Source organism: Elaeis guineensis, chromosome 6 (assembly GCF_000442705.2).
Source record: "Elaeis guineensis isolate ETL-2024a chromosome 6, EG11, whole genome shotgun sequence".
In the NCBI taxonomy this organism is placed as follows: domain Eukaryota; kingdom Viridiplantae; phylum Streptophyta; class Magnoliopsida; order Arecales; family Arecaceae; genus Elaeis; species Elaeis guineensis.
In genome coordinates, this window is record NC_025998.2 from 13,370,309 (window position 1) to 13,425,320 (window position 55,012).

Below are 55,012 nucleotides of genomic sequence, written 5' to 3' on the forward strand. Positions count from 1 at the left end.
CTTAAAAATTTTTTAGTTTACTTCTTTACCTCATATCTGAATTTTTTGAACTTTTCAAAAGCTTCAGATTTGTGTCTCACACATGTATCTATATCGTGAAAAGTCATCAGTAAAAGTATTGAAGTAAAGATAACCATCCCTAGCTTGCACATCAAATAGGCTACATATATCAGTGTGTATCAGATCAAGAATCTCAGTGGTCTTTATCCTGTATCCCACAAAAGATAGTTTGCCATTTATCCTTGAAGGTAGAATTTACAAACCAAAAATGACTCAAGAGTCGATGAGCCTAAAAGCTCATACAATTTCAATTTGTTTATTCTATTTCCTCCAATATGACCAAATCAGAAGTTCCACATATACTTCGGATTCATCTCATTTTTGGATCTCTCAGATCCTATGGCACTCACTATCTGCTCAGATACTAATATCAAGCAGACCCAACATACTTTCTGAAGGCATGTCTCTTTTTTTTTCTTTAAACTTTCCAGATATACAAGATAGTTCCTTCTTTGGCATGCTCTCAGACTTATGTTTCTTCAAGGACTTCTTTTTCTTTTAAGTAGACCTCTCTTGAAAATAGAAGCTTGCTCCACAGGAAGAATCCTGTCTCTTGAACTCTTCAAGATCTCTTCGGTAGTCACCAATTTGTTCAATAATTTAACCAAGTGCAATAGATTTAATTCATATGGTAGTTTACTATAAACTGTCCATATGAACTAGTAAGAGATTGCAGGATAAAATTCATTCACAATTCCTTATGCATGGTCGAGCTTCTCAAGCTCATCCAAGCCCTTAATCATTGTTAAACAATGATCATGAATTGATTGCCTTTTGGTTAATTATCGGACGGTTTGGTAACATAGGGATGTCTTGGATATGATATAAGCTTAACTCTTCAAAACCTAAAACTATTATAGATTCCTGAGTCGATCTTTATAACTTGTTTGGTTAGTCAATTGGTTTTTAATATGTGAGCTAAAGGATTTAAAGTCGATATTATCATTCTATCAAGAGTAAAGGTTCTAGTTAGATTTTCACACTTGATTTTAATATTTGTTCTAGGATCTTTTAAAATAAATATGTCTCTCACTATTTTCTTGAATCTCTTATATTTCTCAAGTAGAGAAACAAAAATCCTTCACAACTAGGATTTCTACTGGATACTGCGGTCTCATCGATTGACACTTCACTTTATCTGACAGTTATTGAGGATGTGTCAACTAATGAGTGGACAACTCTTGTCCAATGCTTCTCAAGTAAATTACAGTGGTAACCGATTTTTAATTTCTGAAGCATCATCTAACAGTTATTGACCTCATTCCTTAGTTAAGTAGATGCACCATTCATCCGAGTGTAAAGCCATCGTTGGATCTTTCATCTAATAGTTATTGGGCCGAACCCTATCTCAATCTTGGAGCATTTTATGATATAAAGTGATTTTATCTTTTTTGATATAACTGAATCACTGTAACCAGCCAAAAACAATCAACACCTAGAAGAGCTCGCACATCTACAATGGTAGAAGACTGCTTGACTTATTATTTTATGGAGAAATTTAATTTAGATCTTATTAGGTTTTAATTATTTTTTATATCACATGTATGTAAATCTATAATTATATTGGATTTATCAGTGAGATCGCGTCTTGACTCATTAAGACCAGACTTATGGTGCAATACAATCATAGTGAACTCAACACTAAGTACCCAAATCAGAATTTAATTAATCAAATTGGTCAGATAAATGATGATCGATGGAAGGCTCTCCATTGCTGATGCAACAGTCCTAATTAAGAAATCACCTTTCAAAGCACTTGTCTTAGACACTAATGATCAACCTATTTCAAATTGGGCTTAGCTTTTGTTTCCTCACCATAGATTAAGATTGCAACCATCTAAAGTGTATTCATGATACAATCCTACTCTTAAAGCTTGTAGTGATTCAAGAGATCACCACATGTATTCATGAAAAACACATACGCGACTTTCATATAGTCCTTATGTTCATACTAATTTCTTATGATGTTTTATGTTTCAATCTTTTTTCATCCTAGGATAATCCTCGTTATGTCAGGATAATCTTATATCAAGATGATCTAAGATTGATCTGTAAAACCTATGTTCAATCAAATTATTCTAATTTGAAAACATCCATATCATCATATATCATATCAAGATAAATTTTTATCTATGAACATCATCTCATATATGAATATATAATAAAAATAAATTCAAATCTAACAAGATTCACATCACATGAAAATTAGATACTAAATTTATGGATACATGAACATAAGAAATCAGATTTTCAGATCTTAAAATAATTTTAGATCTTGAAATCAAGGTATGAACATAAATAATCCGAATTTTAGATTTAAAAATAGATTTTCAGATCATAAAATTCATCACATAAATTTTAATCATTCAAATTTTTAGATTGAAAATAGATTTTCAGATTTTTAGATCTGAAATCTAATCTTAATCTTGCAATTATGAGATGGCTCTAATATCACTGTTGAAAAATATCATCATATGACGATCCGATATGTATGCAGAGATTTTAAAATTTTTAATACACAACGAAAAAAATTTTAAAAATTTTTAATATCGTTCTAGGACAACCATGCAACATAATGTCCACCATTATGCCAAGACAACCTTATGTTAGAATGATGTTAAAATAAATATCTAATTAGATTTAATCTAATTAAGAATGCATATGGAGATCATATCTCAGCATAAAATCAGAAATCATCATATGTACAAGACTAAGATACAAGCAAAAATAAAAATCTGATTTTTATCTTTATGTGGATAGATCTTACCACGATCCGTTATCCATGGATATCTTTATGATCTTGAAACTATGATCCGATGATCTGAGGATGTCTTCAAGGTTATTTTGAAGCCGCACAAGTATCTGATTTCTACAGGTATCCACATGAGGCTGATCTAATCAAGAGATCTCGATCTTACAGGATGCTAGCTCCCTTACAGAGATCGCTCTTTGGATTATCGAATCTTTAATCTCTTTTGATTTTTTTTCAAGAAAATCCAAGAGATCCATAAGAAGATCCAAAAATTCGATCTAATCTGATTTTTTTTTCTCTTCTCAAGAGAAAGAAAAATATCTTGAAAGAAAGAACAAGAGATCCAATCTCTTTTCTTTTCTTTCCATCCAACCCTTGGATTGATAATGGAGGAGAAATCATGTCCAACTTTTGGACATCTATGGAGGAGAAGATATGTCCAACTATTGGACATCTATGGAGGAGAAGGGAGAGAGCAAACTATGTCCAACTCTTAGACAAGAGGAGGAAGAGACCTTAACAACCAACCTTTGGTTGTAAGAAAGAAAGGATGAGGAGGAATCAAAAATCCCATGCCAATCTCCTTTTGTGCGCCTCACCAAACTAGCACGCCATCTCCTTTTCTCTCTTTTCTTGCATACCTAAAACCTCTTAAAATCATCGTGAGATCTCCTAAGGAGTTCCCCATGTTATCCCTTTTAAATAGGATTAGTTAGTTAGGGTTTGTTAGGAGTCCTATCTATAGAAGGACTCCTCTTATTGCCGCCTAACATCTTTGTGCGCCATCTCCTTTTGTGCCCCAATTTTTCATGCTAAAACCTGGTGGGGCATCCCATTGAGGCGTGAATAAGGAGAGAGAGTCCAGTCTAGTGGGACTCTAATTTTCTAACAAAATTTTAACTCGATTCGAATTTGATTCAAATCTAAATTGAGTCAAATAGGGATGGCAATGGTAGGGTTTGGGTCGGGTAGTATACTATCCATCTCCAAATCTGAACTTAATACCTATACCCAAACCTTACCCGATATCCAATCGGATAAGAAAAAGATACCCATCCCATACCCAATGGGTTCGGAGATACCCGTGGGGAACCCAATTTTCATACCCAACCCATACCCACCCCATACCCAACCCATACCCGTCCATTCTATATCCAAAAAAAAAGTAAAATAATTTTATGCATATTATCAATCAAAAATAGAATTATCAATTATATATATATATACATACATACATACATACGCACATACACACTTCTAACACACACACACATACATGCATGCATACATATAGCATGCATACATATACATACATACATATATATAATTATATATATATATAGAGAGAGAGAGAGAAAGAGAGAGAGATCATATATATATGTGTGTGTATATATGTGTGTGTGTGTGTGTATATATATATGTATATATATATGTATATATATATATATATGTATATGTATATGTATATGTATATATATATGTATATGTATATGTATATGTATATATATATATATATGTGTGTGTGTATATATATATATATATGTGTGTGTGTGTGTGTGTGTGTATTCAGATATGTATATATATATATGTATATATATGTATGTATGCATATATATATATATATATATATATATATATATATGTATGTATGTATGCATATATATATATATATATATATATTCGGATATGGGTTCGGGTATTACCCATAGGTTCGGATCGGATTCAGGTTCGGATAGAAAATAGCACTACCCATATCTGTACTATAGTTTTTGGGTTTTACCCAAATCCGAACTCAAACCCGATCAAATCCTATTTTTTGGGTTTGATCGGATTCGGGTAGGGTGTATACCCATCAGGTCGGATCAATTTTGCCATCCCTAGAGTCAAACTTAATTAGAAATTAAGTTCAAATTCTATTTGGACTAAAAAACCCAAATTAAATCAAATCCAATCTGATCCAATCTGATTTAATTTAGTTCATATTTGATCAAATCAAATAATTAGTAATATTTACAAATAAGTCCTCCTCTATTTACTAACTTTTAATAAGTCCTTCATGTAACTTTTATATGTTAGTCCAATCATCAATCAAATTGATAATTGGATTCTTTTGCGATTCCAAATCACTATTCGACATTTTGATCGATCAGGATCTCTTTTCTGTATAATCCCATAGATTTTATTCTATCTAGTAGTGAGATATATTTTAATCTTCATCAAAATATCATTGAAACTCCTTTCAATGGATTAGAATAATTCTAACTCTGTCCATCAAGAGTCATCAATCATCAAGATGATACTCAATGAGTCTCACGATCCACTAGTGATACCTAATAGTATATGATGATAATCCAATAGAATGGAAATAATGAATCTCTAGGCATAGTTATCATGTAATTCAGTTCTTCTATCATGAGTCTCGACAAGATGGAGGTTATAAAAAATTTATCAAATTCTATTATCTATCATATATAAGATTGGCTCGACTCAAGTTCACTTGTAAATTTTCATAGAAATTTTTTTTTAGTATTCACACTTGCTTTGATCAAAGACTTCCTAAACTCAGTCTCGCAAATCGCATAGGACTTCACTTTTTCTATTAAGATTGATAGATCTTATATAGGTATATATTTTATTCTTATAATGAATCTACTATCACCAACATAGACCTCAAGGTTCTGTATAGTTAGGAGATCGAGTTATGGTATAGTCAAATTACAGCAATCTCATTGTGAACAGTCAAGACACCACAGGTCAAGGAACCATTAATACTACTACAGTATTAAGAATATCACTGACGAGTGAGTAGACACCCAAGTAATTTTTCGTATTGATCATGCTCAGCACTCTAATTTTCTAACAAGCGCCTGCATTTTTGCTCAGTGTCCCCATACTGTAGACTCGAGACTCATCTACCCATAAGGAAGAATCTGTATACCAACCAATTTGAATCGATCACCATCCCCATGATGATCTTATGGTCGGAAGTAATTTATGAATTAACCATCAATGATACATACCTCAAATTTTTAACTCTTGAGAATATGTGTTATTATCTTGTTAATTTATTGGACGATTCATGGACACATACACTATATGAATGACATTTAACTATCCTAAATAATTAGATCAAGTATAAAATTATGTCGTAGAAAGAATTAACGTGTCAGTCTGATTGATTTTTAGGGCAAACATCTAATAGTCTGATGCACCCCAAGTCCGTGACGTGCATCCTGACTCTCTCCGTTTGTAATACTACTCGATACTTTAGAATCTTCTAATTTAAAAATTTTAAAATATTATATTGCATAGAATCATAGATCTATTTTTTGATTAATATACATATTCTACGATATCCGTATATTTATATATTTTTGAATGGGTGGGAGAGTTATGTACAATGGGTAATGATTATCCAGTATGGACAGTTTAGAAAATATAATTAATTCTATAGGTCATTATATCAAATGATATGGTGAAGATTCAAAAAAAATTTTAGACAGTATTTTTCTTTAGTTCTCATACATCTTACGTTATGTGAGGGAGAACTAAGAAAAAATACTGTCGAAATTTTTTTCGATCCTTATTACGTATCGTTTGATTACTGTACTTGATTTATAGAATTAATACAATTTCTGAATAGGATAGGACCTTCTATACCTATTAGTTGATGGTAGGATATAATTATTATATAAGCTATTTGAAATGATAAAATAGTTATTTAGCAATTATCTTGTATTTGTATATACAGAATCCTTAGGTAGTGTGTCATGGATCATAGTTGGATGGACTGTCGAATAGTCAACTGGATAATTTCTACTGAATACAAGGAAGGTCTAGAGTACTTCTGTGATTATATTTTTGAAAATATGGTACTCTTACATCAAAAACTTGCAAGAGATGTGATAATAGAGAAATGCTTGATAGGAATACAATGATTGTTCATTTATGTAGGAGTGGATTTATGCCCAACTATAAGCATTGATACTTGCATGGAGAGATATGGGTGATAGTTGCAAGGGTTAGAAATAAGTAGGATGGAGATATGGATAGAGTAGTAGACATGATTATGGATGCTGCTGGTCTTGAATTTAATTAAGATTGGAGGACGATCCAGAAACTGACAGTGGTGATTTCTATCATATACTGAGAGATGTTGATGAACTACTGTGCCAGTGATGCGAAACACATACTATATTATCGGCTGTGTCATAGTTGTTGAACTTGAAAGTCGAGTTTAATATGACAGTCAACTGTTATGATAGGATGGTAGCAATCATAAAAAAAATACTATCAAAGAATGAGAAGCTTGTTGGAAGTTTCTATGCTTTAAAGAAAATGGTGAAAGGGTTAGGCATGGGATACGAGAAGATAGATGCATATCGTAATGATTGCATATTTTTCTATAAGGAGGACTAAGTGAAGAGCTCATATAACATGAGCGATGAAAGTCAATTTAAGCTGAGGCAAGAGGATACGCATCAAAAGGACATATCATATAAGATTCTTCGATACCTTCCCCTCACTCCTAGGCTTCGGAGGCTCCACTTGTTTAAAAGTACTGTTGGATAGATAAGATGGCATAAAGAAGGGATTCACAAGCACTTCGATATAATGACTCATCTATTAGACAGTGAGATATGAAAAATTTGATGCTTGTCATCTTTTATTTGCTTAGAAATCATGCAATATCATATTGGATCTATTTACTGATGGATTTACACTGTTTAGTCATGCAGCGGCTCCTTATTCATGTTGGCCAGTCTTTATTACTCCATACAATCTGTCACCTTGAATATGCATAAACAAATATAACATCTTTTTTACATTAGTCATTCCTGGACCATGATATCCTGGTAGAAGCATTGATGTATATCTAAGGCCTCTTATTGATGAGTTGAAATTTTTATGGTCCGATGGCATACGTACTTTTGATGTATCAAAGAAATAAAATCTTGTAATGAAGGCTGTATTAATATGGACTATTAATGATTTTTTTGCTTATAGGATGCTGTCAAGATGGAGCACTCATGGAAAGCTAGCATGTCACTATTGCATGGAGAATATAAAAGTATTTCAACTTGAGCATGGTCGTATGCCCTATTGGTTTGATTGTCATCGTCAATTTTTCTCCAAGCATCATTCTTTTCAAAAATAATGGGACAGTTTCAGGAAGAATAAAATAGAGAAGGATGAGGCACCCCTGCAACTCAATAGTATGGAAGTATTTCAGAGGATATTCCAACTGGACAAAGTCCAATTTGGCATACTATTTGACAAACAGAAATCTCAAAGATTCGATAGAACTTATAATTGGGTGAAGCACAGCATCTTCTAGAAATTACCGTACTGATCCATCATAACTTTGACATCATGCGCATTAAGAAGAATGTGTTCAATAATATATTCTATACTATTATGGATGTTAAGGGTAAGAAGAAGGATAACCTTAAGGCTCGAGCAGATATGAAGAACATATGTAACGTCCTCTATTAGAGCTGGTTAAGGTGTCTCTATGGAAAGTTTTGAAGCCGAAAATATCTTACATCTTAATGAAAGAGCAGTTGAAGGATGTATGTGGATGGTGTAAAAATCTTAAATTTTTAAATAGTTATGCAAGTAATCTAGCTCGATGCATTAATATCAAAAATTATAGGTTCTATAGGCTAAAGAGCCATGACTGCCATATCTTCATACAGTGATTACTCCCATTGGCTTGGTGTAATCTCCTTTCCAACTCCATATGAAGTTCTTTGACCAAGCTTAATTTTTTTTCAGAGATATTTGTGCTACCGAACTATCCACTGACCACATCTTTAGTCTTAAGACTAGAAGTATAGAGACTATATGTAAGTTGAAGAAGATATTTTCTTCTAGTTTCTTCGACTCTATGGAGCACCTCATGATTCATCTGACATATGAAGCTAGGATCGAGAAATCAGCGCAGTATAGGTGAATGTATCCATTTGAAAGATACATACATAGTCTCAAGAAAAAAATAAAAAATAAGATCATAGTTGAAGGTTCTATTATGAAGGCTTATATAATTGAAAAAATTTCTAATTCAGTCGATACTACTTTAACCCTAATGTGCAAATCAAGTTGACTCAAGTGGGTCAAAATGATGATGGTGGTGGTGAGGGATCAGAGATAGAGATCTCAATATTTGCCTATTTCATTCATGAATTTGGGCATGAGGTTCGTCGAATATTACCTGATACAAAAATTTGATAGGTAGAGACATGTTTTGTTAAACTATGAGGAGGTCAACCCATATATTGAGTAAGTATTCATCACAATCTCGACTCTTCAATCATTTATTATCCTATACTTATCTTATGCATATATAGGCAATATAATGAGATGCTGAGATGGGACAATCTGAAGATAAGCAAGGAATCAATTTTCATTCAGCGCTCATAGAACTTTACAAGCTGATTCCACTAATTGGCAAGCGACCATTGTCATTTCATTTGTTTTAATTTCCTCCAATTTATTTTTTTTATAATATGTAGGTCATGCAAGGGGACCAATCCATACCTAAGAAGCTAAGACCATTAGGTTAAAGACCAACAAAATATATGACATATTATAATGGCCGTAACGTAAATAATTTTAAATTTTACATCCAGCAATATGAATATCATAAGAGTAAATGAACAATGGTGTGTGTGTAAAGGGCAGCTGATGGGCAAAGATAGAGAGTGATTACTATGGAATAATCGAAAAAGTGATCAAGTTGACCTACATTGGAGGTAATAGTATCATTCTATTTAAGTACCGATGATTTGATAATGATAATTATATGAAGGTTGATCGACGGTATGAGCTTATTGAAATCAAACATGAATCAAAAATATATGTCAATGATGCTTTTGTGCTAGCTCAACAAGCTGTTCAAGTGTATTATACTTATTATCCATCAAGGAAGAGAGGAAAGAAAGATTGGTGGGCTGTATATAAAATTTAATCTCAAGTCATTCATTATGAGCTCGAAAAAGAAGAGCTCCATTTACCAGAATCCTTTCAGGAGGATGAAACATTAAGAGTTCATCAGCCTTTAATAGATGCAGAGTTAGACGCTCCAGGAATTCTCCTACATAATGATCAATATGAGGAGGTAGATCATATTGAGTTTATTTTAAAGGACAATCCTATCCAAGAAGGTGAAGAAGAGGAAGAAGAGGAAGAAGTGAAGAAGAGAAAGAATTAGAAGAAAAATTCCAAGGATACCAAACATCTGAAGAGAAAGATGAGTAGTCAACCCCAGAAAAAAAAGAGTCGATCTCAAGAACAAAGGAATCAACTCTGGCATGTCAGAGAAGACTGGCACACAGCAGGAGTCGATCCCAGGATAGATGGAGTCGACCCTAGAGCAGATGGAGTTATTTTTGTTTTTATGGTGTGCTTGTTTTATTTGCTTTTCATAGTTGGCTTGCATCATTTCAATTATTACATTGCTTGTCATATTTGTATAATTAATTTATAAATCTATTTATTTTTATTTTTAAAAATTACAGGATGACTACTTCTAGAGGACGAAGCCATGCTAGCCAAGGAGAGAGCTCCAGAGGATAGAGCTCTAGAAGAAAGAGCTCTCATGCGGCCAGCTTATATGGTTCTGTGGCACCACACCATGGGATACAATCTAATATAAATTCTCCATTAGGTTATTTTATTTTTTATTTATAATATTCTTTATGATCTTTTGCTACTCTTAGATTCAGATGATGTGGGGTCATCATTGACCCCACAATCACATGGAGCAGCGGCCAACTTTGAGCCTCAGCACTGTGGTAGAGGATCCAGCTGGTTCAAGCACCTCCGACTCGATTAGAGGATAGAGAGCTAGTGTACATTCAGAGCCGCATGTAAATATTAGATCTTCGAGAATATATTTAAAAAATTTAACAATTTTAGAATCAATATTTATTATTCAAAATCAAATTTACAGGATATTTAAGAAGTCTGAGGTGTCTTGTGTGGTTACCGAGATCATCCGATGATTAATGTCGGGATCGGTGAATGAGTTTTTCAGTTGATCGTTGGGGGCTTGTGATGCCATATGGGAGATGTTCCTGATAAGTCAAAGATGTTTATTTTTTAAATTCATGATATATTTGTATTCTATTTATTGATACATGTCATCTTTTATTTGCAGTCATACTATCGATTCGAGACTCCTCAGGATGAAGAGGCCGATCGTCAGATCTTCAAGGAGGTCGCCACACATCGACTCTGGGATGGACTGTACCACCTCAGATAGTCTTCCATTGAGTTCTCCAGTCTGAGTCACCATTGGACTGAAAGTTTTTCATAAATCACCGGATGTGCAGCCCCTCCTTAACCTCAAAGGATGTCTCAAGACCACCGAAGGGGTTAGTAGGAGCCGGATTATAGGCTCAGGCATAGCTTCGATCCTCTAATAGCTCACTAGTCCTCGATGTCCTCCTCTCAGGTTTCGACGATCCAGATATGGAGTGATGTACATATCGAGGAGGTTGTGCAGAGGTATTTTTATTAGTGACTTCAAAGCTTTCGAAAACTGTCTGCGATACGGTTGTTGAAATTCTCTGGGATCCATATCTTCATGATCAGTTGAACTTGTTTTCACAGTCATCACAATAGGTAAGTCAAGCAGTATTAATAAATTTTTTTACTTATTTTAAATTTTTATATTTAGAAGCTTCACATAGTTAGGCTTGAGTCAGAGGAAGAAGATCTAAGGGTCAAAAGTCAATCTATCCATCTGATAGATGGGATGGACGTGTAGATACATGCATATCATCGAATGAGATGTGTAGGAATAATCTGTTTAAGAATCGAAGGAGTATATTGAAATATATCCCTCTATATCGATTTAGACTTAAGACGAAAGAAAGGATATCCATGGGGTCAAAATTTAATCTAACTATCCGATTGATGGGTTGGAGATGTCTGTAGCTCTGTATCATCGAATTGAATATATAAGAATAATTTATTCGAGAATTAGAAGAGTATATCGAAATATATCCTTCCCTACCGGTTTAGACATCAAGCGGGAGGGAGGGAGTATCCAAGAGGTCAAAATTCAACTTAACCATCTGATGGAGTACTGACTAAAGATGTCTATAGCTCTATATCATCAAATAGAATATGTAGAAATAATCTGTTCGAGAATCATGTTGTATATATAAATATATCTCTCCATAAAGGTTTAAGCTTGAGACGTATCAATTACTTTAGTTTTATGGTTTCAATTAATTTAGTTCTAAAGTTATTAATAATATTTTATTTTCTTTATTATAGCATGCTGGGATATCTAGTACTATAAGAAAAGAGAGTTTTTATGATAAATTTATCTATAATAAAAATATTTTCATCGATAATAAGACTATTTACGATGAAAAATTAAATTCATCGTTAATAATAAAATATTTATGATAAAATTTTTTTTGATCACAAGTAGCTTTATATTTATGATGAAAAATTTTATCATAAATATTTATTATTTATGATGATTATTTTTATAATAAATAATAAAATATTTATTTTAATTTTAAATTTTTAAATATTCATGATGATAATAGTTTCATCATAAATAATATAAGTATTTATGATAAAAACTCATTTTTCATCATAAATACTAATTATTTATAATAAAAATTTTCTTTGCTAATATTAAAAAAATAAAAAAATTTAAAAATTTAAAAATTTAAAAATTATAGATTATTTATGATGAAAATATTACATCATAAATAATGGAGTATTTATGATGAAAACTAAACTTCCATCATAAATACTATATTATTTATGATGAAATTTTTTTTTACTAATATTTAAAAAAATAAAAAATTAAAAAATTAAAAAATTATAGATTATTTATGATAAAAATATTACATCACAAATAATTGAGTATTGGCAATGTAAAGTTATTTTCCATCATAAATAGTCATTATTTATGATAAAATACTTTCATCGCTAATATCTAAAAAAAATAAAAAATTAAAAAATTAAAAATTATAGATTATTTATGATGAAAATATTACATTATAAATAATGAAGTATTTATAATAAAAACTAACTTTTCATCATAAATACTATATTATTTATGATAAAAATTTTTCATCACTAATATTTAAAAAAATAAAAAATTTAAAAATTAAAAATTATAGATTATTTACGATGAAAATATTATGTCGTAAATAATTGAGTATTGATGATGCAGTATCTTTTTCTATCACAAATAGTCATTATTTGTGATGAAAAATTTTTATTACTAATATTTAAAAAAAATAAAAAATTTAAATATTTAAAAATTATAGATTATTTATGATAAAAATATTATGTCATAAATAATAGAGTATTTACGATGATAAAAATTTTTCATCACTAATATTTGAAAAAAATAAAAAATTTTAAAAATTTAAAAATTATAGATTATTTATAATAAAATATTATGTCGTAAATAATTGAGTATTGATCATGCAGTATCTTTTTTTATCATAAATAGTCATTATTTATGATGAAAAATTTTTATCGCTAATATTTAAAAAAATTAAAAAAATTTAAAAATTTAAAAATTATAGATTATTTATGATGAAAATATTACGTCATAAATAATAGAGTATTTATGATGAAAACTAACCTTCCATCATAAATACTGTATTATTTACGATGAAAATTTTTCATCACGTAAGTACAGCTAATCCGTGAACAGCCAACCATCGTAGTGTAAAATTGGATAGGTTCGATCTATGGTCATTGGAGGGGCTTTTTCGAAGGTTAGCTTCCTTTGATTGAAAACCAAACCTTGATCTCATCTTAAAAATTTAAAAATTTTAAATTATTTATGATAAAAATATTACGTCACAAATAATTGAGTATTGGTGATGCAAATTCTTTTTCTATCACAAATAGTCATTATTTACAATAAAAAATTTTCATCACTAATATTTGAAAAAAATAAAAATTTAAAAAATTTAAAAATTATAAATTATTTGCGATGAAAATATTACATCATAAATAAATGAGTATTTACGATGAAAACAAGATATCTGTTAAAACATAAGAATACGATCAAAATTTAATTCACATATAACAAAGATTGTTAGTTAACATCTGCAATGTATCAGCAAAAAATAATTCTCATCTGACAGTATATGATAATGTGTTGATCTGCTGGTCCTTTGAATGAAAATAAAATATAGATAAATTGATAAAAAAATATTTAAAAAATTAGATAAACTAGATTATGTAAATACTTAAAATTATAGATTATTTACGATAAAATTTTTCATCATCAATAAATCTTTTTACAAAGGTCTTGTATCTGTCCAAGAACATAGAAAGGAGATGATACAGGATCTATGACGTTAAAACATGATCCATAAAAAGGTTATTTATATGGTGGCATGATAAGGTAAGTTTACTCTTAAGGCTTAGACCTTGTCTTTGAATTTGAGTTTAAATGCTCCCCCTTTTCTTTTATTTTACAAGAAATTATTGCTTTATTTCTATAGATCAGTGAAACAAAAGCCTGAGAGAATAATAATCTATAGGTTTTAATTTACAGTATCAATATATCTTTCGAAAAAAATGAGAAAATATATGAAATTTAAAAAATATAAAAGTTACAAATTATTTATTTGATTTATTATAACCATTTTGCCATTTCTATTTTTATTATTTACTGCTCCTTTTACATTTATATAGGTCGAAAAGTATGCGGATGGCCTTTGCCGGGTTATTCAGTATTATTTTTCAAGAGTGCATTCATAGTCTTGGTATGAGACAATTGTTTATCGCAGATACTCTCTAACTAGCTGAACTCTTATGATTGCTATCCAGTTTAAGATTTATCCTGAGATTGACATAGTCTTGAGCAGGTATTATCTTTTCTACTACGCTCCTTTTGCATCAGATCTCAAAGATCTTAGCTGCTCACAGATTAAATTTAAGTTCGGATATCCATTCAAATTTTTTGATCAACTTATGACAGTGTTGCCATCAAAAAAGTAAATCTAATTAGTTGAATTTTTTTAATTATAAATTATGCTTGATTGGAATAGAATGTCAGAGAACTTGTCTTATTTTTATGATTAAGGAGAATCAAATTGATCCATATCATGGTTGTCTCATATTCATCTCATTCTTCTGCACAGATCTGTAATATTCATAAATTTTTTATCATAAATAATTTATATTAACGATGAAAAAAATTTCATTATAAATACTAATTATTTTTATTATAAATAATAAAATATTTATTTTAATTTTAATTTTTTAATATTAGCGATGAAAATATTTATGATAAAAATATTATGTCACAAATAATTATGTATTTACGATGAAAAGCTATTTTCATCATAAATACTTAATTATTTACGATGTAATCTTCTCATCGCTAATATTTAAAAAAATAAAGAATTTAAAAAAATTAAAAAATTATAGATTATTTATGATAAAAATATTATGTCATAAATAATACTTATTTGTGATGAAAATCAGCTTTTCATCATAAATACTAAATTATTTATGACGTAAAATTTTATTGCTAATATTTAAAAAAATAAAAAAAATTAAAAAATTAAAAATATTTATGATAAAAATATTATGTCATAAATAATTTTTATTTATGATAAAAGATACTTTTTATTGTAAATACTTAATTATTTATGACATAACATTTTCATCACTAATATTTATAAAAAATAAAAAAATAAAAAAATTTAAAAATTATAAATTATTTATGATAAAAATATTACATCATAAATAACTTTTATTTGTGATGAAAAGCTATTTTCTATCATAAATATGAGTTATTTATGACATAATATTATCATCGCTAATAGTTAAAAAAAATAAAAAAATTAAAAAATTAAAAATTATAGATTATTTACGATGAAAATATTACATCGTAAATAATACATATTTATGATGAAAATCATATTCCGTCATAAATACTCAATCATTTACGATAAAAATTTTCATCGCTAATACATGAAAAAAATAAAATATTTTAAAAATTTAAAAATTATAGATTATTTATGATGAAAAATTATTTTCCATCATAAATAGTCAATTATTTACGATGAAACCATATTTTTCATCATAAATAGTTCATTATTTATGATAAAAAAATTTTCATTGCTAATATTATAAAAAATAAAAAAATTAAAAAATATAAAAATTATAGATTATTTTCGATGATGGACTAAATTGTATCATTTACTTCTAAATCATTCCAAAAAAATTTGGCTAATAATCTCTTGTGATAACAAAATCATATAACATCTTTAAAAAAAAATATAACTTCTTCAATGCTATCCTTAATCTGCGACAGATGATGCACCACAGCAGTCTGATCTCTGGAACCACCAATTAATTTCAATCCTCCATCAAAAAGATCAGACTCTATATAGAAACTAAGGCCAGTAAATTATCTAAAATTTGTCCAAACAAGATATCTGTCAAAACATAAGAACACGATCAAATATAAAAAATATAAAAATTATAAATTATTTGTTTGATTTGTTATAATCATTTTTCTATTTTTGTTTTTATTGTTTAATGCTCCTTTTGCATTTATATAGGTCGAAAAGTATGCGAAAGGCCTTTGCTGGTCCTTCAGTATTATTTTTCAAGAGTGCATTCATAGTCTTAGTATGAGATGATTGTTTGTCGCTGATACTTTCTAACTTGCTGAACTCTTATAATTGCTATCCAGTTTAAGATTTATCCTGAGATTGACATACTCTTGAGCAGGTATTATCCTTTTTACTATGCTCTTTTTGTGTCGGATCTCAAAGATCTTAGTTGCTCACAGATTAAATTTGAGTTCGGATGTCTATTCAAACCTTTGGATCAACTCATGGCAGTATTGCCATCAAAAAAATAAATCTAATTAGTTAGATTTTTTTAATTATAAATTATATTTGATTGGAGCAGAATATAAGAGAACTTGTCTTATTTTTGGAATCAAGGAGAATCAAATTAATTGATCCATATCATGGTTGTCTCATATTCATCTCATTCTTCTGCACAGATCTGTAATCTTCATAAATCTTGATTAGCGTAAATATATCCCAAGGCTACTAGAATTCATAAATTTTTTAATGAAATTTTTTTATTTTTTTGGTAGAATTATTGGCGATGAAATTTTAGTTTTCGTTGCTAATAACTTTATTGATGACGAACTTTTTTTTCATCAAAAATAATTTTTTATTTTTTTGGAGGAATTATTAGCGATGAAATTTATTTTTCATTGCTAGTAAGATAATTAATGATGAAAGATTTTATTTTCATCGTAAATAATTCTTTTAACAAAAAATAAAGAAAATTTTTTATTTTGGTGGGAATTATTAGTGATAAAAATTATTTTTTCATCGCTAATAATGTAATTAACGACAAAAATTTTTTCATCGCAAATAATTTTTTTGGTAAAAAATTTTTTAATGATTTTTTTCAGAATTATTAGTGATAAAAAATTAATTTTCATCACTAATAACGTTATTAGCGATGAAAATTTGCATCGCTAATAGTTCTGCTTTCAATCAATCAAATCAACGTCACTTTGTGCGAAACCACACGAAACCTTTCCCCCCTCCCCCTCTCTCCTTTTCTTGATCTCTCTCCCTCCCTCTCCCTGAGCTCACCTCTCTCCCTCTCCCCTCTGCCTCTTCTCGCTGGCGAGCCCCTCTCCACCACCGCCGTCCACGCGCCTGCTGTCTGCAGTTCGCTGGAGGTAACGACCCTCTTTTTTTTTGTGTTGATTGGGCCATCAGGCGGCGGAGCCATCCACGGAGGGGGGGTGCCGTGGGCGGCTGGCAGCACCACAGGGCCAAGGAGGGGTCGGTCGGTGGGAAGGCATGGTCGGTGGATGGGGAGGGGGCGGGGTGGGATGGGGTCGGGGGGGAATGGGGCCTGAGAGGGGGCGGCCGACGGTGACGAAGATGGGGCCAGGGAGGATGTCGGCCAGCAGGGAGGTTGTCGACCGATGGGGAGGTGTCTGGGGCTAGAGATGGGCGGGATGGGGTGGGGGGTGGGATGGGGCCAGGGGGAATGGGGCCGGGGAGGGGGTGGCCGATGGTGATGGAGATGGGGCTGGAGAGGGTGTCGGCCGGCAAAGATGGGGCCGGGGAGGGGGCAACGGCAAGGAGGGAGGAAGGGAAGTGAGAAAAGAGGGGAAAAAAAAGGAAAAAAATAAAAAAATAAAAAAATAAAAAATTATTTAATTATTTGACTAATAAAAATAAAATCTGGATCACGATCCGAATTGGATCGAGATCGGGATCCGGATCGAGATCCTGATTCAGATTGGGATCAAGATTGAGATCTGATCAGGATCTGAGTTGGGATCTGGGTCACGAGGGGTTGGAGACGGTGGTGGTGCTGCGGGGGGTGGCTCGCGAGGGGTGTGTGACGGCATTGTGCCACGGGAGTGGGGGTCGTGGGGGTTAAGTCCGAGTTGTGCGTGGTGTGTGACGACGTCGGTGCCGTGGGAGTAGGGATTGCGGGGGCCAAGTCTGGACAGCGTGGAGTGTGTGACTACACCAGCACTGTAGGAGCGGGGGTCGAATCCAGATGGCGTGGGGTGCGTGACGGCATCGGCACCGTGGGAGCAAGGGCCGTGGGAGGCTGAGTTCGGAGCTCGTTTAGGAGAAAAAATATTTAAAAAATATTTTTAAATAATAAATATTTAAAAAAATTATTTATTATTTTTTGGTAAAAAATAATTATGAAAAAAATAAAAAACCATCGATTCCTCGGGATTAGATTTTGTTGTTATTATTTTACGTTAATATTATTTTGCATGCTCAACTGCTTATAGTTTATTTTATATTTATTGCATAAATTTTTTAGTGTTACTACTGAAATTTATAAATAATTTTTTGTTCCACTAGCACAATGCATATTTCTTTGTTCAATCTTCTCTTGCAATAATGGTGTGCAATATAATTTATTCATTAGAATGTAATTTATTTTTTGTTATTATTATTCAATATTATATTTATTTATATGTCAAGAATTGCAGATATGGCACCAGGAGACAGACGACGACGTTCACATTCACAGTCTACCCCAGAGGCTGAGGTGCCTTCTTCGATTTTCACTGTCGCACCAGCTCCATCGCCAGAGGGTCCTGCACTGGCAGGTCCCTATGAGGCGGGTCCGAGTGAGGTGGATCCCCATGGTATTATTATATTTTTTATATAATAAAATTTAATTTTTTTATTTAGATAGCTATCAAACTAATGATTTATTTATTATTGTTTCAAGTCAGTCTTCATCAGTAGTGAGGGGAGAGCGAGGTTCATCGAAGAACTTAGCTCTAGAGTGTTGGAGATGCGAGCACCCGAGACAGCATCTCCGTATCGAGATACCACCCGACTACACCAGACCCATTAGGGGATAGTGCGAGCCGTGGCAGTCCGAGCTGGGTATCATATGCCGCAGCTATGCCTCCGTGATACTTTTTGATTGGCATCACATTATACCAGCTCAGAGAGAGATTTTCTACACCCACTTATAGGTAAAATAAATTATACTATGAATATTTAATTAGTATGGTATTCTTCTAATATTTGTTATTGGCAGGATATTTTTGATATTATTGATTTTGAGGAGGATCGTGTACGGCGAGCTGTGAACGCTCAGTTATCTTTGCATTTCAAAGATTATCACCACCGCATTCATCAGCATTGGTACCATATGATGTAGGATCATGAGGAGGAGGCAGCACGGCAGCGACCCTGTGACAGCATCACTATGGATGATTGGACTACCATATGCCGGTATTACAAGGATCCGACATATCAAGTTACACATCCAAATTTTTTTTTAGAGTTTAATGATTGAATTATTTATTTTTAAATTAAATTTATTATCTACTAATTTGACTGATAACTGTACAGAGAAGATGTGTCTAGAATGCCGCAAATCGAAAGAGATAGGTCGTACCGTATTATGGGGGTTCAAGGTCGTTTGTTTGTCACATGGAGCAGATGGTAAGTAATTTTTAATTAGTATATAATTTTCTAACTATTTAAAAAATTTAATTAATTATTCTCAAATTATAGAGAGATGCTGAGAGTGACGAACTTTCTAGTAGGATCGATATCTATCAGCAGACCTACCAGCGACGGTCAGGAGAGTGGACGATGGGGAGCTAGGAGCTCTTTATAAATTTTTTTAATTATTTTTTATTTATAGTCTGATTTTTATTACAAAATTAAAATAGCTATAACTTTAATTTTTAGGACCGTATGACAGATATGAGATCCCAGCCTACCCTGAGGGCTCGATCGCACCCACAGATGATGAGATTTGTGATCAAGTGCTTGGTACGAGATCTTGTTATGTTAGGGGTCTAAAGTATGGGATCATTACTCCCTCATCCTTACGCTCGTCTAGGACTGACATCCATACTGTTGCGATGTTCGACTGATGAAGATGTAGAGGCAGATTATTAAGGATTGACAGCGAGCTCATGAGTTGACTACATGCGTCGACGAGTATCAGTGGCTTCAAATCTAAATGATGGATCAGATGGCATAGATGGAGCGGACGATACAGCTGATATGGCAGCAGTAGGTCAGTCTGAGCTTTTTTGAGCGCTCCTTTTTCTCAGCTCGTTCTCTTTCTACAGATGCTGACACTTGACGTCTCTTTATGTAATTTTTTATTTTTATTTTAAATTTTTTATAATTTTAATTTAATATAATAAAATAATAAAATTTATTTATAAATTTATTATGTAAATTTTTTATTTTTAATTTATAAAAATATTATAAATATAAATTAAAAATATATATTCATAAATTATTTTTTAAAAAAGTATGTATAAATTATTAGTGACGGAATTATTTTTGATGAAATATTGGTCGCCAAAAATATTTTACTATGATAAAAAATTAATCATAAATAAAATTTTAATATATTTAAAAATATTAAAATTTTATATAAAATTAATAGGATGAAAATATTTTTATTGTAAATAATTGATATTTATTAGTGACAAAAATTTATGTTGAAAATTGCTATATTTATGACATATGCTTTACGTCACTCATATAGTTTAAATTTAATTTTTTTAAAAAATATTATTAAATTAATAGTGATGAAAATATTTTCATCACTAATAATTATATTTACGATGAAAAATTTATGTCGCTAATATTTTTGTAAATAGCGATGAAAAAATTTATTGCAAAAAATTGTATTTACGATGAAACTTTTCATCACTAAAAATTTTTAAAAATTTGATTTTCGTAAAAATTTTTAATTAAATTAATAACAATAAAAATATTTTCATCATTATTAATCTATTATTTATTAGTGATGTTAAATTTCATAATAAATAGTCTTTTTTATGACTAAAATTTTTTATCGTAAATAGTTTTTGAAAAAATAAATTTTTTTGGTGATGAAAATTTTTCATCGTAAATAATCGATTATTCATGATGAATTTTTTTTTTATCATAAAATATTATCAACGATCCGATTATTTATGATGAAATATTAGTGATGAAAATTTCATCGCTAATAACTATTAGCGACGAAAATAGATTGTTAGCGATGAAAAATTTTCATCGCTAATAACCTGTTTTGTTGTAGTGTGGCTCTCATCCATCTACTACTGTAGAGGATGTACAGAGCAGGAGGAGGAGGAAGAGGATATTCGTTGATTTTTTTTAGCTGTGATGTAATATATTTAATATTTGAGCAGTGTTATTTGTATAATTTAATTTTGATGTAATATATAATATTAGTTTTTTATTTATGATGGTGATAGTTAATTATTAGTTGTTATAATGTCTATAAATATATGTTGCTAGTAATTTAAGTATAATAATTTTTAATAAATATAATTTTTATTAATTAAATTATAATATATTTTAATATATATAATTGATGAAAATTATTTTTTAAAAAAAATATTATTAGCGATGACTGTTGCGATGGCAAGTCTATCGGTAAAAGAGTATTAGCGACAGCTTATTAGAGACAGAGAAGCCGTCGCTAATAATTTTTAAATTTTTAAGTTTAAATTCGAAGAAATATTATAAGCAATGGAAGGCCATCACTAACATCCATCGCTACTATCTATTATTAGCGACGGTGGAAACACTGTTGCTAATATACGCCTTCAGCGTCACACTTTTTGCCGACGGCTTGTATCGCTAATACTATTAGCGATGGTATTTAACCATCACTAATAGTCAGTTTTCTTATTATGTAAAATACTCATTTGATAAAATAAAGTCATACAAGACTATATTATGTTATATCAAGAGATATGAGGTCATATTTCTTAATTCGGATATCATAGGATGTAAAAATAAGATTTCTATATTATTTTTTGATGGTTAATATAATTTTTTGATAATTATTATGATATTCTGTTTGCTTTTTATGATTTTTCATGATAGTATTATTATTTTCAGTTGTATTAAAAGAAAAAAAGCTTTATTTTAGCATACTATTAAGAAGAAGTCATAGCTATTATTCATACAATTTTATTAAGTAACGAGAGTCATTCATATTTATACAAGTTTATATGAAATGATATATACCTCTAAAATATTTATTTGATAAAATAGAAAGTCATATGGGGCTATATGATGTCATACCAAGAGATAGGAGGTCATATTTCTTGTTCTGAATATTATAGAATGTAAAAAGAAGACTTTATATTACTTTTTGATGGTTTATTGATTTCTCAATAATTTTTTTGACATCTTATTTACATTTTATGATTTTTTTGATAGTATTATTATTTTTATTACACTAATGAAAAAAAGCTCCATTTCAACTTATCAGCACATTAACTTTATTTAACCGCCAAGGAAGTTACTGTAATAAAAGATTTACAAAAAAGAAGATCTACAAGGAACAAACAAATCTTACGGGTACGATATGCTATATTGAAGTAGTTGGAATAGGCAAAATATTAGCATAACTTCGGACGCACATAGCTTGCTATAGAAAAATTTTGGACGTCCAATGCTCCGACAAAAATAGAACAAATGAGGAAAAAAAAGAAAACAACATTCAAAATGGTCAGCATGAGCAAAATAAAGCACCTGAAAGTATTTTGGAGGAAAATAATATTTTTGTTAGTTTTAAATTTTAAAATTAAATCCTGCTATATTAAATTTCTACAGCATTAGAAAATGATTCTGCTCCCATTATTAATTGCAGTGTCAGATACTGAGTTGATGGCTAGAAAGGATGTTTTCTTTATGCTATGTGGACCAATTAGCGGGCCCGTTATTTTTGTTGCATCGCATGCAGTACATAAAGAATTACTCATCTTAAAAAATATCATGCTTTAGCAAATTGGATCTCATAACACGAGATGCTTACTCCCATGAAGATCCAATCTCAATCATATATATAAAATAATTTTATAAATAATATATATAGATCCAGCCTAAAGTGTATTGTCCAAGGTCCAAGTCCAACCCTATTTTTGTAGCCCGATATATTCCTTTGGTCTTTAGCTGCCAAGATATGGAAAGAAATAAAAGAAACCATAATAATGAATGTTAAAATTATTATAATGCATTTAAATGAGATATTATCAAAGCTACTTTGTATTTGTTGTGCACAATAGTAGCTTCCTTCTTCATAATAAACTTATGTCTGAAGAAACACTATTGTACATTTTTACTCGTAATAGGTTTACGCATCGACAAGTTGGAGGCACTAATTCTTAGACTACAAAGGATAACATAAAGTTTTATCTCGAATATATTCTTGAGGAATATGAGGTGGGTAATTGGTGAGGTCTGACATTCCAAAAGAATTACTTAAGTAAATTATACACACCACACCACACACACAAATATAGTCTCTCCATTAAAATGGGAAAATAAAGCTACTAGGCTTTCTCAAATCTTTAGAAAAAAGAAAAGTATGCATAAGAAATTATTTCTAAGCATTAAAATAAAGCAAACTAAATATATCAATTATGGAAGGAAAAGTTATAGGATAAGTAGTCCTCCAAATTTGGCGAATCCTCATTCGAGTTCGTAATATTTTATTTTCTTACTCTAACTTTTTTGTTCAATTTAAATTATCTGATTTATCAAAAAATAAAAATCTAAATTTCCTAATAATTATTTTTGAGGCCTAGGAACAGAAGCAAATATAAGATCAAGGTTGCTTTCTCCGTGTTGTGATATGCGGAGACAAGGGAGCATGAATCCACGAAAAGGAGAAATCAACACTTAGATTCAGCTGGTAGTTTGGTTCGGAATAATTTTGTTGCATAAAGCAAGACTTTGCAGCATGAATATTTTCAACGTTTTGTTGCTAGTCATCATTTCAGCAGGGAGGAGGAATAGTTTTGAGAAAGAGAAAAGAAGCCAAGGAAACTCGAGACGAGAGCAAAATGGTGCACATCTCTGTCAACTTTCCCACTGGAAAGCGCGCGTATAGAACTGTTCATCAATACCATGGCAAAATTAAGAGAGAAGGTTGGTTTAAAAGCTATTACACGGAGAGTTTCTTAATCCATTGCATCGGTGGGAGGGTCCTTCTGACAATAGAAGCTACACTCACCTATGAGAAGGTATGTCTCACCATGAGAAGTTCTTAAGAAAAATCTCCTCTGATAATTTGTTCTCGAAATTGTTAAAAATCAAGAGCGTAACCTTTAATGCAACTTTCGTTATTCAATATCATGCATCAGTTGGTATGAAGGCAGTTATGGTCACTCAGAGATGGAGCTTTCAGAATTTATTTTCTTCAAGTCCTTGCAAACTACTAATCACTGTAGCAAAATTAAGAGAGAGAGTTGGTAGGGTAGCGTTTGTACTGCCAGTTTCTTAATACAATGCATTGTTAGTTGGAGTTTCCTCTCGACTATCGAAGCCACACCAACATGTGAGTGGGCATATTTCATCATGAGCAGTACTATCTGTTAAAACTTTTAACAGAGTCCTTTTGCTGAGTTTGATCAAACGGTTAATTGACGGTCACGGCAGCAAAAATTTTAAAAATTATGCTGATAAAATAATAATAAAATAATCATACTATTATCCGTATGTGCCATGCCACGCCACGTCGTGCCATAAATTTACACGTGCGAGCCTACTCGAGCCAAGCGGCACACGTGTGTGGTGTAACACTACTTTCTCTTTAAATAAAAATTTTGATAAATTTTAAAATTATTCAAACTATACGATGAAAATAAAGAAAAAAATAAATTTACTGGTATCAGCTAGTTGGATTGGCTCGTTAATGTACGAAGCAGCAGAAGAAAAAAATTTCAGACATGAGATTATTGTCTTAAGATAAATTTTTAACTTTAGCACCAATGTTTATCGAAAATTCTACTTCAAAGTACAATCGGGATAATTTTTCTCAGAGCACGATCGTAGAGAGGATGGATAGATCGCGTAGAACCTAGTAAAAATGAAATAAGAGACAGAGAGCAAAGAGAGAGAAAAAAATATGCTGCTCTGCTTTCAATATCCATGCCATCCAAACTCATAGTCTTATACAGACTACCGGAAGACACGAACAAGAGATGCTTTAATCGATTGATCATGAAGGGAAGTAACCGACCAAAGAAAGAAACGTTCGTTTGAAAAATATAGCCGTTTGATCAAATGGTCAATTGATCGTTACGACAGTGAAGATTTTAAAAATTATACTGATAAAATAATAAAAAATTAAAATAATATCAAATAATCATATCATCATCCGCATGTGCCATACCACACCGTGAATTGGTGCATGCGAACCAAGCCAGATCGGGCGGTGCATGCGTGTGGTGTAAAATCCACTTTTCTGTTTGATCTAAACAAAGATGTCAAGCAAAGAAGGTATAAAAAATATTAAAAAAAATTATTCCTTCTAATATGGGACTAAACCCATGATAAAAGATTTTAGGGACGTTTGGAGAAAAGAAAATTTTAAATTTTTTTCTCCAAAATACTAACACTATCCAGAACGAGCCCATCTAATAATTTGATCTCAAAGTCGTAGAGAATAAAGAGCATGAAACTTTTATTTAACCTTCTCCTCAAGTCTTGCAAAAAACTCTTTGTTGATGAAATGTATAGCTGAGAGAAATCAAAGAACAAATAATGGAAGTACCAAAATATAAATTCCTTCCTTCATTATTTTTACTAACATAACATATGCTTCCCCAGTTCAACAAGCTATATGCCAAGTTCTAATACACTAGCCGATACCCTTTCCTTCTTAGACCAGCGCACGAGCTTTCCTGGACTCCCATCTCTCGTTTTCTCAGTGCCGACCCCACCCCATTCCAATACCTTCTCTCGTCCTCTAGGGAAGCATGCCGTTGCTCACCCTCTCGCTGTCCCTTCTCTTAGGCTCTCTTCACTTCTTCTTCTTCTTCTTTATAAATGAACTATTTGCATTATTCTAATAATACATCTAACAAAATCAAAAAATACAATATCCCTAAAGACCATCGGAATAGCTATAATATTAGTCCCAACAATATTGATAGAATGGTCGACAACATAGAATGTACTGACAAAGATGGAAATCTCCTCTCGCGTCGTTTGCCAGGTGTGCTACAAGAGGGCATAAGTTCTAGAACCTCTACATTGCATCTGGATCAATCCGATCACAATAACCAAATTGCCCTCCATTTGGATGGAACGGCCCCCACGATGTATCGGGCGTAGATGATATCTATCCCAGTGGTCCTCAACTCTACCGTCGAATCCATAATGTCGAAGATTATAGATCCACTCTGATACTATGAATCTGAAGTTCGTGTTCCTGATAGAGCTGCCCCCTCCACTGCAGTCCTCTCCCTTAGCATCTAGAGTTCAGTATTTTACTAAATTAAAGATTTTAAAATGTAGCTTAAAAAATTTGCTATTTTAACTATTTAAATATTCAAAAAAATTATTTTTTATATGATGATGAGAAATAGCAAAGCACTCGGGATAGTTATAATTTATGTATTTTGTTTTTATGTCATAAAATATTTTATTTTTAAATATCAATGGGTAAAAGCTGAATATATATATATATATATGCCTCACAACTCATATTGTTATTATTGGTTAACTTAAATAATATTTTTAGTTCCACTGTTCCTAATATTCATTAGTTAAAAACACATATATAATATATAATATCATAGTTCTGTGCGAAAATAAGTTTAAGAACATTAATTATAAATATTTGCCCCCCTAAGGATGACCCTTGCGCCATCCTTCCTATGCGCTTAAATACATCACATGCATTCCCTTTTTATTCTACGGCATCAATTAAAGACCGACGTGGTAGATAGGCAACCCGAGCCAAAAGCCTCGGCCCCCAACGGCATACCGCCAAGAAACTCAATTGCAAGGATAGCGTTAATACGATCCTAAACAAATGGCTGTAAGATATGAGAGGCAATACTGGATTGCATCAAATACATTTTGTCCAAATGTTTGTGTCGCATTCTATTGAAGTCAATGCTGTATCTACTCCCAAACGCTGTCAAAACCTACTTGAAATTGTCTAACTGTAGCCTTGTAGTTTAAATCATAATTTTGGATCAGAAAGCAGAGAACAGGATTAATTTTGCATAAACACGGCTTGAAATTGACCCCATTGCTTCTATTATAACACCCGGATTCTTCAACTGCAAAATTTTAGCTCCAAATTTAAATGCTCCCTAGTTTAAATTTTCCCCACCAGCCACGCTATATCCAGCATTTTTGAGGCTAAGGGCATCTTTGGTTCACGGCGGGAAGCGGCATTCGAATGGATTGCGATGAGAATTGGAATATGGCCATATCATTGGATGTGTTTGGTCGTGACTAAAATCAGAATCGAAATCAGAATAGAATTTGAATATTGTAGGAGAGCGGAGATTGGAGCTTAGAATAAGAGTTACTTAATCTCATTTCTATTTCAGAATTCAACTCTATCAGACTAAATATGCCCTAATTTCTCTTGGAACGGGAAGTGATTCCAGACCACTTCGAAACAACTAAACACTCAACAAGTCTGTAGGCGAGAGTTCTTTAGGCTAAATAAATGCAACCCAACATGGGTTTGTCGACCCAAAGCCAATCAAAGCCCAAACCAAACTTGGGTTGGGCTGAACATGACTGCGCAATGCTGACGCCCAGCATGGACCGGAAAAGCAGCAAAACAGAGCCCGACCAAATCGTATTGCAGCAACTGAATTGATATATAGCAGACGACCGTTGGATCGGCTTCCTAAGATATGGTCTGTCATAGCACACGTGGAGAAAGATCTGCGCCTTTACGTCTGCCACGTGGCACGTGTCATGGGCAGCTGTCAGTTGGAGCGCCAACCTCTTGGAAGAATTTTTTTTTTGGTAGAAAACTGCTTGGAAGAATTGAAGACCCAAGGAAGGTAGAGAGAGAGAGAGAGAGAGAGGGGAATGGACTTGAGGAAGGTGGAGGAGAGTGGTGGTGGGATTGGGTTGGTGGAGAACAAGGGAGTCGTCACCTCAAGCTTGGGAGGAGATCGCGGCAAGGGCGAAGTTGATTCGAGTCGCGCGCTCCAGTCTTTTCTGGATAATATTCCCATCGATACAATCCCTGGCATCCGTAACTCGTCTCCTGGTACGTATCCTTTTAGTCCTTCTTCAATAAGAGAGGAAGCTTTTTTGCCAATGTGATCTCCTTGGGACAGAGAAATGCTAGATACTTTCCTTATAATTAAGAATGTGATAGGTGTTCATACTCTTGGTTGCTGATGTTGGCTGACTACTAAGCAGGGATTGAAAAAAAAAAAAAGAAAAAACAAAGGGCTGATGTTTGATTAGATAACATGGAAAGAGACTCAAGGATGACATGAGTCCTAAATTGATTCACTTAATATGATTGGAGTTTTTCATGATTTTAGTAGAAAGTTGACAATTTTAAATTTTGTTTTTGAATTATTATTTGGATACTGCCACGCCAACATGGGCATCTTAATGAAATTTGTTTTCTCATTTGTCTGTTTGTTAATTATTATTCATACAGAACTGGAAACTCTGCTTCAGTTTTGTGGTTGTAAAATCTAACTCCAGCCTAGTAATAAGATTTGTTGAGATCTACTGTCCAGTCGTACCAACCCATCACCTCCACCCGGTGTGAGGTATTGTCCGCTTTGGAACGGGGCCCAGGCCTTTGACCCGGTCAGCACCCCACCCCGCACGGTTTTGTCCAGCAAAAGGCACCTCACGTGGGAGAGGGAGGCTGATAGTACTTAAGCAGTAGAGTCCCTTGATTGTATCCGGTATGGGACTTTCGGGCTCAATGCCCTCGATGCCCATCCCACAACAAAGCCCCCCAGTAAGGGAGTACTACTGCGCAGGTAGGGGACGGGTTCCCACAGACGGTGCCAATTGTTGAGGTCTATTGCCTAGTCATACCAACCCATCACCTCCACCCGGCGTGAGGTATTGTCCGCTCTGGAACGGGGCCCAGGCCTTTGACCCGGTCAGCACCCCGCCCCGCACGGTTTTGTCCCGCAAAAGACGCCTCACGTCGGAGAGGGAGGCTGGTAGTACTTAAGCAGTACTAGAAGTCCAAATCCGGATAAGTCTATTAGAATCTAGAAAGTGGATCTTTTAGATTTATTGCCGAACTTTAAGATTTGCCTGTCGTATTGCCTAAGCTCAGCAGATCAACATATGTTTCATTGAGGTTTGAGATTATTTTACAGTTGACTCTTAAATGATGCCAACCATCTAAAATTATTTTTACATTCTAGTCATTATCATGTGTGTTAATAAAATGCCATTGTTTTAGAAGAGCAAGGCTTGTTGGTTATTGGAATTTAAGCTCATTTTACTGACAAGTATCCGTTTAAAATCCTCTTACACTGGAAAGAATTTTGGTTTGGAACTGCACTCATCTGAGGCACAAATTGGGCACTAGGATTCAACTTAAATTGCAACCACATGCCAACGTCATCATTAAAAAAGAAAAAAAAAAAAAAGATCGTTAAATAAATTGGTGGTCTCCTACCCACGTGATGGCTTGTTCTCCCTTTTTATGTGGCATAATTTCTGCTTTGCTAAGAAAGAGATGTGATTTTTCTTTGAAGTACCCTTTTTAGAAATACGACTTCAGATAAAGATAGTTATGCTGTAGATTCCGAAATCCAACTTAGATGGCGCTACATGCTTTTGTCTGTTCTTATTTATTCTGCTTGAATGGATGTCTTGTATTGTAAGTTGAAATTGTTTGGAGGCATCATTCATGTGTCATCAATTCTGTACAGTTCTGGAGATAAAATCTGATGACTGTGTACAAGATGTGATCCGTTTGTTGTATGACAAAAATGTATCTGGTGCACCAATTGTGGGCAATGTGAATTCTGATTTCAAGGAATTTGTTGATCGGGATGTAGGCTTCATTGAATTTTCAAGCATGGTCTTGTGGTGCCTCGAGGTAAATGATCTTCACTTCATTTCTTTCATCAGCAAGTGTTATGACTAAGAACAAGTCATCATGGTACTTTCCTCCCAGAAAAAAAATGATGTCTCAGATTTTTTTTTTTTTTAAACCTTTTTGCTTCATGTGCAGCTTCATTCCAATGATAAGCTCATAAATAACTCCAAATGTTGAGTCATGCTGAGTTTTCCTCTTGATGGTCATACTCAAGTGCCTTTTGACATTATGGTTTCTATTTATGGATTTTAATCAAGGATCCACATATTTTCTTCAGTTTCATAATACTTTGTTTATTCTTCACTAGGAATTTGAAAAAGTGAAGCTTGAATCCAAAAGCAACTTCCTAGGGTTTCTCTCCATGTTAGAACAAACATCTCAAATTGGAGGAACCAAGGTAAGCCTTGCCAATTTCTTGACATTCATAAACTTAATCCTATGAATGTTTGACAGCTTGGTTCCGCAAGCCGAGCAAATATTAGATCGCTTTAATGCACAAAATGATCTGTAGCATGGTTGCATTTTAATCCAGCTGAAATCAGATGCCTTGATTTATGCACAAACACAGTTCCCTGAGTCTACAATGTCACCTATAAAATTTTAATCCACCGGACTCACCAAAGTGTTCTTCCATGTTGACTCAATCTCAATAAAGATGATCGAACAACAGGATGGTGTTTGTTCCATGGATAATAACACTAGCATTCTTCTTTGGAACGACGTTAGCTATGCTACTAGAACTTGAGGAAGTTGCTTCACCATAATGCCTTTTCCTTGACGATAATGCATTCCCTATTCATCCATGTCTACTAAATTCAGGACTATCTTAAACAGATTGGGGAGCTAGCAAAGTCATTCTTATGGGAACCCTTCTTCCCTGTTCAAGTAGCTGACTCACTTTTTCATGTGCTGATGCTCTTCTCGAAACACCACAGATTGAAAGTAGTACCAGTTGTTGAGTCATCCAATTCTCGTGTCATTGGTTTCATTACTCAGGTAATTAATACTATATATCTAATTTATTTTAATGCATGATCTCCAACAGGGATAGTTAATTGTGATATATTTGTTTTGAAAAGATAATAAGATGCTTTTGTTGTCTTAGAGTGCAGTGGTTCAGCTGCTTCTCCAGTCTTGTGGACTGGAATGGTTTGACCAAATTGCGGAGAGGGCCCTTAGGAATTTGGGTAAGTCAGAAGAAGTGACGCAAAATTTTATTTTTGGTCTGAACATAATAAAAAAGGAGGGCCAATATGTTTCCAGTGGAAAAGAATGGAATGTTGGAAAGTGTTCGATCACACATTGTGACACTTTAGAATCACATCTGCCCATCTATACCGGGATCCGATATGTTTACATTGCCAGAGCTATAAAGTCTGTAATTCAGACATTAATATGATTGATCTACTTGACTGCAACAAGGAAAGAAGACAGAGCCTAAAAAAGCTTAAATAGTAGGATAAATTGGATGCAAGGTTGTATTAGTTATATGATCAACTATAAACCAAATCAAGGTAGGATTGAGAAAAGGTATGCTAAACTAATTTATATATGTTCTGCGTAGGTTCAGGAATGCTGGTGGGTTTGTTCATGTATTTGCAGATCAAAGCTTGGCAGATGCATTGCACGTGCTGTGGGAGAAACAAATTGATGGAGTTGCAGTGCTCGATCGAAAAACTGGAACCCTGCTGGGGTGTGTGAGGTGCAGTGATGTTTATCTTCTTCTGGAGGATGAGTCCATATTCAACAATAGGAAGTAAGTTCGATCACCATCTTCGTTAACTGTGGCAGTAACACCATATGTAAGGTTGGGGCAACAACCTGAAGATAACTTCCTCCAGAAGAAAATAAAAATAAAAACACAGAAAAAAAAGAAAAAAAAAATAAAGGCAAAGATATAAACAACATGGAACCACAATCCTGCTTGATTTAATGAGTTTGTTTTGTTTCTTATTTCAACATCAATGTAACAACAGTAACTTGATTGATTAGATGTCTGAGCTTTATTTCAAAATTTAGAAATTGATAATGAACTGTTATGTTCATGTTTCATGATAACATTTTTTCTTGCGAAATTATTGCTGAGAGTTATAAACATCCATCCATGTTACAGGTTCAAAATCATTGTTTTAGCTGATTATAAGAGGATTCAAGCTAATGATCATTTACCTTGGAAGATTTTTTTTTTTAAAAAAAAATGAATTTCTGAGTTTGAACTGAGGGCATCTTCCTTGTGCAAGAGCTAAGAAGAGGTTTGAACTAGCAGACCAAGTCCCATTGGCTTTTTATTATGAACAATGTCTGCGCTAAAGGTCAGATATTTCAATATGCATTGGTCATCTGTTGTTAAGAAAGTTTCACAAACTAATCCTTGACATGGTGCCATCATCACTCTACATTGAAACTCTGAACAGTTATTGAAGCTTATCACTTCTGTTATAATCTTAAACTTAAATTAAAATAGTATGCATACAAATTGGAAAATTATCAGTGAAAAAAGTTGCTCTTGTTAGACTATTGTCAATGAACAACCTTGTTCTCGTCACTTATTATCGCAACTTTGATAAAAACAAGAGCTGATGCAAAACACTTGCATTTTCAGGTGCCTCACCATTGATGAATTCATCAAAAAATCCAACACTGCAAGAAGCGATGCGGGCACCGATTCATCAGCAGAGAAAACACGTGCTTCCATTGGGGCTCTCTGCCTAAAGAATGAGTTCCTTCCTCAAATAGGCACCCCGACAACCAACCGGAAGACTGACACCCTCAAACAAGCCATGGAGCATCTGGTGGCATCTGGGAGTGATTGCACTTTCATAGTCAATCAATCAGGACAGCTTGAGGGTGTCGTCATGCTCAGAGACATCATCTCAGAGTTCTCTCCACCATGCATGGATTCAAGAATTGATGGGGGTGGATTCTTCAAATCAGCTCTAGCGCAGGCTGGGTGCCATGTGGAGGATGGAATGATGATCCGAGAGCATTAAATTCTTAGCTTCTCATGTTTAGAGAAATTCTGATGCCAATTTCAGCAATGGATGTAAGAAATTGCTGTAATTGTAACCAGCAACCTTTCCTATCATGCATCAGCGTGTCACATGATTTGCCTTTCTGTTTGTAATTTCTATTTTGGCCCAAGAACTAGACAACTACAAGCATTACTTCTTTCTGTTATCTTCAGTAACAGAATCCGGAAACCCTTGAGGCAGTCCTGAAAGCCCCTGTAGTATCATGGTCTTTCCTTGATGCCTCTGAAAGATTTTTCCCTGTTTCCTTTTGGTAGGAGCTGGTCTGCAGGGAATCTCCCTGTTTCGCATGAAAAGATTAAGATGAATGGATTGTGCAGACTAATTATCTGACCTTCGTAACTGGACTTTTTGCATTGTCCTGGAAGCCAACTACTGTGTAAATGAGGCCATGCTAAATTCAGTAAAGGTGGAAGTTAAACTTGCCATTGTGCCACTGTTGCACTGCAGTCTAATGATCAAGCAAAGCCTCTGCACTGCATAAGACTACCACAGAAGCAGAATGTCCAAGCTAGAAGGCGGAATGATAAGCTAACAAGCCCCATACCAGAGGGTGATCTCCCAGGTAACCCAAGGGAAGTTGTAGCGGTAATAGCCGATGGCAGCCGAGAGAGCTGAAGCTAGTTGGCGTGCTGATTTATTAACTGTTTCCTGAACGCTTCTGTCTTCTATTAGATATGTCTTTGTTCATTTTGGTCACATCCAATATATTCATCTGGCAAATGCTTTTATCTCTGAAGTTCATGGCTCTTACCTGCAATGTGGTCATCTCTGAAATTCCTTGCTGTGGTGTTGGTTTCAGACATCAATGTTGTAGTGCTGGGCTTTATCTTGCCTTACTTGGTTGTGGCTTGAACAACATAAGGTTGGATTTCCTTGCTCGGCATGCAGAAACTTTGAAGACTTTCATGGGAGAGGTTCTTTGTGGCCCAGCCTGGTAGCCGAAAAAGCTCCATTTCCACACGTCACAAGGTAATTGGTGCCCTATACAACCCTGCCATGTATTGTGCTAAACCCTTGAATCATAAAACTCCATCTTAATCAAGTATTCTTTGTACTTGGGTAAATCACATGCACTCTGCATGTCGAAGCTACCAAGCATTGGAAAGGAATCAGCAACACAAGCAAAACCATCTAACAACATCCATTGAGGCACAACATGCTGAAAATAATATAAAGGAAAATGATGGAAAATAGTAGTGTTTGACATTTGATTTTATTAGACACTCTTTGTTTCTCGACGTCAACAAACCATGTCGGGGTTCACATTTCAATGACAGTGCTTGGTCAAAACTTCAGAGAGAGTTAACCAAGAAAAGCTGATAACATGATTGGCTGTACCTGCAAGCTTCAAATTCGAGCATAACCTGTGCATACCATGCCAAATATTTGCTCTGTAGATCAAGTGAAACATAAAATGTATCACTCTCCAGGTAAGGAAAAAGAAATAATTCAAAAAAATGTCAGCACCACTCAAATTATGTAGGTGAACTAGAGGCATATGCACACTATACCTCAAGATTCGCATGCAATTATATTTGAAACATGGTTTCTGGAACCTGCAAATCACTTTGAGGGAAGAAAACAAAAAACTTCTGACACGAGTGCTTAGAAATTCAGCTCCAATGGTCCCGTAAGTTATTTGAAATAAAATTGGATTGATGGAAATGTGTCCTTAGTTCCAAAGAGAACTATAGACAAGGAACAACTGGATTATGGGCACAGTTCCAAAATGGAGAGAAATTTACTAGGAGCAACCAGATTAATGGAAATGTGTCCTAAGTTTCAAAAGAACAGTAGACCAGGAGCAACTGGACAACGAGCACAATTCCAGAATAGAGAGATTTACTAGGCATTTTCATTGCTATTCCAAGTTCCACTTGAACTATGATCTAAACTTCAGATCATAACTGATGGTGGCGTAACAGCTCCTGGAAAGCTTTACAAAACTTTTATTTTTACTTTCAAAAATTTCTTAGGACCTAACTACGTAAGTATGTAGATACATACATATATACATGCATACATATGTAGATATGTATATACATACGCATGCACATATATATGTACATAAAACATACATGAATACATACATATATGCATACTTACAAACAAGATTTTAAATCCCATGGGACGGAGGTGTCCCAGTATCTCCATGGAATGGAAGCCCTACTATTCCATCTCGTTTCGATCATGCATTCCGGTGGATATCATCCATCTCTCCTCTTTTTTTTCTCCTATCTTTTTTTTTCTTTCTTTCTTTTCTTTCTTTTTGTTCTACCTTTCTTTCTTTCCTTCTTTTTCCTTTCTTTTCGTCATCTCTTTTTTTTCTTTTTTTCCTTTTTCTTCTCTCTCTTTCCTTTCTTCCTTTCTTTTTCTTCTCCCTTCCCTTCTTTCTTTTGTTTTTCGTCTTCATCTTCTTCTTTTTCACTTTTCACTTTTCCCTTTGCCATCTTCCATTCTTTCTTTCCTCTTTCTTCTTCTTTCCCTACATGAATGGGTTTCAAAGTCCCGAACCTATCCCGATCCTGTTTTCTCAAAAGAACGAGATGGGACGGCCGGGATGCCCTCCATCCCACTGGGACGAAAAACCTTGCTTACATAGTTATATACATAAATACATACATACATATGTAGGTACATACATATACATATGTATGTACACATATACATACACATGTTTGGATATTCACACACATACATATGTATCTACACACGTACATATGCTTAGAGATGCCTAACTTGCACAGTTTTGCAAGTTAGGGTTTTGAAGTTATTGTTGACCAACAACCATTATCATCTTTGGCGACTTGCAGCTCTCATTTAGATGAATTAGGGTTTTGCAAACTACATAAAAAAAGAAAATTCTAGCAGCATGAATATAAAATCAAAGTTTATAAAAACATTTTAAATCCTAGAAACTTTAAGGGAGCCTATGACCTATGAAACGAAGGATGACAAAAGAATATGTTAAAAACAAACTATGGAAGTCAGGTTCCTTGATGGTAAACACACACACACACACACACACAAAAAAAAGAAAAACGAAAAAAAGAAAGAAGCCCAAGACATGACCCTTAATGATACCGTATAAATTCAAAAAGCTGGGTAAGAAACGTACAGGTGCAATGCTGAATCTTGCCGACCTCCCAACCTCAGTTAATTTTAGCCCCTTTCACTGACCAAAACAGTATCTACACCAAGTTTACTAGACATATCCATCAGTTTCTGCGCCTCCTGGGCTGCAGTATACAGGAAGCCTAGGTTGAGTTTAATCATCATTACTTCATAAAAAGCCATGTGATCTTCAGAATCCCTCTGTTCTCCAGACTACAGAAGACCCCCTTCTCTGAAATTCACATGGCTGAAAATTGTTTATTGCTTTCCCCATCAGTGCCATAGCTGCAATGCTTGGTAATTGTTTCCCATCAAAATTTTGAGGTACAACTTTTGAGTTTTCTGGCTCACATAGCACTGGTGTTGCTAGTTTTGCTTGAACAGGTGCTGCTTGAGGACTATTACAACACCATCTTCTAATCCAAAAATGCATTTCTTTTACTGATACCCCGGAGGAATGCACACCATTATGTGGTAACAGCATGGTCTTATCATGCTTCTGCTGTTCTTGAAGACATTTCACAAAATCAGAGCTGGGTTTGCTATAATTAAGTACTCTACCGAACAAGGTACCAACTTCTCTACTTGACCGACCATCCCCAATTTTCAATCTCTTAGAATCAAGGGCAGAGAATCTGAACAGTTATGTCTGAGACGTTTAACCCATCTGCTGCTTGCATCTGCACATACTGAACTTTCCAGCAGGGTCCTGGTATTTGAATTATTTGGCTTCTCAACATGAGAGAGAATGTGACCTGCATCCATGCTCTCAGTTCTAGATGTGCTCATTTCCCTGTTAGTCATACAGCTTCTCTCTCTAAAGAAGTTGGATGCTCAACATTCATATAACATAACTCGGTTTCTGCATCTTCGTTTCCATCATGTTTGACTGGTGAAGCTGTTGTTGACTCAGATTTTGACAGGTTAGGGCACACAACACCCTGTGGAATTTATAGTTTAATAACAATAATATGATCATCATCTTAATGGTGTGTTGATTAATCATAATATGCATGTAAACATCTAAGCACTGCATTAGACAATAGGGGTACGCAACCAGTAGCAACCTTTCTGCACATAACTGCATGTTAGGAAGGTCTAGTGCAGTTAAAGATGCAGATATATGCAGTGTACAATGAATCTCATAAATAAGAGCATCAGTCACATCAGGAAAAAGAATGGCTGTGTTTTAGTCTTAAGATGACACAAGAAGTAGAATTATAATGATTATTAGTAACACTAATCTGGAAAAATATGTGGTGAATGAAATCTAAATCTATGTGGCCACACCAGTGGAGGAGGAAGAACAGAAAATAACAAATCCTGGATGAATGTCTCATCTATGAGATCACCTTCCTCCTTTCCCTAACCTTTTTCTCCTATTAACCTGCTCTCTCTCATTTTGATAAAGTCATACATGCTATAATCGCCTATGTACTAAATGATATCAGAAACATGTCAGTAAATTACCAGAGATGTATGATGCAAAGGTATTACAATATGGACAAATTATCTAAAGGCCCTTAAAAAAACAACAAATTATCATGGTTGGTAAAGCCAACATAATTAAGAGTTGAATATCTGAGTCTAGAGATATAAGCAGTGCCATCAAGACGTCCCAAGAAAATAAAAGACCATCCCAACACCTATTAACCATAATGCTGACTTGTTAAAAATGTCAGAAAGGTGAAGTAGCGGTTCGGGGCAGTACGGTTCGGTAGGTCATACCGTACAAAAACGATCCGAACCGGAAGAAAAAAGAGAAATGAGAGAAATAGAGAGAGAAAGAGAAGAAAAAAAGAAAAGACCGCCGCGAAGACCCACTGCTCGTCGACCGTACTGCGTGCAGCGTGAACAGGCATCGCCTGTTCGCAAATTTTTAAAAACATAGTTTAAAGTGAAGTCGGCAAACGATTTGCCGGCTTCACGATTTTTGTTTTTTTTTTTTTAAATTCTTAAATCGGCAACTCGTTTGCCGACTTCATGATTTTTGTTTTTTTAAAAAAAAACTCTTAAGTCGGCAACCCAGTTGCCGACTTCATAAGTTAAAAAAAAAAAAAAAAAAATCGAAACAGACGTCGTCTATTTCGAAAAAGAAAAAGGGGCAGAGCCGCGGAGGGGCTTCGCCCGCTCGACCGCCCTCAGACTGTCGGCATCGGCTCGTCGGCGACGTCTGTTTCGAAAAAGAAAAAGGGGGCAGAGCCGCGGAGGGGCTCCGCCCGCTCGACCACCCTCAGACCGTCGGCGTCGGCTCGTCGGCCACCGGGAGCCTCGCAACGGAGGCACCGTCTGTCCGATAGGTTCCCCGCCCCCCTCCGAGCGCTCTCTCTCTCTTTTTTGCTCTCTTGAAAGTCCTATCGGACGATACGGGGCTCAAAAGTCCTCCACGACTGCAGCCACCGCCTCCGACGCTCCACCTCCTCCCTTCTCTCTTCTCTCTCTTTTTCTTTCCATTTTTTTTCGATGCTGTCGATTTTACCCGATCGTGCCTTCCCCCGTCCGTACAGATTTCCCCGTTCGCCGTATGGCACCTTGTTCAGGATCTTCTGCATGATTTCTAGCACCCACTCTATCAACACCCACTCCAGTGACATACCATCTTCATTAATCAATTCCTACCAAAAACCTTCTCTTGCCTTTGTTCCTTTTTACAATATTACTTTTGATATGCAATTCATAAACAAGAGAAACCAGTCAATCTTCATTTCTCCAGATCTTTAATAAAATCAGATGGATAAGCAACTGCATACCAAAGTTGTGGGGTCATATTGTGGTGAAGCTAAAAATTGCAGGTTGTCAGATCAACCCGGAGATGCATTGTCCTTGGATGAAAGACTACAGTTTGTTTGGATTAATATGACATACTAATGAATATCAGATGTGTAGGTGTTCGAGTATACATAGTTACATACTAACTCCATGTAGACTTTGCATATACCTTTCTCTACTTTGTCGGTGACATGATTACAAACTTGTTAATAGTATTACATGATTTATATACTGAGCACAATGTAAAATATCTATGTATGCATATGCATATGGACAATCCATGCACAAAAAATATGTAGAGATAGATGAATGGGTGATGGAGAGAGATAGAGAGATGCGCGGCGCGCACACAGGGAGAGGGAGAATCTTGCTAATAGGATTTGGGTGAAATCCGAAAAGTGAAAATACATTGGGGTTGAAAATCTATGCTTTTAGAATGGTCTACACTCTACAACATACAAATGCTTAAAAAAATAAAATCATATCATTTGATATATGATACAGTATTTGATTTTACTTGTAGTTTAGAATCATTCAAATCCACTAAATTTTGGTCAGTACTTGTTTCAAGATGTGTGGATGATGATGCAGTACGTGGATGTTCAGTTTTATAGGCTTCCATATACACTTGCTCGCTAGATCTATCTTTTGGGTCATTGTTGGTCCAATTGATGCATAGCTGAGAAATCAACTAAATATATGCATTCTGTTTTGAGGATTCAAATGTTACCCTTATATCTGGATGTATGACTTAAATAAAGCAATAAGTAGGTTTTTTTTGTTAAACAATTAAAACAAGCTCAAGAAGATGCAGTTGCAAAATTTTACAGCTTAGGAGTCTAAATAATGTTATCTATGGATATTTCAGTGATCAAAAAATATATATATAAATATGCTTAAGCTAATGCATGAGGACATGTTGATTGCCTATACCTCTTGCACTCTGGAAGAAGTTTCACCTGCAAAACATGAAGACAAAAGAATGATCAAGCAAAAAGAATAGGTATTCTATATCTATCTAAGTGCTCCTAAAAGTAAGGTCTAGACTCCAGAGTCTAGACTAATGCAGTGCTATAACATTTTCCCCCCAGTGATGCAGTTAGGTCTGCAGATACTTTTTCTGAGCAAGAGAATGTTGAAGCATCGTTTTATACCTAAGTTCACTATAGGTTAATCATACAAAAAGCTGTAATTAGTTTTGTACCTGCTGGAGAGCTTGGTACCTGATCAACACGAATAAACATTGTATCAGTCTTAAATGATGGTTCATTCTGTGTTTCCAGAGTATACATGCCAATGCCATCTTCGCTGTCCCCAATGTTGCTTGACTTTACTAGAGGCTGCAGATCATCACATTGGATGCCAATGTACTGTGAAATAGAAGGTAATTCTAGCATTTGGAAGAAGGGAGATCCTTTGATTTTGGCAGAATCCATTGACTTTTCAATCATTAGTTTTCCATGAGACAAGTCCGTGCCCATCTTCTTTGTTATTAACAAATTCTCGGCTGAATCAAAAAGTTTCTGACATTCTCCTATTCTTTTGTTCACACTATTCAAAGTGGTCTGCACTCTCAGTGTTTCCATATCATGATTGGAACAGATGGGCATTTGATGTGATACATGATGAAGATATCCAATATCATCTAATTTGTTCAACCCTAGAAAGCTTTTCTGTGTAGAAACATCAAGTAGCTCTTCATTTGGTTCACTAGTTAATAATTGAAGAGGAAAATTGCCAGGGCAAGAGTCTCTAGGTATTTGTGCGGACCCACTGCTCACCCTCGACCATGACCTCTTAAAATCACGAGCAATTATTTTGTCATCACCTTTCATTCCCAACATCATGAATGCAGCATTGGTGGAGATATTACAAAACACATGTTCCAAACCGGTGACGGTTGCATTTAGAGAATGCTCCTTAAACACATTCTCTAAGCTTGAAGGATCACTTTCTCCTTTAGTCAAATCACAAGGCCTCATATCTGATCCAAATAATTTTAATCTTTCAATTGCTGAGTGTGAGATTGATCCTGTAAACTCATCTTGACAAGATTCAATATCTTGGTTTTTTTGTGTCATCCTTTCCATTTTAAGCTGCTGGTCTTCTGATGCAATTTCTATTACATGGGGAGCCAAATTAGTTTCATTCAGTAGTATTTGAGGCTCAGATAAACCACCAGCTAGAGCACCATGTGCAGACTTTTTTTTTGGATTCAAGATGCTCTCCATTTTGCAGTTGATGTCAAACATGGGAAAGTGGTTCAATTCTGAACTACCATTTTCTGAATTCATGATACGATATGTATTGAACTTTTCCCATTCTACAGAAGAATCTGGCAACTTATGAACAGATAATGTATCTGATACAGCTGCTTTAGCATCAAGTAACTTCATTTTTTTCTGCACCACAGAATTGTTCATAATCTTACATTGTCGATTTTCAGCTCTCACAGATTCAGTGGTCTGGTGAACATCTGAAATCACATTTAGTTCATTAGTTCAGCTCTATGCACACCCTTGTTTGCAGAGGTTTTTACTTGGTTCATATCTGTGCTTAATATTTTGGCCTCTATAGATTTTGTAGTTTCAAGTGGCAAGTACCCCTGTTCTTTAACAATATTTTCTTGGTATTGAGCATCCGAAGTGGTACAACATTTAGAACTGGTTGAACTGCTTCTACGCGCATCCAGTGTGCCATCCCTGTGATTGGTATTGATAACAAGATTCTCTAACGTTCACATTACTCAAAAGGAGTTGTGTATCTTCTTTGTTGTCATATCTTTGTACAACGGGGTCTGACATGATATCCTTTTTGAAGAGTCAAATCTTCTGAGCTAACTAATCAATGTGAAGCCACTCCAGAGTTGACACAATGATTCCCAAGTGTTCTGAAGTAGTATTCAGATTCATTCAAGAGAAGCCTACAAGAAATGAAAGACTCAGCAACTGCTGAAATCTAAATGAAAGATAGCATTGTCAGAGCAGTGACAAATACAATGCTCTGTATTCATCTGCAGTACTAAATATCATAATTTTCTGCTTTTGTTTTTAAAATGAGGTTATTTTTAGCAGCATGAGACTTCTACTTGGGTGGTATACCTGCTTCAGACACTTGTCCCCACAACTGCTTCCAAAAACAGTGTTAAGATGACTGATCATAAGAAAGAACCTAGGACACTCCCATACCACTATAAACCATTATTAATAACACCATAACTTTAATTGAGGAATATGACTCAAGAGAGCCTTCTTGACTCTCTGTTTCATTTAGTTACAATAGATTGCTCCAACTAAACTAATTGTGTCTTTTTGCTAAGGCTGGCCAATCCATATGCAACAAACCTTTAATTTAAAAAAATGACTTAGAGTTGATATAGTGGAGCCAAATCAATGAGTTTCAAAATCATGCTTCAGAAACCACATTGCAGAACTCTAGCAACTTCCACTCTTACATCTTCCCTTCAGTGCTACAACTTTTCTAAATGAGGATTTCATCGCATAGGGATAACCAAGGAAATTGAGCCTTGCAATAGAAGAAGCAAAATTTTGTGGCCACAAGTAAGAATAGAAGGAAAAGATATCACCAGTGCTACTAACATATTCAAATCATCATCAAGCAAGAAGATAATGAACTCCATCATCATCAGCAACGTGTGTTGAATGATGACAAGCCAACCAGATGTTCTTTGAGCTTATTGAGATATATGGTTATCGCAAGCTTTTCTTTCTTATAGTTGCATAACTTGATCCTAGCTGTATAACTTGGTCCTAGAATGATAGTCTTGGATCGTTTCCTAATGGATTCTATCAAACTCAACATCTATAAGTTGGAAGTAAACTTCCACAGTCAAAATCATAATGACCAATCCCTTAGTCATTTGATCTTTGGCCACCAATTACTGTATGATGGACTGGAAAACTTGTTCAATGAACTTGCCTCTTTTTTATTATTTTCTTCCATAATGACAAACTTTGAAGGTGCAAGAGTGGATCCATCAATGTGAACCATCATATTTGACCATGGATGAAAGGAACATTATAAGCTTCTAAATGATCAAACCAGTAGGTGTGAGTTTAAGGCCCAATAGTTGCCAACTATCATTGATGGGAAGAGAGAAGAATAATAAGAGAAGAAAGATAGAAAGAAATAACCAAAAAAAAAAGAAAAAAAAAAAGGAAAAAAGAATATGGTATTCATCTACATATGCATGCATGTACATAAGCATTTGTTCTTGTTATTCTTTTTTTGGTCTTCTAAACAGTAAGATGGGGCATAGCATGTATGTCTGCAAATATGTTTTTATGTAGATTACTTAGGCTTTTCTTATTTATGCATTAGAGGATGAAACGATATGTTAAAAGGATAAGAGAAGCATTTGATTGGAAATTCAATGTAGATGAACGATGGGAAAAAGATTTATTAGGTTCAGGATTTATAAAAAAGATGCAACATTAATTCACCAATTAAGAGAAAAGGATTGGCTGTTGAATGAGGATGATTGTCAAGTAAGACATTCTCTAGAACCATGTAAACAATTTTTGCCTTTGGTCTGATGATAATGGAGGAAAGAAGAGGGTTTTTTTTTTTTTGGCCCCAAGATGGCGATAAAGACTCCAATAGAAGGGTTGCCCTTTTGTTAATAGTAGACAAAAACTAGAATTTGGACTGTAATGAACCAACTAAGTTGCATATAATACAAGTAGGCCACCCACCGCCAAAGATAAAGAAAAATGCATAACATCATGAAAATTCCATGAAAAAGAAAGATAAAAAAATGAATAAAATAAACTGTTTTAGAAAACAATTGTAGCTAATATCATGTACACCAACTAACAACTTTAATGACTACAAATAAACAATTATGAACTGGATAACAATAGAGGGGTGAAAACTCAACTTGTTGTCAAGAAAAGAACAAATAAAATGTGATTGATGCTGATAAAATTTTTATCCATCAGAAGCATCTAAATATGGTTCTCTCATGCTTTGTTGGGCTCAGGGAACTGAGCAACTTGGTGCTTATATTTTTATATGGCCATCTTCAACAAGTCTTAGCGACTGGTTATTAATATTTTATCCTATGTGGAATAACATAAACTGATTGATGCTCTCAAACAAGCATTTAGATTTCAATTCACTTAGCAGCACAATGTAAGTCCATTGTAGGTTCAAGAGTAGTACAGAATATAGATGATTCACCATGTTCACTTGCATGACAACCATAGCAATCGATGTTGTTATAGCTTGAAGAAACTAATGCTACACCTAATTATTTTTCTGTTCTTCTGCCCTTTATATGTCAACTACTTTGTTCTTCTGTAAATTCCTACTAGATTCTTTGAGAATACAAATATATTATGGTGCTCCTATCTCATGCTGACATGTTTGCAGCATACCACTCAACTCCTCCATTTATTCCTATTTCAACTTCCTAATAATTATACTATTCCTCAATATCACTCTTTTTAGTGTTCTCCACCTTGTTCTCTTCAATATGCATTCTATAATTCTAATATAGCAATTTTTGAAATGACTGTTAACAGTTACAGCTTGTTGTACTTTACAAATCCAATACCAGCAATTGAAACTTTATAAAAGAATGCATTGCTATCATTATCACTAAATTGTGTATCAACATAGGTATAATGTTATCGGTGAAGTGTCTCTATGAAATTGAAGTTGATTACAGAGTCACCAAGTAGATACCTTAAGGAAAAGTCTTACTTTCACTTTTGTGTTAATCGGTTTGCTTATGGGTTTGCCAAGCAATTACCAAAGGACCATCTAAATTGCTGTTGGAAAAATTTGGCATGTCTTACATGTTAGGGGGGTTACTAAATCTTACTCTTACCTTTGGAATCAATCAACTAAACCAAAACCTCAAAGCTCTTCTATTGTCCACTGAAGCTTGAATGCTAGAAAGCACTTCTGGATTCTAAATGGGTAACGTCAAGGAATCTCTGGTCCCACTAGTAAAACAAGGAGCCATACACTTCCCATAACCACTTCTCCATAATCTTCCAACATACCTTTAAGCAGGCTAACAGAAAACCAACTCTTCAATTTCACGGCAAATGGTACAGCAAGAGATCATTAACTAAACTGTCACTACCACATTCCCTGCATGGATCAAATATGTTTTCCTGGGATGTCACTGGGGTCAGAAGAAAAGATCTGGTCCAGACTTCAGCTTCCCAGTAATCTTCATTATCTGTTCAAGACAACATCAAGGTAGCCAACGCAACAACAAGACATAGCTGGTCTGATGTAATTATTCTAATATCACATCCAAGAATAGCTCAGACTGACCAACTTTAAATATGATAAATATGTATTAGAATATGTCTAACACAAGAATAATTATTAAGATTTATGTAATCTGCTGAAGCCAGATGGTTTAGGAAGCGGCAGCCAATATCATGGGATTTTATCTTCACCAAGTCTTCATTGTTTACTGGTTCATGGTAAATTAGTGGTCTTCCTACTAGGTATTAGCAAGAAAACTAAGTCTGAATATAGTGATATCCGAAGCAAAAACTTATCGCTAGGCAAAACTAACACCAAACCCCCAAAAAGATAAGCAAATTTGCTCACATTAGAAATACCATGATTTGTATGCACATAATATCTTAAATTTAGCAATTGAATGCTTGAAAATAAACAGGATAAAATGAATGGTAGCAAGAGTGCAAGGCATGGTCCTCCTCATGGCTGAATCAGTACATATGGGTATCTTGCACTCATTGACACAATATATATATATATAAAATATCATCTCTTACTATCTCTAACATATACTAATACGACGTGAGATAATAACCAGTTAAATATTGAAATAAATGCCAAGATATTCATTACTTTTTTTTTTTTACAATTTTATTATGGGGTTTTAAATCGCTAATCATTGAAATCAATGAGTAAACCAATAAATTGTCACCTATTCACTAAGTTAGCTGATATTTCCAATTATATCAGCCAACATATCCAGATGTCTTAATCACTTCAAAATTCTTCGGTCCTCCATCATGACTGAGACAAAGTGGGACCTTAGTTCATATTTTGATTGACAGAGTTTAGAAACCTTGACACAATCAGAGAACAAACCTCTATAAGTCCCTAAATTTGACTGAAAGAATCTATTACGAAATGAACACATATGATGCAGGTATGAGTTATAGACCACAAGGAAAGAGGGCAGGAACTCCTCAGAAACACAGGATTTTGTATGAAGAAAATTCTAAGATGCACATGCATGCGCGCACGGCGCACGCGAGAGAGAGAGAGAGAGAGATGAAAAAGGGCAAATATGAGCTATCAGCAGGTGTCTCTTTGACCTTCGTACTTGATGCTTATGCTTTCTATCCAGATGCTTTACAAAATATGCATCATCTCCTCTTTTCTCCTACTCCCCTGAGAACAGTGAACGATTGAGTAGTTTAGCTTGCTAATCTGGTCACCTTTTCCACTTCTTATTCCCAGATTATATGACTAGAAGAAAAAGGAGTTTAATCACTCGAATTTTCTGAAATTTTTCAAACACAGTAAATCATTCAAGAAGAGGTCCTTAGTTCCAGCCTAAACAGTGGGCACAAAAGGAAACTGCTCTTTCAAGTCCACCCAAAAGAGCCTTTATTAGCAAGTCCAAAAGCAGACAGATCATTAAGGAAGACGTCGCTCATTATTCGAAACAGAAAGCAAAATCCAACAAAATCCAACGCCGAAGATCATTTAAATCAGGAACCTTCAACAAAATTTATTCTTTCTCTTGTGTTTTCGACTTTAAAAAAGAGATATTCCACTAAAAAATTCCTTCTTTTTTCTTCAAACAATATTGAAACTATGTACATATCGATTCGCCTCCCTTCCAACTCAGCAAAAAATATTATTTTCATTATTGTTGAGGAGACAAAACCAGCAAAAGATATGAAGAAAGGAATTAGTAAAACAGATCTCTCGTTCATTCATTTTGAAAAAAATTCCCCTCCCTTCCAGCTCAGCAAAAAAATATCTTCTTGTTTCTTTCTTGAGGAGACAAACCAGCAAAACAGATCTCTCGTTTCATTCACTTGTTTTTACCGAACAAACAACAGTACAAAATCCAATCAAGAATCAAGCTCTCGAGCACTAATCCCATCAAGATCGAGCAAAAACCAAATCCAAATAATATTTAAAAAAAATCTAACCAAAAAGAAAGAAATCAAACCATTCCACGACTCACCGGCCCAAAATCCATCAGAGTTCTCTCCAGTTACCACCGCCGTTCACCCTCCGCTCCCACTTCCCACCCGAAGACGAGATCCCAGGGAGAAGAAGGGTTGGACGGGGCCATCGTGAGACCAGAGGGTTTTGGAATGGGGAGCAAATTTTTGGGTTGGTTTTAGGAAAATAAAAAGGTCGACTTCGGATAGAAAAAGCGAAGGGCCACGTCGCTGCACCACAGCCACGTAATCAGGAGGGTGCCGACGTAGACGACCCATCAGATTATTTATTATTATTTCTATAAAGAAATTGTCTTGGTGGGGAATTGGGGACTAAAATAATAATAATAATAATAAATGGGACCACAGCACAGCTGCCTTTCGGTTGCGCATTTAGGACATCCTTGGTGGTGCAAAGATGGGTTTGGAATAGAAATGACAACGTGTGGCTCGTATTATAATTTTTTGATTGGAGGAGTCCAGTTTTATTTTAATTTTTAAAAGAATGAGATGATCTCAAATTTTTTAAAATTTAATTTTTATTTATTTAAATATTTAAAATTTATTTTAATTTTAATTTTAATTTTAATTATAAATCAAATATATTGAGAGATATAATTTTTTTGATTTCGATTTTAATTTTGATTTTGATTTCGATCACGAGCTATACACATTCTCGCTTGTGATCTTTTTATTAATGGATGATAATAAGTGATCGTTATTTGTATGTTATTTTGATAAACATATTTGTTTGAGATTGTTAACTAGTTGATAATGGCATAATGGCTTATAACAACATAGTAATGTTAACACGAGCTTATATATTTGAGTAAATTATATAGATAACCCCGTAATAGCATTGTAATGTGCCAATTTGGTGTTTCCATAGAAAAGGACATGGGGATTTGTGATCAGGGATCATGGGGAAAAGTCATTGCAATTGGAGATTGACTTGCTCAATATAATTTGTATTCCCTTTGTAGAACCAGGGGCTACTTGTTAAGGCTTCACTGTCCAACAAAAATAGTTATAACATATTTGCTGGGGGTGATTTGACAATAATCATGAAATGATTTAATGTCTATCCCTTAGAGAGGGTATTATCTTCTTTTTTTACTATTTTTCATAGCAAAGAGAGACCACCATTCTTTGCTTTTTGATATATGGCATACTATCACTCAATATATTTTTTGTGCTACCAATAATGCCTCAAGTTATATAGCTGATAATTGTAGAGATATTATTTGGATGGGCGCTAGCCTATTTTGATTCATGATTTTATTTTGGCTAATGGACTTTAATTTTTATATACAGAGTGGTGGATTGACATGAATGATTATTTGCATGAAAAAATTTTTTTTTTTTTTTTGCATGTAAATGAATTGAGAGGAGTTAAAGGCAATCATGATTTGCTAAGAGAGGGGGGGGGGGAGGAAAAGGTGATAGATAAATCAATGTAGTTGTGCATAATAGGATGGAGGATTGAGTACGAAGGCAAAAGGGATGCAGAATTAAATCAACCTTTTCTACTGTATGACTCAAATTTCTAGATACTCCATTCATGAAGCTTTTTCTATCATTTGCTGCATTTCCACATCTTTCTCTATCTAATATATGTTGTTATATTCACATCTCACATCATTGAGGGATGCCAATCGAATGTATTCTCTTTCTTGATGTTTACACATGAGATTCCTTTCAAAAAAAAAAACAAAAAAAAAAAAAAAAGTTTACACATGAGATCACAGCAAAAAGTCCTCTTTCAGTCCTAGGATGCTCCAATTGCATCTCACAAGCTAATCTCTATCTCGAAAAATAGTAGCCATGTCCAAGATCATGTATGACTGGCCTACAACCTTTCGCAGCAGCATAATCTGCATGACTAATAATGCCCTGCTCAACTTTGAAATTGCATAAACAACTCATATAATTAAAATTGGTTGTTCTTGCATCAATTTCATATGATATATCAATTTATGTCGCTCAACAAACTGTTCGATTTCCTAGGTTGCACCTTAACCTAATGAAAATTGTAGACCACAATTTTGCTCACAATGAAAGGTGCAAGCCTTTAAAGATTCACATAGCCATTGAGGTCCACAAAGCTATTGCAAGGTTGTCCTATTTGTCTGCTAGATTCCTTCTGCTCTTCCTGAAATGGTGTTGCTATCATGTAGTCATTCCTTTGTGCCTTGGACTAGGTCCACCTAAGCAAGAATGCTTTGACAGGTAGTCACCACTCACATAGCTCAACATCCTTTCAGTGTGTCTAGTGTTGCTGGAGGTTGTTGTTTATAAAGAATTTTTTTTTTTTTTCCAATCACCATTAACTTGATAAAAATATTATTTTCTAAACTATACCATCTCTCTTAATAAAAAATAATCAAAAAATTGAATTTAAAAACGTTTAATTAAAAAGTACAAGTAAAAAAATAGCGGTCATGATTTGTCATGTAATGGACCATTACAATTCTAAATAATGCGTTGTAATGATGGACCATTATAATAACAAATGATGCATTATGACAATCAATTTTCACCGTTACTATTTATATTATTTTATCATAAAAAAAATGAAATACATGGCTGAGGAGATGATAAAAAATACGTAGTTAATATATAATATTTTATTTCATATTTGACATATAATATTTTATTTTATTTTTTATTTTTTGAATAAATTATTTTTAGAATATAGATCATTCATTGGTCAAAGTTGATAATTTATACAATACATGAAAGGGGAGTTTAGAACTCCCCCCGAGCGATATGTGTCACGCTCAAGGGCGAGCTCTAAATTCCTCTTTAAAGTCCGGTTTGGAAAATAAGAAGAAAAAAAAAAAATCAAAGAGGAAGCTTGCAAACATAGTGTTCCGTACATAGCCATCAATATCGGGAGAGAGAGGGGAAGCAAAAATAAACACGTGTTTCTTACCATCCAGACATACACCAGTCGTTAGGGAATATTGCATTCTCATCTCTGTGTGGCCACATCAGCATCCACGTAGGCTGGATCTCAACTACGAGGAAAAAATGAAGAAAAAAAGAGAAAGTGTGTGAATCTAGAAGGGATGTAACACATCTGTGCCTTAGCTTCTGATTAGATAATAGAAGGTTAAAAAAAAAATTTTCATGCACTTTGAATGGAGGGATAATTGGGGACTAAAATAATAATAATAATAATAATAATGATAATGATAATAATAATAATAATAACCATAACATAGTTGTCTTTCGGTTGTGCTTTTAGGACATCTTTGGTGGTAAAAAGATGGGTTTTGGAAGGAAAATGGTAACATGTGGTTCGTATTATAGTTGGAATCGGAATGATCGGAGAAGTCTCATTTTTATTTTGATTTTTTAGAAAAATAAAATGATCTTAATTTTTCAAAATTTAATTTCTATTTTCTTCTGATATCCAAAATTCATTCTAATTCTGATTTTAATTTTAATTATAAATTAAATATATTGAATGATACGATCATTCTAATTTTGATTTTAATTTTAATTTTGATCACGAGCTAAACACGTCTCTACTTGTTATCTTTTTTGTTAATGGATGATAACAACTCAAGATGGTTGCCATGGTCATGGATGCTATTACAGCAATAAATGACCGTCATTTGTATGTTATTTTGATAAATGTATTTGTTTGAGGTTGTTAACCGGTTGATAATGGTATAATGGCTTATAACCACATAGTAATGTTAACACGAGCTTATATATTTGAGTAAATTATATAGATAACCCCATAATAGCATTGTAATATGGCAACTTGGTGTTTCCATAAAAAAGGTCACGGGGACTTGTGATCAGGGATCATGGGGAAAAGTCATTGAAATTGGAGCTTGACTTGCTCAATATAATTTGTATTCCCCTTGTAGAACCAGGGGCCACTTGTTAAGGCTTCACTGTCTAACAAACATAGCTATAACATATTTGCTGAGGGTGATTTGGCAATAGTCATAAAATGATTTAATGTCTATTCCTTGGAAGGGTATTATCTTCTTCTTTTACTACTTTTCTGGACAAAGAGAGACCACCATTCTTTGCTTCTTGATATATGGCATACTATCATTTAATATATTTTTCGTGCTACCAATCATGACACAAATTATATAGCTGATAATTGTAGAGATATTATTTGGATGGGCGCTAGCCCTATTTTGATTCATGATTTTATTTTGGCTAATGGTATTTAGTTTTTATATATAGAGCGATGGATTGGCATGAACAATTATTTGTATGAAAAAGTAACCACCGTTCTTTTTTTTTTGGTATGTACATGAATTGAGAGGAGTTAAAGGCAATCATGATTTGTTTATGGGAGGGAGAAGGAAAAAGGTGATAGATAAATCAATGTAGTTCTGAATAGTGGGATGGAGGATTGAGTATGAAGGCAAAACGGATACAGAATTAAATCAACCTATTCTATTGTATGACTCAAATTTCTAGATACTCCATTCATGAAGCTTTTTCTATCATTTGCTGCATTTCCACAACTTTCTCTATCTAATATATGTTGTTATATTCACATCTCACATCCGAAGGCTAATTGAGGGATGCCAATCGGCTGTATTCTCTTTCTCGATGTTTACACATGAGATTCCTTTCAAAAAAAAAAAACAAAAAAAAAAAAATTTACATATGAGATCACAGCAAAAAGTCCTCTTTCAGTCCTAGGATGCTCCAATTGCATCTCACAAGCTAATCTCTATCTCGAAAAATAGTAGCCACGTCCAAGATCATGTATGGCTGGCCTACAACCTTTCGCAGCAGCATAATCTGCATGACTACTTATAATGCCCTGCTCAACTTTGAAATTGCATAGACAACTCATATAATTAAAATTGGTTGTTCTTGCATCAACTTCATATGATATATCAATTTATGTCACTCAACAAACTATTCGATTTCCTAGGTTGCACCTTATCCTAATGAAAATTGGAGACCACAATTTTGCTCACAATGAAAGGTGCAAGCCTTTAAAGATTCACATAGCCATTAGGTCCGCAAAGTTATTGCAAAGCTGTCCTATTTGTCTGCTAGATTCCTTCTGCTCTTCCTGAAATAGTGTTGCTATCATGTGGTCCCTTAGTGCCTCTGGACTAGGTCCACCTAAACAAGATTGGTTAGACAAATGGTCACCACTCACATAGCTCAACATCCTTTCAGTGTGTCGAGTGTCGCCGGGGGGATGTTGTTTATAAGGAAATTATTTTTTTCCAATCACCATTAACTTGATAAAAATATTATTTTCTAAACTATACCATCTCTTTCAATATAAAAATAATCAAAAATATTGAATTTAAAAACATTTAATTAAACAGTACATGTAAAAAAATAGCAATCATGATTTGTCATGTAATGGACCATTACAATTCTAAATAATGCATTGTAATGATGGACCATTATAATAACAAATGATGCATTATGCAACCATTTTTCACCGTTATTATTAATATTATTTTATCATAGAAAAATGACATACATGGCTGACAAGATGATAAAAATATATATAGTTGATATATGATCTTTTATTTCATAGTTGACATATAATATTTTATTTTATTTTATTTTAGTTTTTGAATAAATTGTTTTGTAGAATATAGATCATTCATAGGCCAAAGTCGACCATGCTACATGATATGGTAGTTGGGCGGAGTTTATCCGAGGATTGCCTCAATGAACTCCATGAGAAGTGCTTGGAACTAATTTTCTCCTTGTTTGTTGGATGTAGACATTGAAGGGGCTATGTTGGTTGGAGATTCTTACTGTAATTGCTACCAATATGACAATTGGCTTCCCTTAGAAAAATAGAAAAATCAAATATGACAATTGGCTGGCCGACAAACTTCCAAAATAATGTCTGGAACAAATATATCTTTGGTCATTTCGTTGGGACACATTGATGTACATTAAAACAGAGAAATACTTTGGTTGCAAGGAAGCTGCAAATGGAAAAGAGAAGAAGAGGATGAGGAAAGATGAAGAAAAATAATAAGTACCCGTAAAATGTTAAAGTTCATGTGATGGGAAAGTATGTTCATGTGATGGAAAAGTATACAAACATTTAATATAGTAATCACACCATCTTGATTTACCATAGAAAGCAAAATATAAAGTATTGTTGCCAATCTCTCCGCCTGAGGTCGGTTGTCAAGGTGGATGTGGTCGAGGTGAAACCGCCGTGGAGCTTCACTCGAACACTTACAAAATAAGTCCTCACCGAGGATGGCATTCTCCGGTGAAGATCCTCCGATTCTTAAATCAGAAGATTGAAAAACAATGAGAGGAGAGAGCGAGGAGTTGATTGCATACCTTGGAGGGTCCCAGATTCTTAATTTATAGGAGAGAAATTTGAGTTGTATCTGTCTCAGAGCCCCGATGATTTTCGAATTTGTTGCACAGATTGATTCAAAGAAGATATTTTTCTTTTATGGAAGACTCGATCGGATCTGATGTAAGATTAGCTCGATGACGGACGAGTTATGATAGATCGTCCATGGTCGAAGTACTGGAGTTCGTGGAGCAGGTACTTATCTTTTTGCCAGCTAAAATAGATCGGTTATGTACAAGCTACTGTAGGTCATTTGAGGATGAGGTGAAGCAGGATTAGGCCGAAGAATTGGAGCTACAGCCAACTCGATAGGTCGTGCCCAACAATCTTCATCCGTCGTATGCCTATAATCTAATAGTCATCATCTTCTATAGCTTGACTAGTGCCGAAGATGTAGAGAAGCCGAGACTAAGGTACAAATCCATAACAGATGCCCCACTCTCGAGATCGAGCTATCCATAGGTCGGTCGAAGAGAGTACCAGTTCGAGATCAAGATTGATTTGATCTCATCGAGCTATCCTCCATTGACACGTGTCAAAGATCGGCTTCCTGAGGCAAATCATCTTCAAATCTGGATCGTTGATTTTCTCAGATCCGCGAAAGCCACATTCTAACCAATCAAAGGCTGCCATTTATCGAGCATCGATCAGATAAGATAAATCGATAGTAGATCGGAGCCGTCCCAGACTTCTATAAATAGGGCAGCGGTAATTTTATTTTTACTGCTTCAACTATTCAGAGGGGGAGCTTTGGCACTTGGAGACCTTGCCCAGTTGCTCGGATAAAGCCGAACTATCATTGTTCATCGTCCCTTGATTGCTCGGCCATCTCATCTTTAGGTCAGTTTCTCACTTCTCAACTATGAGTGAGTCTAGGTCATCCCTTTCCACCTGGAGCTCAAGTGACGACATTAGGAGTGCAGATCCTGAGTTCGATGTTGCTTGTTCTTCAGATAGGCCCGTAGTTCCGGATTGTGGCCCGTTTAGAGTAGACTTTGTCCTCACCCTCGACAACTTGGAGATTATTAGGTTAAAATACCAAGTCCCAGTCGAGTTTAAGTTGAAGGTCGTCATTTTCGAAGAATGGATAGCTCTTCCTCGTCAGGGTCAAGTAGGCCTTTACAAGAAATTCTTAAAAGCCGGTCTTCGACTGTCCTTCCACTTCCTCATCATGGATTTCCTTAATTTATATAGAATAGGCTTCTATAGCATTACGCCGAACTCATGGCACCAGATCTTAGGTTTCTTTGCCCACTGCCTTCTCCTTTGGGTCGAATCAACCTTTCGCCTTCTCTAGGCTTGCTTCATACTGAAGGAGCATTCTACAGAGGTCGAATGGTGGTATGCCTCTCTTCGG

The 55,012-nt window shown here is 34.3% G+C and overlaps 1 protein-coding gene and 1 non-coding gene across 2 annotated transcripts; one reads left to right on the top strand and one right to left on the bottom strand.

Moving 5' to 3' along the window:
- The first annotated feature begins 28,154 nt into the window (after positions 1-28,154).
- On the top strand, positions 28,155-33,972 carry LOC105047218 (SNF1-related protein kinase regulatory subunit gamma-1). The gene is made up of 7 exons (XM_029265386.2): positions 28,155-28,378; positions 30,030-30,199; positions 30,507-30,596; positions 31,034-31,195; positions 31,305-31,390; positions 31,764-31,955; positions 32,802-33,972. The coding sequence occupies exons 1-7, from the start codon at positions 28,195-28,197 to the stop codon at positions 33,187-33,189; spliced, it is 1,272 nt and encodes a 423-aa protein (XP_029121219.2). The 5' UTR covers positions 28,155-28,194; the 3' UTR covers positions 33,190-33,972.
- A 403-nt stretch (positions 33,973-34,375) lies between these two features.
- On the bottom strand, positions 34,376-47,482 carry LOC105047180 (uncharacterized). The gene is made up of 6 exons (XR_012142043.1): positions 47,336-47,482; positions 46,460-46,527; positions 40,319-42,037; positions 40,048-40,073; positions 36,350-37,286; positions 34,376-34,622 (listed from the first exon to the last, which is right to left on the bottom strand). It is a non-coding gene; the product is annotated as an uncharacterized protein (transcript).
- Positions 47,483-55,012: the final 7,530 nt, after the last annotated feature.

Bases quoted from the DNA above. Each gene is read 5' to 3' on its own strand.
- LOC105047218 (XM_029265386.2), top strand. From the start codon at position 28,195: ATGGACTTGAGGAAGGTGGAGGAGAGTGGTGGTGGGATTGGGTTGGTG. The intron at 30,200-30,506 runs GTAAATGATCTT...ATTCTTCACTAG, and splicing joins TGGTCTTGTGGTGCCTCGAG to GAATTTGAAAAAGTGAAGCT. The intron at 31,391-31,763 runs GTCAGAAGAAGT...TGTTCTGCGTAG, and splicing joins GCCCTTAGGAATTTGGGTAA to GTTCAGGAATGCTGGTGGGT.